The sequence below is a fragment of the Rhododendron vialii genome, chromosome 1a (assembly GCF_030253575.1).
Source record: "Rhododendron vialii isolate Sample 1 chromosome 1a, ASM3025357v1".
NCBI lineage: Eukaryota > Viridiplantae > Streptophyta > Magnoliopsida > Ericales > Ericaceae > Rhododendron > Rhododendron vialii.
This window is the reverse complement of record NC_080557.1, coordinates 38,384,429-38,442,745: the sequence shown is the minus strand read 5'-3', so window position 1 is coordinate 38,442,745 and position 58,317 is coordinate 38,384,429. Positions and strand designations below refer to the sequence as shown.

At 38.0% G+C, this 58,317-nt stretch overlaps 4 protein-coding genes across 5 annotated transcripts; 3 read left to right on the top strand and 1 right to left on the bottom strand.

Moving 5' to 3' along the window:
• The first annotated feature begins 1,055 nt into the window (after window positions 1–1,055).
• LOC131307105 (uncharacterized) lies at window positions 1,056–10,705 on the top strand. 2 transcript variants are annotated; one of them, XR_009194009.1, is made up of 9 exons: window positions 1,056–1,415; window positions 2,555–2,659; window positions 2,754–2,912; window positions 3,748–3,909; window positions 4,180–4,296; window positions 6,977–7,081; window positions 7,193–7,909; window positions 8,546–8,668; window positions 10,403–10,705. XR_009194009.1 is itself a non-coding variant. In XM_058333541.1 (7 exons), the coding sequence occupies exons 1-7, from the start codon at window positions 1,230–1,232 to the stop codon at window positions 7,805–7,807; spliced, it is 1,524 nt and encodes a 507-aa protein (XP_058189524.1). In that variant the 5' UTR covers window positions 1,056–1,229; the 3' UTR covers window positions 7,808–7,959. The 2 variants fall into 2 exon arrangements, 1 of the variants encoding a protein (XP_058189524.1); XM_058333541.1 differs by lacking the exons at window positions 8,546–8,668; window positions 10,403–10,705 and having other exon boundaries at window positions 6,902–7,081; window positions 7,193–7,959.
• A 1,721-nt stretch (window positions 10,706–12,426) lies between these two features.
• LOC131307026 (protein CHLORORESPIRATORY REDUCTION 42, chloroplastic) lies at window positions 12,427–14,841 on the top strand. Its single transcript, XM_058333471.1, has 2 exons — window positions 12,427–12,851; window positions 14,389–14,841. Exons 1-2 carry the CDS (start codon window positions 12,550–12,552, stop codon window positions 14,489–14,491), a joined length of 405 nt encoding a protein of 134 aa, XP_058189454.1. The 5' UTR covers window positions 12,427–12,549; the 3' UTR covers window positions 14,492–14,841.
• Window positions 14,842–20,447: 5,606 nt separating this feature from the next.
• LOC131306955 (structural maintenance of chromosomes protein 3) lies at window positions 20,448–51,418 on the top strand. The gene is made up of 30 exons (XM_058333407.1): window positions 20,448–20,552; window positions 22,280–22,329; window positions 22,427–22,502; window positions 27,177–27,215; window positions 27,358–27,425; window positions 27,528–27,599; window positions 28,673–28,752; window positions 28,853–28,931; window positions 29,031–29,148; window positions 29,220–29,395; window positions 30,246–30,491; window positions 30,600–30,721; window positions 31,757–31,901; window positions 36,599–36,771; window positions 36,883–36,982; window positions 37,582–37,718; window positions 37,860–38,061; window positions 38,744–38,831; window positions 38,920–39,070; window positions 39,989–40,139; window positions 40,228–40,419; window positions 40,507–40,690; window positions 40,779–40,849; window positions 40,922–41,073; window positions 42,707–42,875; window positions 43,098–43,244; window positions 43,802–43,897; window positions 44,158–44,332; window positions 46,210–46,402; window positions 51,038–51,418. Exons 2-29 carry the CDS (start codon window positions 22,315–22,317, stop codon window positions 46,395–46,397), a joined length of 3,612 nt encoding a protein of 1,203 aa, XP_058189390.1. The 5' UTR covers window positions 20,448–20,552; window positions 22,280–22,314; the 3' UTR covers window positions 46,398–46,402; window positions 51,038–51,418.
• A 1,520-nt stretch (window positions 51,419–52,938) lies between these two features.
• Window positions 52,939–57,111, bottom strand: LOC131306884 (uncharacterized). Its single transcript, XM_058333337.1, has 9 exons — window positions 56,982–57,111; window positions 55,932–56,405; window positions 55,751–55,841; window positions 55,389–55,534; window positions 55,026–55,269; window positions 54,804–54,908; window positions 54,526–54,708; window positions 54,176–54,380; window positions 52,939–53,594 (listed from the first exon to the last, which is right to left on the bottom strand). Exons 2-9 carry the CDS (start codon window positions 56,372–56,374, stop codon window positions 53,104–53,106), a joined length of 1,908 nt encoding a protein of 635 aa, XP_058189320.1. The 5' UTR covers window positions 56,375–56,405; window positions 56,982–57,111; the 3' UTR covers window positions 52,939–53,103.
• Window positions 57,112–58,317: the final 1,206 nt, after the last annotated feature.

The window sequence follows — 58,317 nt, the reverse complement described above, 5'->3', positions numbered from 1 at the left end:
GGGCTCCATCAAAATATGTGAAACTCGCACACCAATATATATATGCTAGAAAGGTCTTGGACACCACGCGGTGGTGCTGCGGGAGCACAATTTTCTAAAAAATCATCCGGAGCCCTGGATAATCACTCTTTAGCATGGCTTCTAGAAGTGACAATTGACTAACTGCATTCCTGTAAATTCGTTTTTGGGATTTTGGATTGGTAGGTAATGAGTATAGAGAAAAATAAGAGTAATAATTGGGGAGAAATAGGATAATGATTAGAATCTAAAATCTAATACCCTTAAACGAACGGGGTCTAAAAGTCTTAATATTTCGATGTTTTCCTATAAACTTAAAAGTCTGAAACTTATGTCAATATTTTTTACTCTTTGTAACTACTTGTTTAGTCTTTTGTCGAAATTTTTGGGATTAATCGCTCGTCTTGATTAGATGAATTGGAAAAGTATAGAAATATGGACCATGTTAAAAAAAATTCAAATAAAACGGAATTTTGACAAATAAGATAGCTGTTTGATATTTGTTTCGTATTTCGTGAACTTTATTTTTTGCTTTCCGTCATAATCTTGTACTTTTTAAGCCCCGTTCCAGAACACGTTTTAAGTACTTATTTTTTAAGAAGGTAATTTCAAGCTAAAAAATAATGTGTTTAAACAAATAATTTTTCTAATAATATGAATCTTGTTTGATAGATCTCATTGAGATCTTTTGAACGGTGTAAAACAAATCAAAAAAAATATTTTTCATTTACTTTATTTTTTAGTTTGAAAATGTGAAATAAATACTTATTTTTTAAGAAGGTGTTCTGAAACGGACTAGGTGTTCTGAAACGGACTCTTAGGCTCCGTTCCAAAACCTAAAAAAAGGTCCTTATTTTTTAAGAACTCGATGAGATCTTTTCTACGATGCAAAAAAAATTAAATTTTTTTAATTTATATTATTTTTGAATTTAAAAATATAAAAAAGTTACTTATGTTTTAAGAAAATTTATGAAACGGGAGCTTAGACTCTTCCGATTGAGATAAATGATTATTAATCCAAAAAAATATGACGACAAATCTACCAAAAATTTAGAAAAGAGCAGGGAAAAATATAAATTTACAAGAATAGTGGAATTTGGTGACCATCAGGGGTGTGGCAACTGGTCAGTCGAATCGACACACCCTTCCGTTGTCAGAAACAAATCCGTTTCAAACCCTAGAACGGTTTCCTTCTCAGTTTGAAGTCTCCGATGATGAAAATAGTCAATAAATCAACGCTGAAAGCGTGCACCGCCGGCCAACTAAGAGACGGCGCATCGAACGAAGTGGCGGGCGATGTGAGGAGTGAGAAGAACGTTGGGAAAGAGAAGAGGAAGAAGAAGCAGATGAAGAAGAAGAAGAAGAAGACGAAGGTGGTGGAAAACCCAGTTAAAATTGTGAGTTTTGTTTTTGTTCCGTAATTGGATTGAGTTTCAATGAATAATTAACCAATTGTAACCCAAGGGGTTGGCCTAGTTGGAAGTCCTTGTAGTTAGGGTTTGCTCACTCATAAGGTCTCAGGCTAAAATCTCTTAGGTCCTATCAACTCCTTGGGGCAAGTTCATACGGAACTTTGCGCTTTGCTCTGACTTTAATGGGGCTCCCTGAGAGTGGGCGGTGGGATTGGCCTCCCATGATTAGTTGAGGTGCGTGTAACCTGGCCCGGACACGTGAGTTATCAAAAAATAATTAACCATTTGTGGTATTGTTAGATAAATGTGAAATTTAAAGTGCTCTGGGAAGGAAATTAAAATTAGATGGTTAATTGTAGCGATATCAACAGTTGCTGTCAATATTTCAATCTGTTTATTTTAAATTTAAGCTCTGCTAGTTTGACTTGAAAGTTGAGGAGAGCAGAAGAAAGTGGAATTTGAGTTTTACCTATTTGTAGTTAGGTTCAGCATTATGAAGTCTCAACTCTCAAGCAATTGTGCTAAAACCTCACCCATTTCGCACGCTTGCGTAGACCCACACCACATGAACGTTGTGCTACTCTTATAGAACGCCCAGTATATATGGTTCTAATTTTATTAGGTGGAAATTATCGTTAGGTTGTATTTGTTCAGAAGCTTTTGGCCAGGTTCCCCGAAATAAATGTTTTGATTGGTTCGCGGGAAAGTGAAGAGAGGAGGGGAAGTACGAGGAGAGAAAAGAACTTACTTTCTGCGCCATTATTTGGACAGGAGGCGAAGAAATTTGAGGAAGTAACATACCTAAATCTAGTGGAAGTGCTTGTGTAGGCGCATATCATCCATGATTTGTGCGGAATAATTGCCAATCAGAAATAAAAGCATTCCCCTATCGTTTCCTGATTCTTTCTCCTGACTTATGAACCCAACATGGGAAAAGAGGAGTATAGTATGTTTTCAGTACTGGGAAATACCAATACCTATTACAAATCTCCACATAATAGCATGGGCAATGTCTCACTTTCCTCATTATTATCTCACATACACATCACACTGTTCAATAACCAAAGCTGCATTCACCACCATCAGCTTCTCCTAAACGCCTTAAATTTCTCGAATTGCATTAGTTTGTGGTTGCTAAAGAAGAGAAGGTCGAGACAAGCCAAGTCTTGGAGATTGCAGCGGCAAATCGTGTCGAGATATCTGATAACATTGTGCTGCGGAAGCTACTTGTGAGTTGAAATAATAGTGCAAAGGTCACTTTGGAAAACATTATTTCATTTGAAGGCTCAGAGTGGTATCTCTCTTTTTTTATTGTTCCATCAGCGAGGCCCAAGGTATTTTGATCCCCAGGACAGTGGTTGGCGAACATGCTATAATTGTGGTGAAGGTGGTCATACAACTGTGAACTGTTCCTCTGTTAAGCGGAAGAAGCCGTGCTTTGTTTGTGGGAGTTTGGAACACCATGCCAAGCAGTGCAAAAAGGTTTGTAGTAATGGAAGGTTTATTTATTAGTTACTGTTGATTAACTATGACTATCTAACTGTTTAGTTTCTTTACTTGTTATTTTGCTGTCAATGAAAATCAAGGGTATTGTTCATATGGGAATGAGTTGATTTTGAAAAGGAATTGTTTAATGATGCTCAAACATCACTTTGATTTGAGTTCCTTTTTTTTTTTGGCTATCCGGGCTTAAGTCAGTTTGTCAAAGTTGGCAAGTGAATGAGATGGTAGTTTTCTTGTTGGTGAGTGGGTTACTTAGTTGATCACGCGCTGAGTATAGGGATGGTTTCTCGTCTCATATTTGCTTAGAGATCGGTTTGTTACTAAGGGTAGTCATTTTTCATAAAATTCCTGCTTTGTGTACACCTGTACAGACTTTACATCGAAATAAACACAAGATGGAGTTTTTTTTTTTCAGTTGTACCTTGTGAGAAATTAGATAGTTAAAGTTAGATTGTTACCTTGTAAGAAATTTTGGCAGGGTATGGGGCTTTTTTGTAATCCCCTTTTTTGTACGTGGACGGCATTCCCTTTATGCCTGGTATCTAATATATTTACTTATAAAAAAAGAAGCATTTTTAAAGCTAGATTGTCACCTGGTACTAGTTAGTTACGAGTCAAGCACTCACTTTGATGGTCCAGAAGATTGTCCCAATCTCCCTGAGAAGATATCATCTCTGTTATCCTTCCGCTTGGAAGTTTTGTCTATTGCTGAAGTGACTTTGTAGAGAGCTTGCAATTAGCTTTGATATATGTATTTGGAGCACTAGTATCCTTCCGTAGGGCTTTAACTGCATTTGTTTAATTTGATGTTCAGCGACGAGATTGCTTTATCTGTGAGAAAGGCGGCCACCGTGCAAAAAATTGCCCAGAAAAACACAAATGGGGATCTCAGACTTCTAAGAAATGCTTGAAATGTGGAGACTTTTCTCATGATATGTTCTCATGCAAGAACAATTATTCTCCTGATGATTTAAAGGTATTAAACATTCATTTATGGGCACATAAATTTCGGTGTGCAAATATTTGTATGCGTAATATAAGTCTATTGAAGCTCACACAAGAACCAATCAAGACATTGCACATTTGCACTTGAATGATTGGTGCACATCAGAAATTTCATATCTTACATTTTGATTTTTCTTCCAAGAGGATTTTGGTGTTGTTAGGATACTGACAACACTGATTGGTCTTCCTCTATGACTATGGTTGTAACGTCTTCTTCACTCCCTATTTTGCACTTGATCAGGAAATACAATGCTACATTTGCAATAGATTTGGCCATCTTTGTTGTGCTGCCTTTGGTGATACCGGCCCAAGAAAACCTTCTTGTTACAGATGTGGTCAGTTGGGCCATACCGGTTTGGTAAGATTTTTTTCCTGATAATCGGTTTTGTAAGTTTATCCAGTGGTTTCATATATGCTGAGGTACCAATGCTGCTTTAAGGTGTAAGTATCAGTCACCCAACAGTGACCAACACCAATATCAGCTGTTAAAATATCCTTCTTCATTTGGTTATAGGTTTCAGATGCTATAGATTATTTACAGGGTTGACATGATTATAAGTGGAACATATTGACTTGCTACGATCCATTCGAAGGTAAAATGTTGGAGATTATGTGGCTTGGTTTTGATTTGGGGAGAGGGGGACGAAGGCATGGTATTCTATTTGGGTTAGTTTGAGAACATAATCATTTGTCTCGAGCCGAAAGCTCTTTAAATAATGGTTCAGACTTCAGATCACTTTACCCCCTTATGGTTTCATCCATGTTCTCCTTCCTGTTGTGAGTCTGATTTATATCCCATGTTCTGTATACATTGAATATTTACAGAATTTATTACTGGAACATATATGAATGCTTGTTGAAGATATTTGCACAGGGAGAGGATGGTGGGCCTAGCTGGAGAGGAGGGGATGGGCTGGCAGGGTGTTGGGAAGTGAGAAATAGGAAGAAAGCTGCAAACCACAAAAAGATTGTTCGGTCTGTGAAAGAAAACTTTAAAAAAATCATTTCTGTCAAAAGAAGGTTCAAAACTTTTTCTCATAAATTAAAAGAACGCATTTATAACAACTATCTGGTAACTTGCGGGAAAAAAGTTCAAACTTTTCTTTGACAAATTCCTTATTTTTAAGTTCTTTGTGTTGCGGTTGGACAATCTTTTTGGGACGGAGGTAATAATATATGGGGTTGAAGTCTTCAATATGTCCTATTGACAAAGTCTCCACCTATTTCTCACACATTAGGCCTCCTTATTGGCCAAGAATTTTGGCCAAGCTTGAATTGGGACAGTTCTCCTCCAACTTCGTTCTAGTTTTTTTGAAAGCCTGAAATCTACCTTAGTTGAACTTGTGCATTCTCGTCCAAAATGTCCTCCACCACACTTAGGCATCAATCACCAAGGGCCCTGTTGCATTCCTTCATGTAAGTTTTCCACGTTAACTGCAGTAGGGAAAGTAGGACCCTGTAAATTCTATGGGGGAATTTGCAAGGTGTAAGTCTAGCTCTCTTAGTCCCTGATTGGGTTAGGGAGATGGATTAAAATATATTTGGCATCACCACTCTTTTTATTCGTTTCTCTTCTATTTGTTTCATTTGTTCTGGACATGGAATTAAGGTATGGGCCATAAGGAGGGCTGTGCATCCCTTATAAAAGGAAGGATTAGAAATATCACTTCCCAGAGTATTTCTGACTCTGGGCCGCGCAATATTCCACCCTCCCATCTCCCTACCATGCTGTATCATACCCTTGTCAAACACTCTACAAGCCCATTGTATTTATACTCATCCAATATCTTTCACAGTCTAGTGCTGTCCTTAATCCATAGTCATTGCTTATCCCTCTTCCACCATGACATCATCGACCACAAGAGTAGAATGATTAAAAATGGAAATCATACTTTGAATGAGAAACTTATTCTATCTGTTGAGAGATGGATAGTCGTGTTAAAAAAGTAGCAAAAGTGGTTCTAGGTGAATGTTATGGGAGGGGGCAACCTTTGCGAGAACCTTGGTGGTGGAATGAAGAGGTTCAAAGAAGTCATAAAAACAGAATAGATACTCCATGGCAAAAAAGCCTGTACAGTAGTCAACAATAACCAACTGAATGAACTGTTAGATTTTGATGGGTATTTCATTCCCAGGAAAGATGTTTTGGTTTCCTCAGTTTAAGTAACATAAGATTCTAATGAAGTTTTATATACATGTAGGGATAAAAAGTTACAGTAAGAGATAAAACATCCATAATTGAAGCTAAGAAAACAATATGGGAGGGAGTCTTCATTAAAAGGCTTTTGTTGATCATTATCCATATTACATTCCCAGGATGGAGAAAAAGTTACTTACAAATAGGATAGAGAACTAGATAATAGAGATCGAATTTGAGACTATGTTCAGCTGTATTGAAAGTGCATATGAGAGAGTCCTATGTGTAGACAATGGGATTATAGAACAATGCAGGAATTATTTTGGAAACCTAGAGGGCGTACCCAGTGCATGAAGCTCCCGCTTATGCAAGGTCTGGGAAGGGTTGATGTACGTAGCCTTGCCAAGCAGAGAGGCTGTTTCCGAGAATCGAATCCTTGACTATCATGCCCCAATGGGGCAGCTTTACTGCTGCGCTGGGTCTGCCCTCACATTATTTTGGAAACCTGTTGAACGAAAACCACTAGAAAACATTGAGTTTAAAGGAATACGATTACTTATTAGTCAATTAGTAACATCCATACAAAAATTCTGTTTGTGTATCAACCTTGTTATGGCAAAGTTGAAGTTGGTAATATTGCAGAGATTAATAAAAAAAATTGCTGATCAAAAAAAAAAAAAAAAACTGAAGTTGGTTTCAGATTCGCATAAAAGTTCTCCTTGGCATAAACATTATTGTGTCAATAGGCGTATTGTTAGTAAGGACTCTATGCATGTCTGTCAATTAGTATTCAAGTCTTTTTGTTTTCATTTCTATGTGTTTGGAGGAACTTTGCATGCTACTTGACTACTCCATTACTCATCAGAAGACACCTGTGTTTAAATGCAATGGACGTATGCAGGAATGCCAAAGGTCACATGGTGAGCCAACTAGTGTGGGGCCACTTAGTCCTTGCTTCAAGTGTGGCGAAGGACATTTTGCACTACAATGCACAAGTTCAACTAAGGTACATTTCAGGCTTTCAGCAGGTGGCCTCCCATGTGCCATGATCTCAGAATCCTTTGTTTTTTGGCTAGATTTTACTGGTCCTTTAATGACGTTTTGTTGTTTGTTACAGGTTCATGAGAGGAATCTTGACTTGGCAACCCCAACCCAGAAATTTCGCAAAGATAACATAGAGACTGTGGGAGTCAAGTCCGTGCCTTCTGATTCTGGCAAGTCTCAGAAAAGGAAAAGGGCTCAATATGAAGGAGGAAGATTTTCTACGCCATCTAACTCAAGACGGAGTGGTGGTTGGAATACCGAATATGAAGGAGGAAGATTTTCTACGCCATCTAACTCAAGACGAAGTGGGGGTTGGAATACCGAATATGAAGGAGGAAGATTTTCTACGCCATCTAACTCAAGACGAAGTGGTGGTTGGAATACCGAATACTCTGGAGGCTTACAGCATGGATATGGCCAGGTGCCTGTATGGGGAGTAATACCAACTTATAATGCCCAGGTGCCTGGATGGGGAACTCCAGTAATACCAACTTACAATGGAAATCTGATATATACTCCCATGGCTGATGGTCATGCTTCAAGTTCTCATCTTCTTAGAAGGGCTCAAGAGCTACATTTTGGACCTTTAGCTTCAAATATATCGCCCATATTTCACCAGAACATTTATCCAGGATCAACATACGGCAACTTTAGTGGCTATGGGATGAGGAGTAACTATTATTGGTAGCAGGAACCTTTTTTTCCTTATCACAGCAAGACCCTTATGAGGCAGGAGCCTTGATTAATAGGGGATTTGACTCAGAGGCTCTCCCTGTGGGTTCTAAACCTTGTAAGTATCTCTGCTGTTGTTTAAGTCACCTAAAGGCTTTTGTTTGATCATATCTTCTCAATTGTCTGGTTGCAATGCATTTGTCTTTCTCCTCTTTTAGCGCAAATGGATGTGATTACTATGAGTCAGACTCAATAGATCTTTTTTTTTATCCTGACTAAATAGAAGTGAATCAATCCTTTTTTCTGTCGTAAAGGTGGAGAACTACATCAAGAAGTCTGTCATCAGTTTCAATGGACTGACTGTCCAGGAGCCAGGATTTCATTTTTTATCCAAAAATCTTCGTTGACGTCCACGTCTTTGATTGAATTCTTGGGTGGTTATATGTTTGACTTGCCTGCTTGCTTTAACACACACCCTGCAAGCTTGTGAAGTCATGCATGCTATTACATAATTGTCATAGAACCCCTTTAGTTTGTTACTTTTCTCATCTGGTTGCATCAATATGAGTGAAGTAGCCATTAAACACATAATATATACGTCAAGATAAATTTTGCACGAGGAAAGGAAAATAGGTGTGCAGACATCTAACTCCATTGAGTCTATAACAGTTTCTTTTATCGGCACGCCTAGGTTTATTGATAACTTTGTTGGACTAACAGTTGTACCTTGGCGGATATTTGTTGTATGCTGTAGGTATCACCTTTAGCCAAAACATAAGTTGGTGGTGTACCTTGGTAGATGTTTAAAGCATATTTGATTTTCCTGCCTGTGAAATGGGAGTATAAAACTACATGTGCAAGATGAATTATTCAGTCGGTATGTTGATTCCTTCTGTTTCATTTTGTATCTTTGTTGAATGTCCAACACTTATTACTTTATTGGTTAGGCTTACACTGAGTTTCTTTTGGCCGAGGCCAAGATTGGCTGAAACCCAGCATAGTCAGGACTCGCTACATGTTTGTGTTCACTCCTGTCTAGGCTAAGAATCCGATTTTGTTCACCCTCACTAAATGAGGGTGAACATTACCCTCGCTCTTATTTGTTCTTCCTAACTTGTAGGTCCCATTGAATCTAACCATAGTTAGCATTGAAAGCCAAAAAATATTGGAGAGATTTCGGATGTGCTCATCTGGAAAATTATCCGCTGCATCGGGGAAGTAACAAACGTACTCATCGTTCATCATTGCGTGGTATGAATGCTTCACCGAGTGATTTTTCCTATTTGAAGAAGCTTTAGTTTATCAATGCCATATAAGACAGAAGAACCTAGGTTAAGTGTTCTTTTCCTTTTCTTTTTTTTTCTTTCATGAACATAAAATCTTATAACAACCCACTGTGATTATGGAATCTGGATGCCAGGGTGCTTCGGATTAATTTTATAATAACACTAAACAATAAGCATAAAGCAACAAGGATATTCACACACCCATGGATTGCCCTATTGGTTCGGGCGAGTGCCAGGCTTTGGGAGTACTCCTCAAGGTCTGCGGTTCAATTTCCCACAGGATGAGTACCCTACTGCAAGTGGGGGTCTGTTGGCTAGTGTGGTCGCGCTAGTCCCCCGGAGGTTCGGGTTGTGCAGTTAGGTCCAATCAATGGCTTGGTTACAGGGTTGTTTCTCTGTCAAACTCGGTGGGCTGGTCCAAGGATATTCTCATGCGATTGCTCTGACTCGGCAAACTTGGTGGGTGTATCGTCCAAACTGATCCAAACCCCTAATGTCCTCCATGACGATGATTTCTCGGTCGATCCTCAATTAATTTATACTCTTGATGGAACCCCAAATCTCCATCTAGAACAAGAACCTAATATTACAATTGAACAAAAGCAAGGAAGGCCGAAATCCCTTTAGATTACCGGAGGAGTGATCCTTCGCATATGTGAGTTTGATGCAGCGGATAATTTTCCAGATGAGCACATCCGAAATCTCTCTAGTGTCTTTTGGCTTTCAATGATAACTATGGTTAGACTCGATGGGACCTACAAGTTAGGAAGAACCAATAAGAGCGAGAGTAACCTTCACCCTCATTTCATTTAGTTAGGGTGAACAAAATCGGACTCCTAGGCTAAGGGCTAAAGTATGTGCTTCCTGCATGGTCAACTGCACCCTTTATGATATCTGTACAATAATACGGGCATAACCAGGTTTGCGAGTTTCTCCTTGGCTCCTTGCACCAACCTATGGTGACAATTTGATGAACTCATTATGCTGACAAGATATATTTATGGTGTCAAATCTTTCTTTGACACATTTATGCATTTTTATCCGAAAAAAGGCATCATCAGTCTCCCTGCTTTCTTACTGTGATTCACTTCTACAGTGAATCAGTGATATAAGTAATTGAAGTATGTAAATGGAACTGTTTTCGCTTCGTTCGATTTGTTCAGTTTTTCACTTACCTGATACAATTCTGGCAATCATTCTGTGTTGGGTTCTGATTAAATACCAATTATTGGATTCGTAGGGGAAAAAAGATAGTTGTTTGGAATGCGTTTAAACCATTTCTTATCAAGTTTTGAAAACTGAAATATATTTTTTTGGTTTTGTAGTGAATCGATCCTGATCTACCTTTGGGTTGGCTCGGACTCTCGGTCGTGGTCCTAGTGGCGGGTAATGTTTCCTGTACTCATAGAAATTACTGTTGGTGTACATTTTTTTTCTTTTTTTCCCTAGAACAGAGAAATCAAAGTGTACATTCTTGGTTGGGAAATCCTAAAAGCCTGTACTTGGGAGTATTTTTTTTGGGTACACCTTGTACTTGGAGTATGATCGTCTCCTGCATTCGTCGAATTTAGATTGAAACAAAAATGCTGAATTTAGTTATAGTTATAAGTGTCCACCTTTCAGACCTCTCGTGGAAGTCATTTCATTTTATTCGTCGAGATCATTTAGTTTTGTCTGTGTTAGTAAATTTGCATGAATATTGAGGTATGGTAGTTCCGCATTAGTCTACACTCCACTGTCTTTTTCATTTGTTGTCAGATTTCATGTTCTTCGGTGCTGCAATGAAATGATGAAATTATACTGAAATTAGAAACACCACTTGCTGTTTATCAGCAACCTTAGCTCCTCACCATCAGCCACCCACCCACCCACCGCCACACCGGCAACAGCCGCCTCACGACCAAGACCCAGATCACTGGCGACGCATGCTCTCGGCAATGCTTCGCCTGAAAAAGTACACGACTCGGGAATTCTAAGACGAGGAACTATGAAATCTATATGCTTTATAATTAGGAGTATTACTTCGTTGGAAGCATGTTACAGAATCTAAAAAATCATTGCGGGGACATACGGAATCATGGTTACTTAAGAATAATGTAAGTAATAGTACTACCTCCAATGATTTTAATCTTGATGTTGTTTACTTAAATACTCTTGTAATACTATCTCGGTCCAAAAGATTGTCTAGTTTGCAAAAGGAGAACTTAATAATAGTTTAAGTATGGTCGGAACCATGATTTTTAGCCTTTAGGGCTTAAGGGTGGCCACAATGTTATAATCAAAATTTGAAAACTAAAAGTTGTCACAACAGCTTTTGATTATTCATATAAGAGATTGTTAAGGTTATCAGTGTAGATGTGTCTACAATGACATAATTAAAATTAGATAACCAAAATTTATCACATCATATTTTCTAACTGCAAAAAAATAAAAACTGTGAACAGTAGAAAATAGTTTTTCTAAAAATAGTTTTGAAACTAATAAAACCTATTTACTTTCTAGAAAATAGTTTTTGAAACTCTTTTTTGAAAAAAAAAACGATTTAAAAAAAATTGTTTTCTAAAAAAAACAACTTTTTAGTAAAATATTTTTTTCGGAAATATTGTTCGAAAAGAAAGAGAGGAAAAGGGTAGAGAGATAAGAACATTTTTGTATAATAATTGGTGTATTTGATTGAGAATGTGTAGAGTCTATTAAATTTGGTTATTATCAAAAGTTTGCTAATTTTGGTTATTCAAAACTCAAATTTTGATTATTTCTAAGATGGTTGTTTAGTTTAATTATAAAATTGTGAGCCATATTTTACATCAACATTGTTAACTTTAAAAACTTTTTACTTTTGATTATAGCATTGTGGATACGCTAATAGACTAGAGTAAGTGAGCAATTTTTTTTGGCTCTTTTTTGCCTAATGTTTGAAATTATGGAAGAATTATTCAATTTTTCCGGGGCACCGCCATATGTTACCTCATAGCTTTTTACCATCACACATTTACATGACAGGGCCATGAGGCAACATGTGGCAGTGCCCCAGGACATTGAATACTTGGTTGAAATTATGGGCAAAGAAGAAAGATGTACAACAAAAAAAATTGGGGTATACACAAGACACTGAGAGATCAATATGATGAATTAAATATGATGTATTGTGAAAGAAATGACTTGTCTCATAAAACGAAAAATAAGTATTTAAAAAATAATTTTTTTTAGCGGAATGGAGCCTCAATACTAGTACAAGCCTACAAAGGTGTAGATAAAATAAAATAAAATAAAAGCCTACAAAGGGCATACAGGTATTTTTACACAGTATCTCATTCACCAATAACCCAGATATTACTACTCCGTAATAATCAAGAAATCTCCATACAGAATAGACCATCACATGTGGTGAGAAGTATGAGCCACAAAAACATCACCCCCTTTCATTTCCCAGGGTACGTAACGTACTCTTCTCTAGTCTAAGTACTCAAACATGGCATTCTCTCTCTCATCTTATCCGGCACTTCAGTACTCCAACCCTAGCGTTCAGTTCAAATGCGGCTCGAAACCTCAGATTGCAAGGCACAGTAGAGTTGCCATTATCAACTGTGGACTAAAGGGGTCATCGCCACCAGAAGAAGGAACTGGGTCTTCTTCGTCTTCTGATAGAAATTCAGGACTTAAGATAGGGTCACCCGTTATTGTGATCGAGGCTCCTACGATGATAAAGACTGCTGCTTCGGTTCCGTGTCTCAGGGTTAATTCTGGCTTGGTCAACCCCGGGGATGTCGGCAGGTACTCTCTCTCTCTCTCTCTCCGCGCGCGCTTGTGTGTGGAACTACTACATGTATACCCAGGTGGAAATCTTGAACTGTAGAATACTACACTTAATACTACGAGACAACCTGTTATGGACGAGAAATTTTTCGGTGCCGGGTGGGTACCATGTCATCCGGCTGACATGGTGCCCGAGCAACACATTTGAGCCGTCCAAAAGTGTATTAGACAGTCTGGATTGAACCTCTTTCTCCTCTCACCTCAACACTCTCTCTCCTCTTTCTCTCTCCAAATTTGAGCTGTCCAAAACCGAAATGGACGGCCTGGATTTGCTAAGCGGGCATCACATGGTACCGCTCGGCACTGAAAATCTTCTCGTCATGGATGGGGGGAGGGGGGGAACTTCAATCAATTACGGGTAATGGAGGGATTTTACAATGCTCTTGTGTTGATATTACCCAGGATCGATGTAGTTCTTATTGAATGCAGAGGCGACCCAAGCAATGGGAGGCCATTGCGACCGCAGTAATGCTTTCGAAACCTTGATTACTCTTCCATATTTCACGTTCTAACGTAGTAAAATCTTGGAATTGTGGACATTAGAAACTAGGTATTCTTGAGTAATAGTAATTTTTAAGTTCAATAGGAATAAATATAATTCACAAATTTTTATTTTATTTTTATTAGGTTGAAATTAGCATTATATATAAAAACTCTTATGTTTCACTTTCATTCTATTTTTGTTTTGATTAAATGGTTCACCAAAATCGTGAACCTACCGGTAAAATAAAGAATCATCAATGTCTTTCCCAAAACATAATTTGGCAGGGTAATAGAGTTTTCCGGTAATATAGGTTTGGATTCCTGTTGAAAAAAAGGTTTTAATTCCGAGTTTTGTGCAGGGAAAATAAAATGGATGGAAAAGGCACTAAATGTTTCCTACTTTAACCGTATCTTTTCTCTTTCTCTAATTTTTTTCCCTCCACAGAAAACAAGATCAAAATAAACCATTAATTTATCAAGATAAGATGGATGATGGTTAGCATTTTACCTCACTAATGTTTGTGGGTATGTACTTCTGTTGTAAGAGAGATAAATGTCCAACTCGGATCTGCGATGCTGCAAAGCAGCTCTCTGTAGAGTGCTGTAGTGCATCACCACAGCCGTTCAAAGTGTTTTCAACGATCCGGATAAAAACAAACTTTTCGAGAGAAAAGTTAACTTTTTCGAAAATGTTTGTTTTTAATCTGGACCATTGATTCCCGAGATGGACAGTCCAGATGCAACCGGCAGGGCGCTCTACAAGGATCTGCTTTGCAGCATCCTCATATCCTGTCCAACTCGATGTATTTCTCCTCTCGATTGTACCACCAATTATAAGCGATATATGATCCTCTACGATAAATAACAGTGACACTGCCCTATTTGAATCCAACATGTTTTCCTTTTCGTTTCAAGGTTTCCATATCGGTTTGTTTTTCTTTTTAATTTTCTGTCAATTATTTTGCTTTGTCATGTGTTTATTGATATCTTATAATCCAAATGGAAAATGCAGAATTGTGTCAAGAAAGCCCAAGGATGTATGGGCAGTTCGTCTCACCATTGGTACTTACCTCATAGATGGAAAATATTTCAAGCCCTTGGAGCTCGATGAATGATCTAATCCACTTGGTTTATGAGATTGCTTGCAGAATTTCTTAATTTCTTTGTTCAAAGCTTGTGGACCGAGTTCCCGCCATTCTCTTATAATCGACTTTCACTGTGAAGGGTTTCGCTTATATCTTTCACGACTCAACGTCGCACGAGCAGATCTATATTTGGAACAGCTGCGGAGAGAGACATTGCGTGCGCCAACATATGCGTTTGTGGGTTTCTAATGTTCAAAATTGAGTGAATTTCTTCTTGGTGTTTCCTTGTTTTTTTCATGCGTCAGCAACCAACCAGTTGTGGAGATACATGGGATCCAATTTCCTATATTTCTATTAAAAAACCAAACAAAATTTGCCAATTTTTTTTAGAGTTATTCAAATTTCCCTCTTTGCAATTATATGTACATTATGACATACCCTACCAAGTCGACATCTCAAGAGCATGCCTCAACCAATCTTATGACAGGTGTGCGCAAGTTTGTCCGGAATATCCTGCATTACCCAACAAAAAAAAACTCCATTTGCTTGACCCTCATAAAAAGGACATGTGAAAAAACTCCTCAGTACATTCAATATACGAAGGTGCATTAAAATGAAACACGCCATTGTTTTAGAAGGAAAATAGAAGAAGAAAGGAACTGAGTGGAAATTAACTAACAAAAATAATTCCAAATGAGCAAAGGATTACTAAAGACTGTAGTAAAATTTGTTGACCACTTTTGTTATTGGTTCACCGTATCTTTTTGTCAATAGAGAGAAATTTTATTAATCTGGTAGGCAAAAGCCTAAACATTAGGCAGACGGAAATTCCATAGAGGCAAAATGGATATTCACAGACCGGACAAACCATTATAAAAAGCTTTTTAAGCACATGAGGGTGTAGCCCTCTAACGACCCGGATTTTTGCCCTATTTTTTTTTAATACAAATTTAAAATGTTAAAACTAATTCAATAATTAGTTAGATTTATTAATTAAATTACATTATTATGTGTATATTTGATATTACTAAAAAAAAATCGTATTCGAAACATCTATACTTTAGAGATATACATTCATGCCTTATCTTTCGTATCTAAACGCTAATTAAAATTCTATTGAAACTATATATCTCTCTCCTCCCGAATTCCACCACCTCTATACTTCTCTATAAATACCTCTCTCCTCTCTCACAATACAACACTCCTAGTCCTCTACAAAAACAAAAAAAAAACAAGGAAAGAGGGATCACACCCTTTCGATTTTCGTCCATATCACGTCCCTCTATTCACGGCCTGTTTCCTCCTAGTTGCTGTCGTTTTTAGGCCTAAGTTTCTTCACGAAAGTTGTAGAGGGCGTCGAGAGCTTTGATTTCGACCCAAGAATCGCCCAAAACGGTCAAGAATTGATAGAGTTATCGCCATTCAAAGTTAGGTAAAATTCTCGGATTCTGATTTCCAGGCAGATTTAGCGATCCTTCTAAACTTCCATTTTTCTACTACTTAGAGTGGTTTTCGGGCTTAGACTTCTTCATGAAAGTCGTAGAGCGTTTCAAGATCTTCGCGAGAGACACAAGAATCATCCAAAACGGTAGATGTTTGGTCAAGTTATTCCAGCCCTAAGTTGCAGCTAGAATATCAATCTTTCGCCACCAAACGAAAACCCACCGGACTCCACCAAATCGTTTTGTCCGGATTAAAGGTATTATAATCCTTCTCCTACTCTCTCCTAAGTATATTTAGTGTTTACATATTGGTGTTTAACATATTAGTGTAGGAAGAATTAATCCCAACGTCGCACGAACAGAATTCGGGATCCTCTTTTTTCTTTCTTTTTTTACCGTGAACAGTAATAATACGTAGTGGGTTTTGATTCCTTTTGGAAAAAATCACACTTAAACCTTTCTAATTACATTAATGTGTTATTGCGGCCCAACTAATAGATTAACTTTACTAAAATTCCATTCAACGTCCCCCTAGCATAAGAGTTATATTTCGGCCCATGATTCACTTTCTTAAGCTATAACCGGTGTAACAGAAAAAAGAAGAAGTCATGATTAGTGTTGTTAAAATTACAAAATTGATAATTTGCGTGTTTAAATAATTACTCTCACATTTTGATAACGTAAGGGCATCGGCCCAATCATAAAACGCCATGTGTTTTACTTATTTGCACAATATCAATTGTTATGTTGGCTTTCACGTAGAAACGTATCATGTTTATTGATTACGTTATTATGGATTCATGATTGTTGTATTTGTTGGATCGGACTTGGGTTCGCATGGTGGATTTCAATGAGAAATTATGTAGACGTTGTTATGGTTAATGAAAAAGGAAAAAGAGATGAAAGTTGTGGGCTTAGCAGGACTTCAGGGGTAGCCTAGCAGGACCTCAGGTATTGAGGGTAGCTTGGCAGGACCTTGAGGGTAGCCTGAAAGATCCGATGTAGCTAGGGTGGCCAAGCAGGACCTCAGGTATTGAGGGTAGCCTAGCAGGACCTTGAGGGCAGCCTGATGGACCTAGAATTGTGAGGGTGGCCAAGCAGGACCTTAGGGGTTGCTTGACAGGACCTCAGGTATTGAGGGTAGCCTAGCAGGACCTTGAGGGCAGCCTGATGGACCTAGAATTGTGAGGGTGGCCAAGCAGGACCTCAGGGGTAGCCTGGCAGGACCTCAGGGATTGAGGGTAGCCTAGCAGGACCTTGAGGGCAGCCTGATGGACCTGAATTGAGTGGATAGTCTACTAATACCTCGTGATATTGAAGGTAGCAGGACATTTAAAATATGAGTTCGTAAGACGATGGATACTATGGTGCAGGTATAATTATGAAATGTGAGATTCAAAAGAAGGTAATTTAAAGGCTTGCTAATAGATTTACTTATTTAATGCTGATTGTTCTATTATTTCCATATGAATTGTGATAAAATTGCTTAGCTGTAAAGTAAAGGGTTGGTAGGGTTAGGATTATTCTACTGAGTGAATTATCACTCACGGATACTGGTAAATCGGTTGCTTCGGCGATCAATTTGCCAGAGTATGCAGGATTCAATGGTGGAGCAGTTTGACACAGGAAGAATACTAGGGGCAGAGACCGAGTATGCTTGGGATCTGTATCAAGACTAGAGTCGCTCTGAAGTTATTTCAATAAATTGTCAGATTTTATTAAGGTTAAATAAATTTTTTTTTTTGAGTCAGTATCTTCCATGAGAAGTCGGCTCAATGCTTGTCAGACCAATGTTTACCTTTAAATAAAAGTTTTGTATTTTCAATTTGAGTTGAAATAAAGAAATCCCTGTGTTGATACTTCCGTGTTTATTTGGTGGACTAAAGAAATATTTTTCGAAAAATAATAATTTATGCTGTCGATATTCGTTTAAAATATCGGGGCGTTACAAGCCCGATTACACTCACGCTTAACGAAAGTAAAATCACAGGAAATAATCAAATTCTTCAACGCAGAGCAATCATGAGTAAGCACCGCAATATCAGAAGGTGGGTCATTGGAGTCCATACAGCTTTTTACAATTGCTTCCAAATCTGATTCAATAGACACCCGTGAAAGATTAAGAGCCATACCCAGTTTCAACCCATCCCAGATTGCTAGAGCTTTTGCAAATTGCAACACATGCCGAGGTGATTCTGGGATGAATGTTCAGTGATAAACTCATAACCTTACCGTCTTCTCCGCGAGCAAGAGCACCGGTTCCAACTATTTTTGTGTCCCTTGACACAGCCACATCCACGTCGATCTTGATTAGATTACTTGAAGGGGGTTGCCAATCCAAGGTTTCACATTGATCTCGTCTCGTTGGCGGAGAAGAGATCTTGGTATTTGCATTCAGGAACTCATAAAAATCACATTGCACTTTTCCACAAACAGCCTCTATTGCCCAAGATTTGCCATTGAAAGTAAAATCATTCCTAGCACGCCAAATCCACCAACAATAAAGGAACCTCAAACTCATAGAAGAAGAAGGTAGATGGTTCTGAGCTATACGCTCTTGCAAACACTCCCATGTCGAACGAGACGGAGTACTCATAGGCTGAAATACATGGAATCACACAATTTAAAGAACGATGATGTTCTGATTAACTTAGTATCGTTTTATAGGTAAATGACAATTTATTACCAGATGTCACTCAAATGATAGCTTTGAAGATGAGCAGTTCAAAGCTCAAAGGCGCGAATTGTATTATTCAAATAAGAGGCAGTTACACCAAGTTGACATAGTCAAAGGAGTTGAGATCCAAGCATGTAACTGCACATTTTTAACACGATGCAGTTAAGGGCAAGTGGAGTGATAATTTAACTGAATCACCACGGTTAGAAATCATGGAGGGAAAGTTTGAATTCAAAGTTGAGATGACTTCGAAGGCAGCTAAGCGGGAAAATAAAAGCTGTGGAAAAGACTTAAGAGTTTGCCCATAAATAGAAGAAATGAAAGAAGGAAACCCCTCCCACCCCCAGACGAATCATCAAACAAACAGTTATGCTATGCCTGGTTTGTCTATTAGGCAGTAATTTAGAAACTTAGACTTAGTTCGAAATAGTTAGTAGTAGCAATAATCACACTATAATCTATTCTATTCGTTTGTGGAAGTTGGAGAATCAATTGGACGGCAAGTTGTTTTGAATTGATCAAGGTATCTTATTTATTCTTTGGTTTGTCGAATTTCCGGTGGATCGTTGTGTCGTTTTAATACTTCTAAATAGAAAAATCCTCTTCGTTGAGGTAATTGAACCGACACCACGATTGCCTGATTAAGTTTGGCTTTTATAAGTTAAATCTGGAAAGGACAATTACAAGCATTTTCTGACACGCTCGCACCCAATTATATTTTTGAAGTAAGCCAAAAATCCCAGCCCAAACAATATGAAGCGCACAGTCAAAATGTTTGGATGCAACGCAATAATACAACTCAATATGTATGCCGCGGGCGTTGAAGTATTTTTCCTTTTTTAGAAAAGTCATGGTCCTTTTAGAATATATGAAAAGGAAAGTAAAATAAAATGGTTAAGAAGGAAAGTGTGAGAAAAATGTAGGGAAAAATAAACTGTATTTGGTTTGTTATTTTCCTTTCACTTTAGGGAATGCGATTTTTTTTTATAAATAATTTTACCTTTAGGCTCCATTTATTTCGACATGTAATAATTTTCATGTAGGCTCCGTTTATTTGAGGTGAAAATGTTTTCCCCAAAAATATTTTCCTAATTTTTGATGTTTGGAAGCTCACTAGTTGGAGAAAACTTTTTATCCACTTGGAAAGATTTTGCACCAAATCAACATAAAATGATTTACGGCTATAATTCCCCGTAAGTCATTTTACCGCTGAAGTTCATGATCCTCTTCCATCATTGCCTGACAAGAACTGAACACTTACTATACGCTTACCCTCTCTCTTTTTCTCACACACACACGTGTGTCTGTATATCGATACAGGCATGCACCAATTTCTTGTAAAGACATTTCCACACTTAAACAAAACCCAATTTGTGTAACATTTCCCACCTTAATCTTGCAAAACCATCACTACCTCACTTCCAAAACACACCTCCCTTTTTTAAGTTGCATATGGGAACTTTTATCAGAGTTCAGAGCACTATTTTAAGAATGTACCAAACACCAAAAAATAAAAAAATAAATTATTTTTTTATACGTAAAATGTTTTCCATGAAAATAATTTTTGATGTAAAATATTTTACATCGAAACAAATGGAGTCTTAGAGGGAAACAATTTCACCGCATTGGTGCACATTGTTTTACCTTTAAAAAATATCTTCTTCCTATTTTTTCTAGCCAAATAACGAAAAATGGATAAAATATTTTACCATTTATTAAAAATTATTTTACGTCCAAACAAATGAAACCTTATTTTCATTTTTCTTTTTTCTATGTTCCAAACACACCCTACATAGGTTGACATTGTTTTAAAGTACCGGGGAGTAATTTGTGACACTGATCATGTTTTAGGGTTTTCTATGTAATTGTCTCGATATATTTACTTCAGTTGTGCATCAGAAGCTTTCTCTCATCTTCTCTCTCTCTCTCTCTCTCTCCGCCCGGAACCCGCCCAAAATCTTTAGTCGAACAGGTACAGCTCTCTCTCTCTCTCTCAGCATGTTGGAGAATTTTACTTTTGATTGCGTAATTTGGATGCTTCAACAGTATATGTACGGGGTCTAGTAAGTAAAGGGACAAGCAGGGACGCAGCTGTAGGATTATTACACATCTAGGGTTTCCTAGTTTATTTTAGCTTTTTATTGGGGGCCTGAAGCACCGGCTTTCTAGGCTTAGGCTTTTGCCCCGGCCCGGCCCTGGAAGCGGTATTGGTTTGTTCGGAAGGAGGGGGCGAGTGTAGGTGACATGGGAGGCCGAGGTAGATGTGGAGTTCCAAAGTGTGCCCTCAAAACCTTTAGTTGGTAGTGATTCGGAAACGTGCACCAAAAAGGCAGCACAGGTGAGAGAGTAGGCGCATTGGATGTAGGCGGTGGTGCAGATATAGTTGTTGTTGGCGGTAGGAGTTGTCGTTACTAAGTTCCATAATCCGCGTGAGCGACGAGCATGAGTGTGAAAGTGTCTTTAAAAACATCCAAAAAAACTAAAATTTCACTGAGAGTGGGAATTGCGAGTGCGAGCGCAGAGCGAGGATTGAGAGCGGGGGCAGATGCACTACCGGAGGATTATGAGACTAAGGTTGTGGAGTTTAGTTTGGTAAGGGTCAATGGATATTAGGCTTGGGGAAGATGGGTTTGATGTCCTCTGTCTCACGTGGCGATTGCTAATGTGTGGGAGGTGGAAAGGGAGGAGAATTTTGCCGAACAACAACGGATGTCTGCTTCATAAGGAGGTTTTGAGAGTGGGCGTTCAAGTTTATTGGGGCTTTCAGGCTTATCAATTGTTTGGGTGTGTCATTAGGGTTTCAGTAGTCGCAATGAGGTCTTTTGCAGGTATTGAGGTGAATTGGAGGAGGAAGACGCTTCAGTGGACTGCCCAAGAAGGGTGGTGACAACGTAGAAAGGGTGAGGGAGCATTGGAATTGTTGAGTTTATTTTTTCTAAATTTAGGTTAAAAAGTAATGATGGAATGTCAAGGAATTGAATGAGGAGGGCGGAAGCCGCGGAACGTTGGGACTTAAGGAGGAAAGAGAAAGGAAGAAACCATAATGTTGTGTTCTGTTTTACTACTGTTTTATTCAACTTGATTACTTTTGTTGTGTACACATCTATATACGATTATGACGTTAAGGTTAAATTTGTTACTCCTTCTGTCCCATAATGTTTGTCCGGTCCGCAAAATGAGGACGTAAAAATAATTCAATTTTTGCAAGAAAAATTTAAAAAAATTTCAACAATTCACTAGATATTGATATCGATGAGTTCTTAATTTTTTCTCGAAAGAAATGCTTTATTTTTTAGTCCTCGTTTTGAGGACGGGACAAACATTTTGGGACGGAGGTAGTACTATTTATCGAAAGAAAATTGCGTGTAATTTTTTTCCCTCTCTGTTCTGATACTAAAATATTAGATGATGTACGCCATATATTTTACAAAACTAGCACCAATTAACTGTAAGAATTGACAGTTGCTTGTTGCTACCATTTGATAAATAAAAGGAATATGAAATCATGCTAGTACAAATAGAAGGCTTTTGAAGACAATGATATGAGATGGAAGGAAATCATAACCCTTACGGTGGCATCATAAGTTTTCTGAGAATTGAATTTCTCCCGTTGTTAGGAATATATAATTTCTGTAGCTACTTTCGAATTGGGTTTCCATATTATAGTCAATGATGCTCTGTTGACTTAACTTCTTACAGATTTCTTACGAGAGTAGGATACTGGCATCTTCAACATGTACATAAAGCAGGTAATTGGTGATCCATGACTGGAGTTTTGAGCTCTATAGCCCGATGGCGGCTTCTTATTATTAACTTCAATTTGTCATTTTGGGAATTTGAGCTCAGGTTATTATTGAAGGCTTTAAGAGCTATAAAGAGCAAGTTGCTACTGAGCCTTTTAGTTCGAAAGTAAATTGTGTTGGTAAGAATTTTCTTTCATATAATCCTTTAAACTTTTATCTTCACCTTCTTTGGGATTATGACAGTTGAAGCACTTAGGTCTTAAAATATATTTGTCTCTTTTTGCCTTGTTTCAAACTTATTCATGCCATGAGAAATACACAAAGAGGGTTTTGTTTGACATTCTTTTTTGTTAATTAGTGAATGAGCGAAGTGTATGAAGAGAACAACAACATAAAATGCAACTAGCAACCATGCTCCCTACCTGGCAATTCATCAAAACTCTTGACCAAAATGATGCCGATGGGAAGAATAAAATCGTATAAGCATATTCTATGGTAGATGTATGGATTTCTATTTCCTTCTATTCATGCTTTCCGGAAATATGTTTTGAAGGAGTGGTATAAGGTTGTGGGGGTCCTGGGGATGTGCAAAGGGTAAAGTTTTACTTTCATGTTAGCGGGGTGGGCAAGGTAAAAAAATGCTTTCCCTGTTCTGTTTATTATAGCAGCAAGCCCACCATCCCCAAGGTGGCTTTATTTGTCGGTTAAACACAATCAACTGCCTAGCAGCTCAAGGAGAGATCACCACTATCGACAACTTGATTCAAAGAAGACAAATTCTTGTGAAATGGTGTTTCACGTGTAAGCAGGATGACAACGGCGTTCAATCCATTGTTTAGCCTCTAGAGTTTTGGGCTTTGGACTTAGGTTCTTTCTTGGTTTCATGCGCGGTTGGTATTCCCTTAGAGTTTGGTCATATGTGTTATTTGGAGTATCTTTGGAGAGTTGAATCATTAGATCTTTCGATATTAGAGAGTTTCCTATGATTATGCTCAAAGTATACACGTGAGTTTTATCGAGTTGGAATTTAGAATGAGTCTTGCTAACCACCGTTCACTAGGCGGTGGATAATACGCACATAATGCCAAATAAGTTAGATTTTTGATACACAACTCACTGATATCAAAGCACTTTCACGTATATTAGAATACTTCGCTTGGATATCAGTACACCTTTTGTACATTCTCCACCGCCCTATTGGCAATCAGCAATTTGTTTCTTCACCAGCATTTTTTATTGTATGCTGTTGAGTTTTTGTCTCTGGAGGAGGTCTTCCTTGGATCATTATATTTCCGACCTTTTCTAGTTCTTCAATGGCAATCCTTATACCTGAGACATAAGAGCATCCACAATATAATAATCAAAATAAAAAGGTTGCTAATGTGTGCTAAAAAAAATGCTCACATTGTAATAATCAAACATAGCAACCTCTTAGCAACTCATCAAATTTGGGCATTTGGATAATCAAAACTAGCAACCTTTTGCCAATAACCAAATTTATTGGACCTCACATCTTATCAATCAAGTACAACCATCATGGAAAAGTAAAACTCACTCTCCATGAAGCAAATGCTTTATTAGTAGGTGAAACTCACTCTCCACTTTGGCAAGTGGTGGTTTGTTTTTTGATAAGTAAGAAATTATATTAGAAATAAGGCATTAAGGGAATGCCGCCTGTGTACAAAAAAAGGCCATCAACACAAAAAGGCCCTATTTCATGTTCATTTAACAATATTGATCACTTCATGGATTTTAACGAAGGGGGCGGTTCCGCTCACACCCATTTTGACACCCGATTTCATGATCCTAGCCGGGTGAGATCACATGATATGAATGGACTAGAGTGGTACAGAGAGTACCTCAACCCTGTTCAAAAAATATGTGTTGCAAATCTATGCTATGTATATTTTGGTGGCTTTTTGACCGGTGTTTGACAATAATTGGTCTTTTCCAAGATTTGGAATGTGTGGAGACTGGGGAGTGAAAAATTTATTGTACTTGATTCTTATTAAATATGTGAAGCAATGAACTGGCACGTGGTCTTACGTAAAGTATTGGGCTACATATTGCATGAGTTGCAATCAGGTTTCCCCTGGTTTTGCAATTTACATAACCGAAACTGAAAATTTGTTAATGTGCCCTAGTCCTTCAATGGATTACAGGCATACAAACATCAACTATTAGTAAGAAACTTAAAGAAACATAAACACAAGAAAGGGGGATTTATAATAGAAGCAACTTCTCTAATGGAGGGACTATGCAGGAGCAGGGGAGAAGTAGGAAAGTTATTTCTCCCCTTTGTCTTGAATGGGGGATTGGGGTGTTATTGATGAGCAGAATGATTGTGAAAAGTAGAAGGCTAAGAGCATGTACACAAGTCTAGGTAAATGGGGTATATTAGGTAAAATAAAGAAGGAAACCCACAAAACCCCTCTACACCAGCATAGGCAAACACAAAGGCAAAATAGATTTGCTTCAATTGCTCGGTAATTCTACTGAGGTACTGTTCACCGCCATTCTTTATTTTATTATTTCCCTCTCTCTCTCTCTCTTGGCGTTTTCCAAGCCCAGAAAATGTTCATCCCTCCACTGCCATATCCAGTTCCCGATCTTGGCCCAAACCAAGCAAACCGCCTCCGACGTCGATTACGTCGCCAACCACCTCCTCAAGAACACCGGCAAGGCTGCATGGATCCCCGGCACCACCTTCCTCATCCTCGTCGTCCCCCTTATCATCGAGATGGACCGCGAGCAGCAGCCCTGAGAAATCAATTAACTCATCGAGATGGATCGGAGAGAGAGACAGTGGTCCCGTACTTCTCCCTCTTTCTTCCCCCTTTTCTTCTATGCCTCTCTCCTTTTTCTATATACAGTGTGAGCTCGTCAATGGTGGAAGCGTGAGATTACAACCAATGGTAGTGGCGGCGGTTGAGGGGGGAGAGAGAGAGAGGTTTTGGATCCGGCGACCTCGCTCTGGACAGAGGTCTGCAATATAGGAGGATGTACATATAGTATTATATACTGCAATTGTATTACAGTATTTTCTAATATTTAATGGATAGAGAGGAAATTATAAAGAGGTTGCTGTGGTGTGAAAGTAAAAAATGGGTAGGTAAAATAGAAAAGTGCCTTTTTGATTAGGTAATATTGCTATCCTTGATGTACATGCTCTAACTATGGATTTTGTTTCCACAAAGATATTTTGCACTTCCTTTGCCATGGAAACAACTTAGAAATCATGGTGCATATGCCGAAGAATGGCTTTGAATTCTACATGCACGCACCCACGTGCATCATTTGAATGGGATGTAGAAGTCTTTGCATAGAGACGAGAACTGGGATGTGGTGTTGTCGGATTTCTGGGTTCGGATGAAGTCTTAAAACCTCCAGAAAAACCCTTACAAATAGGGAAAACCTTGGCAAAGCGAGAGAACTCATGGAGATTGGAAGTGGTTATATAAGGTTGCACAGTTGCAGCTGTTAACCCTTCTTTTGAATGGATAACGAACCTTCTGATTTGTACATGAGAATCTAAACTTATTTGTTGTAATGACTAACGAGACTTTATATTTTCTGGATTAGTCTTGGAATCCAATAAATATGCACGAAAACTCCAAAATCCAAATCTTACGTGGAAACCCACCCCTTTAATATCACCCTCTGTTAAAATAGTACAGGTCCGGTCATTTTTCTGCAAGCTCAAATTTGAAGGAGCGAGGAACATGGCTTTGACATGCACAACAAACCTCATTATATGAGAACACAACACCAAGGTCGGAGTTGTTGAATAGCTTGATTTAACCTCATTGGGCCCAAGAGCTTAAGCTGTTAAGACAATTTGTAACTTAACAGTTGTTGCCTTCATGATTGCTATAATACCACACACAGTTATCTAATGAGACTTGATTTTTGAAAACACATCCCTCCTAACAAGCCATATAATTCCCCTTGTTTTACCACGGAATCTCCAAATGCACATTTTTGACGTAGCGCTTTCTTTATTTCATGTCAATGTGCGACAACTTCTATTTCTGCATAAAATCTTCTAGTGATTGTTTTGCCAAGGGAGTTGTTCCTATGGATCCAAGTACCCAACCAAATGATAATTATGTATGTAATTAGTATTTGTAGTAGTGAATTAGTAGTAGCTGGTCCAAGGAATGATATGATCTGCAACTACACTAGTTGGGCCGAGGGGGTTCTTTCAGCATTTTTGCTTGAGAAACTTCATCGGTTTTTATTATTGTCTGATGTCGACGACATCAATTTCTTGTTATGCCTTCCAAATGAACACATCTGGCATATAGAGAAAACCATCAGTTTTAAAAAAGTAAACGTAAATTAAAGCCAATAAAGCATCATTTTATTGGGAAACAAGTTTGTTGATGGGGTAGATATTCTTGTTGAACGAGAAGCTTCGGACAACAGCAACTGTCATTCTCCATTGCCATAGTTTAATTTGGTTTTCTGTCTGAAGGTTTTGATTAATTTGTTTTTGACCGGTGCAATAATGTATGTTCTGTGTGGTTGCTGCAATCAGTTTTGCAGAACATTTTTGAAACACTCTTTTTGAAAACATAAGCACTCAATTGTTTCTGTATTCTATTCTTTTTCGAGTGGAAATGGTTTCTAGAAATTGAAAACACCTTTTGAATTTTTTTTTTGGAAAAGGGGCTATTCTCCAAAAAATCTCCGGAAAGAAGTTCTGAAAACTATCAATCAAAGAAGTTTTCTGTGTTTTTCATCATATATAAACATGGAAAACGGAAAACAAAAACTAAACGAGACAGGGCCCTGATACTACTATGCCTCGTTTGACTTAAGTTATGCTTGTGTTGTGATCTGCTCTGCAGTTGGCGCAAATGGATCTGGCAAATCGAATTTTTTTCATGGTAAGCTAGTCTCGTCTTAATTGATGTTCAATTGCTATTTCTTGTTCACTCCTAGCTCTTCTAGGGCTAATTGGTTTTAGCTAAATCTTTGTAGTTCTTTCTGTATTCTAATTTATTTGTTTTTGCATACCGAATTTTGTAGCTATTCGATTTGTGATAAGTGACCTCTTCCAAAACTTGCGGAGTGAAGATAGGCATGCATTACTCCATGTATGTTTTGTGATCTATTGGTTTCTAGATTTTGTCATGTGCAATTTGGTAAGGTCATTTATGGTGTTCTGTTTTTTGAGTTTATACTGAAACATTGTGCAGGAAGGTGCTGGACACCAAGTGTTGTCTGCTTTCGTGGAGATCGTATTTGATAATACTGACAATCGCATCCCTGTAAGTATTTGGTTCTGACTTATTTGTCTATAACTTTCTAAAATTTTCAGTGTCGTACATCAGGTGCTCATTCCTTTTTGAGTGCTTTGAGAAATGTGTAGTCAACACTAGCAATATTGATGTTATTGTGTGCATAATTGTTCTTTTTTGATCTAGTAGTATTGCCATTATTTAAATTAATCTAATTGACTGTTATGTGGAAGCTACGAGTCTATGACCAATGTTTAGCAAGTGATTATTCGAGTTTTTTGGAAAATTGTTGCTACCATTAAGTTGGGATGATCAGTTTCTGTGATGCAACCAAGTATTAGCAGAAAACCTGACCCAGTATTACCGCAAAATGCCAGCACGCTTGCGATATGAGAATACTGAACTCACATTTGCGAACATCGTACATTCAAAATGATGAATTTACCAAGTAAACATACCCATCATTTTTTCTTTTTTGTTCTCTTAAAGGTTTTCTTTGAAGGGGAAAAATACAAATTGAAGAACCCAATTCTTGGGAGAGTGACATCTTGAAAGGAGCTGTAAATGTATGGGGCATATGATCATATTGCTCATAGAAATGGTACTCCCTATGTAACAGCCATGCTGCTTATGCTGATTTCTAAACGAAGAGGCTAAATTTTGAATCCCTTTTAATTTGCCTATCAGAAATTGTCTAAGAAATCTATTTCACATTATTTATATGAAGAAGTAGGCTATTTTATGGGATGTATAATTGCTAAACAAATTTCTAAGAAGTACCTTCAATGCTAGTATTATTGAACTATTAATCCATTCAAGTTTGCCCTTGTTGTACTATGGTTTAGAACATTTGATTCATCAAGTTGCCTTTCTCATTCTATGAGAACAATCCATGTTCTAAGTAGCTACCCAATTTGTAATTTTTGCTTCATTGCTTGTTTGAGAGGGTTTGGATTCATCAGGAAGGCCTTATTCCTTTTGTGTTGTGTGACATCTGCTGGTAGTTGGGGTTTTCTAGACGGAAAGAAATGCTTGAATTTTTGGTGATAAGTTCGAAGAATTGAGATTTCTTTTCTCACCTCCCTGTCTTCTATTTATCTTAGGTTGATAAGGAGGAGGTTCGCTTGCGGAGAACCATCGGCCTTAAAAAGGATGAATATTTTTTAGATGGAAAACATATCACGTGGGTATCAATAAGAGTTCGTTAGTTATTTCTTCTTTGCCTCATTCCATGCTTTACTCTTAAGTCTCCTGGTCAATTACCTGTAATGCATGTTTTGCAGGAAAACAGAAGTTACAAACTTACTTGAAAGTGCTGGGTTCTCTCGCTCCAACCCTTACTATGTTGTGCAGCAAGGGAAAGTATGTCCTTATTGTGTTTGATCATAAGGTGTTTGGTGCTGCATCATATCTGATATCGTAAGGTCTCCAACTTGACGCATGGTTGTCAATATTTTACAGATAGCATCTTTGACATTGATGAAAGACTCTGAGCGACTGGATCTGCTGAAAGAAATTGGAGGAACACGAGTTTATGAGGAAAGACGCAGGGAGAGTTTGAAAATTATGCAAGAAACTGGCAAGTTATCTTTCATGATGTCTTCTTTCATATTGCATTACTTCGTTAGTAATATCACTTCTTTTTATCAGGTAATAAGAGAAAGCAAATAATTCAAGTTGTTCAGTATTTGGATGAGAGATTAAAGGAGCTTGATGAAGAGAAAGAGGAATTGAGAAAATATCAGCAGCTTGACAAGCAACGGAAATCTCTAGAATTTACCATTTATGACAAAGAAATTCGTGATGCGAAACAGAAATTGGAAGAGGTTAGTTGTGTTCGTGTTTGCTCTAGTAGATATGTAAATTCTTTATTTTCCTAGTCAACATACTGTATTCGTTACTCACCTATCAAGTGTCCTTGTTGATTTGGAAATCGCCCTTGGCATTAGACAGTTGGACCCTTAATGCGCCTGTGGACGTAGATGACACATTAATTAATATTCCCTGTTCCATTCACAACTTTTTCTACTTTTTTTGGTTTTGTCATCCTTATTTGAATTTTTTTTTTGCGTTTGTTAGTTTTGCGCCTCATTTTTTTGGTTTTCTGTTTTGTCTCGTCAAGATGCATCAGAAAAGTAAAAAATTTATACTTTTACCCAAATGTTTTAGTAAATAATCACTTTTTAGTCAAAAAAGTCGAAAAAAGTGGTATTTACCAAAATATCTGGTTAAAAGTAAAAAAATTTACTTTTCCGATTCATCTTGTCGAGATGAATCAACAAGTCACAAAAGTTTGGCGCAAAGCTAACAAACACGAAAAAAAATTCAAATAAGGACGAAACCATAAATCTTAGAAAAAGTTAAGTGGAACATAGTACAGTATGCAATATAAGTAGTGTGCTTGCCAATGATTTGCCCTGTTTTCTTAGATATACAAATGGCAAGTCATCGAAACAAGAAATGGGGCCTGACCTATGTGGCTATCTCGATTCTCAACCACCTAAGTAAATTGGGCATATATGTGTACTTATGCTAATTGCACATAGCTAATCTTAGTGTTCCATGTTTCCGAGTTGTCTGATGAAGCTCTTAAAGTTTAGTCAAAGGTGAAATCGGTTATGGTTTATTTATGTTTACGGCATACTGCCTAAATTAAAAAGCTTTCTCTTGATACAGGTAGAAGAGGCTCGACGCAAGGTTTCTGAACAGTCGACCGAGAGGTATAACTCTGTGTTAGATGCCCATGAAAAGTCCAAGGAGTTAGACAAGACATTCAAAGATTTGACAAAAGAAGTTCAAATTTTGGGCAAAGAGAAAGAAGCAATACATAACCAGCGAGAAGAAGCTATTAAAAAGTACACAAAGCTTGAGCTTGATTACGAAGATCTAAAGGAGAGTATTTCTGGAGATAAGAGAGCTAAGGTATTTTTCTGACAGTTCCGTGTAATAAGTGTCTGTTTTGGGAGCCATAGATGTATGAGGGTAGCAAAAAGACAGCATATATGTTGATATCACGCTTTCCTTCTTCAGGATGATGCAGTGAAACAGCTTGAGATTCTGCAGAAAGAAATACAGGATTCACAAGAGGAGCTTAATAAAATTAGACCTTTGTACAACAATCAAGTCAGAGAGGAGGAGGACATAACAAGAGGGTATGTCTATTGTGATTGTTATGTTGTAAAAATTTTTGCTTGTTCATTGTGGAGTGTGGATACGATGTCCTCTTCCTTTTATATTTCTTTCAAATCCCATTATACTTATGTTTGAACTACAAGAATGAGAGACTGTTTTGGCAATGCCAAATAATTCCGTCATCATTCCTTTGAGTGTGCTGCCTTAAGCCATGGCGATTTTGTCATTGTCATCTTCATTGCATTTTATGATTATTACCGACACTGTGTCACCTTCGTAGCTCTTGTTTTACTATGGCTTGAACTCCACAGTCGATGCCGTTTTATTGTCATGCCAACCCTGTTTGTGCCACAATCACCATTGTGTCAAATCTCAGAACTAGTTCCAGCAGAATATACTGGTACCTTTGGCTCATCCTCCTCTTCCTCACCATAACATTGTGGACCTCCATTGACATCATGGGTGTCGTAGTTTATGCCATTATCATTGCGATAAAAAAATTCATTAACTAATTGAAGTGTGATATAGTAATTGAAACTACAAATTCCGAAATGATGGTACTACGTCATGTTCTCAAATTTATGCTCATGATATTTGTTATCATCATCTAAAACACGTCGTTAAGAACACCACACAAGGTCACATGCTGTGCCGCCTTTACTGGTGCCTTTTTTACCACCAATGGCATAGTATTATCAGCTTTTCATTACTGGTTATGCCATAATCACTGTATAGCCAATGTCACTTCTAGTTGAGTTTTACTGCACTGTTCCAGACTGCAATCAACAAGTTTAAAAAAAATGGGTTTTACCTCTTGTTCATTTTATTTTCTTTCACCTTAAACCTCCTCAGTTGGAAGGTTCTTTTTCCTAAATCCTACTGGCCTAAGAATTACGCTCTTGAGTGCTCTAGCTTTTACTTGCTAAGAAGGCTGCGTAAGAATGTTCCTCTGCCATGAACTCATGTACATGTTCTGTCTACTTGCCTATGTGAAAACTTCTTTCTGGGATGCATGCTAAGATGACATTTTCTGATGACTGCGCTGTTTGGTATAGTATAATGGAACGTGAGAAGAAGCTTAGCATTCTTTACCAAAAACGTGGTCGGGCCACCCAGTTTGCAAATAAAGCTGATCGTGACAAATGGCTACAAAGGGAAATTGACGAATATGAACGAGTCCTGTCTTCAAATCTAACACAGGTTGCTATTTATATTTCTTACTTCATAAACTGTGATCTCTTAAACTCTTTGAATGTATTCTCACCATGTCTTGATGCAGATAGGCTTCTTGATGCAGTACACTTATATTTGCCATTCTTTTTGGTGAGGATTTGTGCAAAAAACAGTCTTTAAACAGTAGCTTTTGGTGAGGCGTCTGCCACGTCTCTAAAAGTTTAGCCCTTCGAGAGGCAGTTGGTTTTGTTGTGTTTACCTTTTTTATTTTCTCATGATTAAAAAAATTTGAGACAGCAAGAGTTTACCAGATGATGAAAGAGAGTAGTAGAGTCCCTCTCCAGGGACAAATGGCGAACATAGAAAACAATCAAATTATGGTACTAGTCCTTTTCTGGAACTTTTCGGACAAGATGTACTGCTTGTAATCACTTTCGTAGTTTTTGCTCACGACTCACAACTATCAACTTCCTTGAAAATAGTTACTAGGGTTTCTAATTTTTACTGCACTTGAGCCGTGAAAAGCATCTTAAACATTTGCCATTGTTGCATCTATTTACACTAAAGTACATTGAATAGTGCCAGGTGTATCTGCCCCATTTTTAATTCCAAAAGGTACATTGTGTATTCCCTCTTCTTCTTCTTCTTGACCAAAGGCTCTTCCTGATCCAGATCCATTTGGTTTCTTGGCAACCATGTAGAATTGGTGTGGAGTCTGTGGACATCAGTAGTCACATGAAAAATGTTAGAATGCGGTCAACCATATCCAAGTCTATGTGTCCTTGATGTCCTTTTCCGATTTGGGAAGTTAATTCACTACATATTTCTTGCTTCATAGTGGTTTTTTCCGGTGGCGGCTCTAGGAATTTGTAGCAGGGTGTTTTTAGCTTGACTCTGGTAGCTTTATTAGCAAATGACACCTATACAAAATCTCATATATTAGTATGCATAGTGCGATAGAAAATCATAGAGAATCCTTGCACTTTTACAATTGTCCTTGACAACTTTTTGAATTTTGAGCCAAATAGATTAAAATCAGCCCTTTAATCCACTAATATCATTTTGAGAGAAATTATGGTGATTAAATTGACAAAGACCTATTTGGTTATATGCTCTCTTATTTTGTCTCCTATCATTACGGAGGTATGACAAAAAATTTCGTCGTAGTCTTGCATCCAAACGAAGATTGTCACACCAATAGGTTTTTGCTTAGAAGAATTTTGAGTGTTGCTATTAACAAAAGTAATTGCATTAACTAAACAAACAAAAAATCTATAGTTGATGTTATATCAGTACATTTAGATTGGAGGCAATGAACATGGAGTCGACTGTCTTTGAGGGAAAATACATGGCACTATAGTGATATCAATAGATATGAGTATGGACTTTGTTTGGGATAAGGTGTTCAATTACAAGTCACCTGGCTTATGGGTGTTCAAAATATGAGTTGAATGTTCAAATAGGCATAGAATAAATTACTACAAGTAAAATTTTGAAACAAAAAACATTAGGGTGTTCGGCTGCACACACTTCCATGGCTGTGCAGCCGCAACTGTTTTATTTGGCAACTGTTTTGTTCTTAATAGCATGTTCCCCCCAGGTGGAATTGGCTGGTCAATCCCTTACCTTATAACCGTACTTGAGAGTTTCGTACCTCATATGGCTCGGCCATAAATTCTTTTGGGATTATATTTTAATCTACCATGTCTAACTGAATGAGATTCCTCCTAGATCTAGGCCATTTTCGGGCTAACTAAAAGAGGTTAATTACATGAGTTCTGATAGAAAATTTTCAAGCCAAGTTTCTGTTTGTGGGTGTGAGTTTCGTTATGATTAATCCAGATATTGTTTCTTTAAGATTCACCACATAGGGCGTCTGAAGTGCCTGAGATTGTGATATTCCAGTTCAAAATGTATGAGTAAGTGTGGGGCAGTATTGGCAATGCCAAGTGGCGGAGCTGGGCAGCTTTACCCCTATTCCTGTTGGAGCCATGTAGCCTAATGTGCTGATGTACATATGTAGGGTTCAAATCAAAAACTTGATCAGCAGCGTTCCAAGTGAGCATCACTTGGAAGTCGAAAGTTGCCATTTTTCCTTTAAAGCATGTCTTTTAATCCTGTAGTATGATAAGTCCAAGAGTAGTTAGGTAGAAGAGCTTTGAATCTAACAAAAGAAAACTGCCACTACTGGCACTTTACCAAAAGGGGTATCCTGAAAAGGGATTCTAGATGACTATTCCTTTCAATCTCTCTTGGTCCATTTTGTTTGCAAAACTTGGATTGAAGATGATATCCTACTTTGATAAGCTGTTTGAATACTGCTTTTATTCTCCTCCTCTTACTCAGCTGTTCAGATACATCTCAACAAGGTTTTGTTTGTAATTCATTCCCTAGTTCTTTTGTTGGCATTGGTGCTGAGTACTTATTGGCTTTGTGTTTGGGATTGAGTTTTTATTGTTAAAATTTGAGTTAGCTTTGATAGAGGTCAGAGGTGATTATAGTGATGTATCGGAACGTGTCTGTGAATATATATATATATATATATTGATAAGTAATAACGTGTCTGTGAATATGGTCTTATACATGGTATAGCCCAAAGTAGAAGGTGTACTTTAGTTTAAATTGTCGATGAAAAAAGTATCTACTCCCTTCGTCCCATAATTTTAGACACTTTCAGAATTGCGTGCCATTTTTAAATTGCCTATATCTTTCAATTCATAATATTTTATGTGATTTTCAAAACTTTGTTTAAGAGAACTAATTTGAAATCTATCAAAAAAGATCCATATTGCTTATAGAAAACATTACAGATTAAAAGATATGGACAATTTTTTCGCAGGCACGGAGGGAGTTTGTTAGAAAATTTTACTTCCCTTTCCATCTGTTCCGAGAGCTTTATATTAGCAGATTATTTGGTTATCGGCTAAATTTTTTGCATTGAGCTTTCCTTTTGTAGAAACTTCAGATCCAACCCAAAGCTTGAGGTATTAGGTGGAGAGGTCCGTAGTATTAATTGATCGCCCATTCCATATCTAAGCAACGTGGGATTGTATTCCTTAACATTCCCTCACATGCAACTGTGCTTGTGCTTGAGGCCTGTCACATGTAGCTTCTTTTTGGGTCTATCATTGTGCAACCTTTTTATTTGGGTTTCTCATCGTGGAGTGTGGATTATGTATTTTAAAATGTGGGATGGAATGCACCCTGCTCTAATATTGTAGAAACTTTATATCCAATCCAAAAGTTTTAAGCTAATAAGTGGAGGAGATATCCCAACATTGTGTTAAGTGATCCCCCATTCCATACGTAAGCAATGTGGGATTGTATTCCTTAACAAAACTAACATGCTTTCAACACTCCCTCGGCCCAAATAACATTACTTGTGTTGTACTACCCTCATAGTTATAAGGGGCGAGATGTGCACTGAGGCACAAAGGTCTATTGAAGTCAAGGGCCATATTGAAGCGAGGTTCAATTAGGCGAGGAAAATAGCAAAAGTAGTATACGCCAAATTTTCAAATAATAAACATTAAACACTAAGTCCATGAAGTTTACCTTGTAAAAAATTCATAAAGTCGTCTGCCAAATGCCAAATAGTCAGCAAGTCTTGTATACAGAAGAACTAAAATGTCAAATTCAATAAAGATAATCATCCATTATTTGAAACAGAGGCTGAGAGAGATCTTTTGGTTTGTGTCCTTCTACTGAGAGATGAGAGATCGACGTGGTGCGCTGATGTGTGGGGATTGTTTAGCCCTTAGGTTAAGACCTTAGTTACATTTTTTCCCTTTAGAATTAAATTTGGTGCAAATTGAAAGAAGCTCACCAGGCGCATGGCTTGCGCCTCTCCAAAAGGTGCGCGCCTTGGTCGTCTAGGTGCCGCCTTTGTCACGTTGCCTCGCTTGGACCCCCTCTAGGTGCTAGGTGCACCTTTTACAACTATGACTACCCTCCGAAGAATGTAATTGCATTTTGGACCAGTTGTCGGTTTCTTATTATTGCTTATTTCATTTACTATACTACTATGCATGATGTGAGCTTTGCTTTGTATCCTTTATGCCTGTTAACAGTTTCACGATGCATCTTTTCCCCTTAGTTGCTTTTGGATAAGCATCAACAGTTCCAATATGCTAACATGCTTGAACATTTCTGAGAACATGCCATGACTGTTGGAATGTGTTGTACACCAACACTCATCGGACACTTCCCTGTGCATGTTGGGAAATCTAAATCGTCAAACCTCCAATTTGCTATGTGGAAAACAATTTACTGAAATAATAAAATTAATGGATTTGAAAGGTACTGTAGAAGAAATAGTTGTTAGTTCCTTGAACCCATTGTAAATATATCAATTTGTTGCATGTGCCAGCTGTTTTGATTTTGATTTTTATCTTTTTACTGTTGCTACATCAACAAATCGATATTGGGTAGTGTCTGTGTCTGTCTCATATCTGTCTGTATGTGTGCTTCTTGGTCATTATGTATATCACAATCCCTGGCCAACAGCTTCATTCTCCATCCTGTTTTCTCTCCTTGCATCTCTCTTTCTCTAACTCCGGTTAACGGTGTAATTTCTTGCTGTTTTCTCCAAGAACCCAGTCCAAAAGGATGTGATCTGATAATTTTGTTGCCTAGATCTTTTCTCGCAATATCATTCAGGTGGTTGTGTTTCTCATCTCCCCGGCCTTTTATATACTACTAATTGTTTTGTTTGTATGTTTCAGGAGGAGAAAATTAAGGATGAAATTCAACAGCTTAATGCTGATATTCAAGTACAGGATGCCTACATTTTGCATCGCCAAACTGAAATAGCAGATTTAGAATCTGTCTTATCTCATTATTGTGAAACTTTCAATCAGCTCAAATCCCAGAGGGACAAGCTGCAGGATGAGCGGAAGTATGGATTTTTTGAAGTGTTTGGTTTTTTCATTGACCTTCAACAATGATGATGTGCAAATATAATTGGGTTTTGGTTGTATTCAATGCAATTGTGCATTTATTTTTGTAGGTCCTTGTGGGGGAAAGAAAGTGAACTTTCTGGCGAGATTGATAGACTAAAGACAGAAGTTGTGAAGGCGGAAAAAAACTTAGATCATGCTACACCCGGTGTGAGTAATTGCTTCTTGTTTAACTATCAAAGCAGTAATTGTTTCTTGTTTAGCTTTGAGTATCCAAGACCTCATCTTCAAAGCCTCCGTGAAACCATAGTGATATATTGATATCCTTGCTGAGATTTGAGGTCTTTCAAATTTCAATACGCTCCTTGATTACAGTGTCGCATCTAGTTGATAGGCTTGTTACCTTCATAATTCTTCATCAGTTGAGTGTGTAAACAATGGGAAATAAACCAAAAAACTAGAAGTGGTTCTTTGAACAACTTCCGAAACATGACATCGCTTGTAACATAGGCCTCACTAGGAAACCCTTTTTGCAGAGAAACTATGCTAAAATCATTCCCTCTGTATCCTTGGACTTCTACCTATTATAACTTTTGCCGGGTGGAAAACCAAATACAGAAGTCGCTGGGGATTCTAACTGTTTAATGCGAGTTCAACTTTTCTTTCTTAGTCCAGTTTCAAACTTAGTATCAGTCGGTTCACCTGGTCATATACGCAACAGAGATTCTGGGTTGGTTATTTTTTAAGGACTGCAAGTATGTGTTAATAATGCAATGGTTACCTTCTTCTTGTTGATGTAAAATTTGCAGGATATTAGGAGAGGTCTGAATTCAGTGAGGAGGATATGTAGAGAGAGTGGGATTCTTGGAGTATTTGGTCCAATTATTGAGTTGGTCGATTGTGACGAAAAGTTTTTCACTGCCGTTGAAGTTACTGCTGGAAACAGGTTAAGACAAAATCTAATCTGGCAATGTCTATATCCTGGATGTTGGTGGATATAAGCACCTGAGCTGCTTTCTCACCTATTGAAGTATGTTGACCTTTCTGTTCTTAAAATAGTACTCTAATTGTTTTTCTGCTTTTACAGTTTGTTTCATGTGGTGGTTGAAACGGATGAAATATCGACGCAGATAATTAGACACCTTAATGCATTGAAAGGCGGGAGAGTCACATTTATACCACTTAACAGGGTGAAGGCGCCACAGATTACCTATCCACAGAGTTCTGATGTGATACCTCTCCTAAAGAAACTGAAATTCAAACGTGATTATACTCCAGCTTTTGCTCAGGTTATTTTTTGTTGATATAAGAAGAATTTTTTCCGGTTAAATATTGGAGTTCTCTTTCCTGTTGTCAAAATCATACAGAATTTTATTTATGATGCTGTTCAGTGCTTCTCTTTCAGTTTTTCAATTGCAAGTAATTTGACTTGAAACTTTTTTAATCTACTCGGTTGCTGCATTTGGTTGGGAAGTACATATATCTCTGAGCATTTGTCCAACCCATATCTTGTAATGTCGGGCTATGCTGGGAAACTTGATAAAGTTCTGGTCACAGCTGATTTTAGGACAATGTTTATGAGGAAGCGGGAGGTTTAGAGTTTTGGAGCGTTGAAGAAAGGTATTCTAAGAGTTCGAACCAAATAAGTTTTCAAAGTATAGGGACAGAAATATAGGACTAATGGTAGTGGGGTACTCTAGATGGCAGTTATTTCTTGATTATTCACTGTTGGAAAAGGGTTGCTCAAGTCGCTTTATATTATGGGGCCATGAATAATGGTAAATTTAAGCTCTCTACGTCTCTCCATAATGTCATCCCCATTACTTCTGTCTTTCCTTCTTGTCTCTGTGTGTGTGTGTGTGTGTGTCATTAGTTATTTTCCTTTCCTTTTATCACTGATGAACTTTGGATTGTTATTATTGGTTATGTTTTTTTTCCCATTCCCTCCATGACTTTATTGTTTTTCTGCAGGTATTTGGTAGAACTGTAATCTGCCGAGATTTGGATGTGGCCACAAGAGTCGCCCGCACTGATGGTTTGGACTGCATAACTTTGGAAGGTAGTATGGCACTTTGTGTTCTTTGGCATTTAAGTAATTTGGAGTGCTTGTTTCGTTCTTTTGAGCTTTAATCTTTTTTCTCATACAGGTGATCAAGTCAGCAAGAAAGGTGGTATGACAGGGGGATTTTATGACTATAGGCGCTCGAAACTGAAGCTTATGAACGTCATAAAAGAGAATACAAATTCAGTTAACAAGAAGGAAGCTGAACTCGAGGAAGTTCGTTTCAAGCTTCAAGATATCCTTGAAATTGTTATTAGTTTTTAGTTACTTTGAAGGTTTTAGTTTGCATAAAGGTGATTATATAGTTCAATTGTTATAGTTTTCACATACTGTGGTGATTTCTTAATGGAACATGAACTAGTATTGTTGTTGTAACTCTTGCTTGATTCCATTCCCCAAAGGCTAAAATATAGGCACATTTCTTTTGTTGAATAATTTTCACGTACAGACCCCGTTCATTTAAGAAAGGGAGTAAAATACAGGGGTATAGTCAATTGAGGCTTCAATCACCCCCTAATTGATAGCAAATACGGTGCACATATGGGTGATCAAGGCGGAGCATTCCTGCTGAAACTCAAGGTGGTGGAGCATAAACCTGATGGAGTTTGGAATTAAGGGGGGAAGCAACAGGTCTATTGCATAAGTTGATAAATTACATATGTTAGTGCTCTGGCTGCAGAGTGCCTTATTTTTAGTAAACTTTCCTGATCATCCTTCCTGGTGTAGAATAAGGGGGATCGAACAAGTTGATCAAATTAGTAGAACTGTTGAAGCAGTTAATTGTTGGTTTCAAGATGGTGACTTGACTTGACTTGGCTATATGTTTTATCTTTTTTGTTTTGTTTTCTGCTATGAGGGTAATCACTTCCTCTTCCCTTTCATTTTTCTTACAACACGAATACTTCTAGGAAATTGAATTTGGATGGATTTCGCTTATTATTCTTGAGAAGATCCAGTATTCTGAATAGTAAATGAAGACAGTCAGCGAACATGCTTAACATGAGGGTTTTCCTCGTGGAGTTGAGCTTTGATGTGACATACTACTATCAAAGCATAATCGTTTATGTTTTTACTCTAGCTACCAAACACCGAACCTTTTCTCAGACCATCAACCCATACTTTTTACCTTCTGTATGAACTTAATATTTCCCACAGATAGATCAGAAAATCACAGAACTTGTTGCTGAGCAGCAGAAAAATGATGCCAAGCATGCTCACGACAGATCTGAACGGGAACAGCTTAAGGAGGACATTGCTAATGCTAGGAAGCAGAAAGAATCCATTTCCAAAGCTCTAGAGAAAAAGGTATCTCAAAATATATGCATTGTTCTCTGTGCATTGCGAATGTAATTTCGTCTCTTCTAATTCTTTGGTAATTCTTTTGCATTTTAAGGAAAAGTTGCTTGCAAATGTGCGGACCCAAATTGGGCAGCTTAAAGCCAATATATCTATGAAACAAGATGAAATGGGCACGGAGCTTGTTGATCACTTAACATTGGAGGAAAAGGATTTGCTACAACGACTGAATCCTGAAATAACTGAGCTGAAAGAGACGCTTATTGCCTGCAGGGCAAATCGCATAGAGGTTTGCTAATGATGTTGAATTTATGTAAAACTCAAATGCAGGATGTGTGGTTGTATTCATTATCATTTCTGTATACTGCGTTGGCAGACCGAAACAAGAAAAGCGGAGCTTGAGACTAATCTGTCAACAAACCTTGTAAGGAGAAGACAAGAGCTGGAGGCAGTTAAAGTGTCTGGAGAAACTGATAAGTTAGATGCTGAAGCTGAAGCAAAGAAGCAGGAGCTAGCAGATGCTACGTTACTAGTTGAAGATGTGACCCAGCAGCTCAAAAGTGATAACTTTGGACTTCTTGCTCACAATTTCCTATATCGATGTTCTAATCCGCCTTATCTTCTTTTGGCTAAACGTTTTGTTTGCAGGAGTCACTGGAAGTATTGATGAGCGCACAAGACAACTTGGGAAGATCAAAGATGAGAAGAATAAGTTAAAGGTGTTTTTTTGGACTTCTACAGTAATTCTTAGTTATGGTTGCTGGTGCTAAGATGATGTGTTGTGAATGCAGTCATTGGAGGAATCCTATCAAAATACACTTCAGGATGAAGCTAAAGAGCTGGAACAACTGTTGAGTAACAGAAATATTCTTGTTGCGAAGAAAGAAGAGTACTCAAAGAAAAGCAGGGAATTGGGTCCATTATCATCAGATGCTTTTGACGTGTATTATTCTTCTCTAAATTATGTTTCCCTTTTATACTCAAAAGTGGATTTTGTATGGTTTTCTACCATTTTGTTGGGTGATATGCAAACAAAGTATGTAATGCAGCCTTGCTGCCTTGGAAGTTAGTGCTATTGCATAGTTTCATGTATTGTGTATATGATTTGGCATGCAGTGACCTGTAGATTGTATTGTGGCCATTTTTGGAATCATATCATTAAGTGGCACTCTATATGTCTTATTGCATGTGACTGGTTGCATGGGCAATACTATCGGGGGAAATACTAGAGAAGATAAGTTGAGAAATGGCTAAATAACTAGACCTTTCTTTGGCAGGTATTGTTTCAAAGAAAGGATTGCATTGAATGGATGGTACTGCAATTTTGTCTCCCATGCTGGAGATGGAAATATAAGCTTGCTTGACTTGTTATTATCTGTGACATGAAAATGCATAATTTTTTGAATTTCTTTGCATCAAATTAAAGTTCTTCATGAGTTCTTTAATTTGTTTAAAAAATCATTATGAAAGGAAGTATTTTATTATTTGATCTCAAAATTGTGCGGCTTTAAGTAGGGGTCCAGAATTTGGGACGGAGGGAGTAATGCTTGAGAAATTATAGGTAAAAATTGCAATTAGAATAATTTAACCCAATGAAATCCTCTCTTAAATAATAATATTCTAGTAGTAAATGTAGTATTAGTGTTGATTGTTTTTGGACATGATGGTCATATTAACTACGGCGTACTAATATAGTTTCATATGCATTTAATGTTTTTTGTCATGTCGCATGCCTTGTCTGTGTCCTTATTTTATTTTCTTATAGCAGTGTTGTGTCCCATGTTTTTTATCCACTTCTGTGTCCCATGTTTTTTTTTATCCACGTCTGTGTCCATGCTTGTTAAGCTTAGCCTACATTTTAGATACTAGAACGAGGGGGATTTTTTCCCGCTTGGATCCGGTCTCATGAATGGCTTTGATGATGCTGTGTGGACAGGCTAAGATAACAATAATGTAAGTTGATGTTGTGAGGGAAAAGTGATTTGTTTCATGGAACACTATAGTGCTACTAGTATAGAGATATAAGTGGTGTCATATGCATCAGAAGTTCTTATAAAGATGGATAAAGACTTGCATTGCTTAAAGAGGGACATTTCTCTCCTTGGAACTATGCTTTTGCCGGCTCTTATCTGTTAAACTCATCATCTGTTGCCCAATACAGGATGTTAACTATTTATTAAAACCCAGAAAATTCTCATATAGTTCTATCCATCCATGAGCTGGCCCTGAAGAAGAGGTTATCCGAAATGTCTTCCTTAACTTTCTCTACTATCGTAAAAGATTGCCTTTGAGCGAGATTTAATTGACACAATCAGAAAATTCTGTGACTTTGAAGAAACATGGACTAGGTTTGGGTTCATATGTATGTGATTGTCTGCAGAAACTCCACTTAGAAGTTAGTTTGCTTGACCTGTTGATAGAGCCTATATTTAGGTTCCTTCCTTTGACAGTATGCGAATATGGTGTTTCTGTTGTTGTACTCGGTTTCCTATTTTACTTGGAGGCATGTCCTTTTGTTATTGCTACCACTTAAATTTATTTGAATTGACTGGTTTCTTCCATTCTGCAAATTACAGGCATAGGAGGAGGAACATAAAAGAATTGCATAAAATGCTTCACAGGTGCAATGAGCAGCTACAACAGTTCAGCCATGTAAACAAGAAAGCACTTGATCAATATGTGAACTTCACAGAACAGCGAGAAGAACTCCAGAAAAGGCAAGCTGAATTGGATGCAGGTGATGAGGTACTGGAAAGGAATTCTAATTATACAGATATATTTTTTGTATAGTTATTGGTGTAAGCTTATGACAGTTCTGATTTGTTAAGCTTGATTCTTAATCGATTTTGGCAGAAAATTAAAGAACTTATATGTGTTTTGAATTGTAATTATGTTTTCTTATAGTTATTAGTGTATGCTTACGACAGTTCTGATCTGTTAAGGTTGATTGTTTATTGATTTTGACAGAAAATTAGAGAACTTATATCCGTTTTGGATCAACGGAAGGATGAGTCCATTGAACGTACTTTCAAAGGTGTGGCTAAGCATTTTCGGGAAGTATTCTCTGAACTGGTGCAAGGTGGCCATGGGTTTTTAGTTATGATGAAGAAAAAGGTCTGTTATTTAATTGCGAAATGTAATTATGTGTTTATATATAATGTCTCTCTCTCTCTCTCTCTCTCTCTCTCTCTCTCTCTCTCTCTGTCTCTCGTTCAATATGCTGGTCTATCTTCTTTTTAACACTATAATTATGAGTTATAGTGTTAAAAAGATGAAAGAATTACAGGAAAAGGAGGACACGGTGTCTGCCAAGAGAAAATGCATGAGAGCAACACTGATCAAAGACTTCAACTACCTTTTATTAGCTGCCGGCTGCCCTCCAATATCTAGAAATAGCAAAAAAAGTGGAATTCCCCAAAACAGAGGGGAAACGAACTCACTATCCCATCACCAACGGATTCAGTTTTTGCTTTTCTGTTTCAGTGATACTGTTGGTTTTTTTTTGATCATATGTATTTTCATAATTAGACATGTTTTTTAGAGAATCACAGCAGAATTTGGAAATCTAGCATTTTTTTTGAACATTTTTTTTGAATGGGAGATCTAGCATATTAGTTGTCATTGATGGCTTACTAGCAATTTTCTGAATGAGTTTTGGTATCTTTTTACAGGATGGTGATCAAGGTGATGACGATCAGGATGAAGATGCCCCTCGTGTAGCTGACATGGAAGGAAGGGTTGAGAAATACATTGGCGTGAAAGTGAAGGCATGTAGCCCATTTAGAAAGATTTGTGGTGTTAATGTGCAAAATAATGTGGCTGGTTCTATATGGCATGGAAATTTCCTTTAAATGGATTGGCTATGGCCAACTTCATGGTCCACTTTTTTGTTACACAGTGATTGGCAAGTAGACAAATGAATTTTTCTTAAATCTGGTAGTCTGTTATGCTTTACAGAGCTCACTATTAACCTAGTTCCTGGGATCGTTGTTATTGAGTGTTTCCTTTCTTGGCCTTAATATGACAGGTTTCTTTTACTGGGCAAGGGGAGACACAGTCAATGAAGCAGTTGTCTGGGGGTCAGAAAACTGTGGTGGCATTGACACTAATCTTTGCCATACAGCGTTGTGATCCTGCTCCATTTTATCTTTTTGACGAGATTGATGCTGCACTTGATCCTCAATATAGAACTGCTGTTGGGAGTATCCTTTTCCTCCATTTCTGTCATTCTTCTCCCTCTTGCACTCTCTCGAGACACACACACTCACTTATCTGCTGACTTGTAGTCCACCTTTTAAATAACTTTACATGGTTCCACTGGCTACATCGCTGTCCTTGTGAACCACCTAATTCCATTTTCTCCTTGCCCCTCTTACCCATGGGCTGAAGGGGCCTACACCACCATCTTTGGACATGCCAAGTGTGTAACACGGCATGGATTGTCCATCTCAAGTGCTGGAATAAGTACCATAAATGTGGAATAATTTTTTTTGATCCTATTTGCAATATTATGATGCTATAAGAAATGACAACTTTGCTTGTGACCACCTTTCTATAAGATACTCTGGGAAACCCATTTGATTATGATTCAGGTCGGGACTATTTATGTATTTATGTGGAATCTGCATGCTTGATAACTTTTTCTGGCAAGGGAAATCCATTTTATTTGTTTTTGAGTCTCCCACAATGGCAAAAATTGGACCCAGCCAGCTGCCAGTATTATCATCAACTGGGGAGGATCCAATCCCTTAACATGCATCCAATTGTGCAGAGTATATTGTCTACAGGCTTAACAGTCTACGCAACCGTAACAAAGATTTTACGCCCAGTGGGGTCATTGTTTGCTGTAATACTTGCCATGTATCTATTTCACCTCCATTTGAAGTAAAAACAATGTTTATGGTGAATGAGGTCAAAGAGTTTTCTTGATTTACTAAGAAGCCAAATTAGATGAGGCTGCTTCTGAACTTGGTGTTCCCCCTTGGGAGTTTAAATGGACACATGCTAGTATGGGTAGCTAAATATTTAACAATTCAGTTAGAAGAAATATACTGAGAATAACTTAGTACAATTATATTGTTAAGGTAAACTGAGCCGACTGTAGAACTGTAGTGTCAACATAAACTAACAGTAAAGCCAAGATGGCATTACACCAGCGGAGCATGAAAATCCTATTGTCACATTGGCATAGTATGTATTGTCCATGTGTATATAAGCTACTGGGGAACTTGTGTACAGTTTTCTCCGAATGATGTTTTGTTTTTTGTTGCATGTATGTAATTCTCAATAAAAGTAGGCCCCGTTCCACTTTCTCAAATTAGTACTTAAAAAATAAGGACCTATTTTCAAGCTTAAAAATAATGGGCTTACAAAAATAATTTTTCAAATTTTTTTGCAGGGTTTGATAGATCTCGAAGATCCATATTGCATATTTTTTGATTTCAGTAAGCCTATTATTTTTAAGCTTGAAAATTGCGAATAAGTACTTATTTTTTAAGGGGGTAAACTGGAACACAAACTTTTGTGCTCACATGCATGAGTACAGTGTACACTTCTATGTATCTGAATGGCTTAGTGGGATTAATGTGAATTGAGTACTTGAGTGATGCGGGGTGACAAAGGGTGATTCCTTTGTGGTACGAGGAGGATGCTAAGAGGTGTGTGGGTGATTTCGGGTGATACTGGGGCAACATGGAGAAACTCTTAGACCCTGCTTGTTTGGCTTGAAGAATGGTTTTCCAGCTTCATTAAGTGAAAGATGAACCAATGGCAGGCTTGCAAACGTTGTATAGGACTCTTCTCTTAGAGATTGCCTCATCACCTGCACAAACTATGACATTGCTATGAAGGTGGGAATCATTGATAAGGTGCCATCTGGATTGTTATATATGCCAGTGGCCCAACTGAAAACTAGAACTAAGCAACACCTTGCTTGTGAATTTTTGTTGCTGGTTGTTTTTTAGCCACTGTGAAGCAAAAATCAGGTGTTCATAGTTACCTTGCATCATGTGCATCGCTTTGGGTTATCTGTTCTTTCAGAATTTCAGCTTGTAGGAAATCCTTAACCTTTTAATTGTAGATATGATCCGTCGGTTAGCAGACATGGCAAATACACAGTTCATCACCACAACGTTCCGGCCAGAGCTTGTGAAAGTTGCTGACAAGATATATGGCGTGAAACACAAAAACAGGGTTAGCAATGTTGAAGTCATCTCTAAGGAAGAAGCTTTGAACTTTATTGAGCACGATCAGTCTCATAATGTTTGACTGAGGTTAGAACACTTTCAATTCTTATTATTGACATGCTTGCAAATGACTTAGCTTGCAGAGGTTCCATACATTATGGTGTGGTGTATCAGTGCTAACTGTTAAGTAGAGGTAGGTGAGTGATGGATCCAGGAAATTAATTAGGAGGGGTACCTATAAATCACAAATAAAACTTTTACTCTATCACCAATACAATGATGGAAACTTTTCAAGTTAAACTTTATGTACTGATCGATAAAGTTCTAATGAATACCTCACAACATCATTGTATGGTTGCGTTGTTTGAATGTTTCCACGTTTTCATGTGATTTATGTGAGACTCACTCCACATATGACATTTCGTAAATACTTTCCTAAATACTAGATACTGATGCAGGACAACTAACGGAAATAAATAGAGAAAGATGAAAACCTAGGCATCCCTGTGCCTAAGGACCCCTAGACATCCCTGTGCCTAAGGAAGTAAGGATATTCCTGTATCAAAACCATAATTAAACTTATATATTTCGTTAACTACTTGAATTTAAAGAGTAGGGTCCTTTAAATAGGCTCTTGAAAAGATAACAAAAGGATAAACGTGACCTGGATTCCTATAAATAGGATAACTCCTAAAACAATTAAAACAACTAAGTCAACTCCTCACATCTAAATAGAAAATGATTCCTCCCGGATCATATACAAATATCTCGTGGGGCCCACAGAGTACTCTTTCCAGTTCCCTATCAGGGCTAAATGACTATTGATCTCATGAGACAAGCAGTTGCATCCGGCCGAACACTTGCTGGTAACAAAAAGAGTGCAAAGATGTCCCGGCTAGGAAATACATTCTCCACATAAAAAGTCAGATCCATATTTGTATTCAATGAGAAACACAGCAAAAAAGCATTCAGGTCCAACTTAGGGAAAACACAAACATGATCAAGAGTTTGAATAGATGGGAGAACATGGTTCTTTTAGGAACATATGGGCCAAGGCTATCAGGAGCAACACATAGGAGCAACACATAGACTGGAACTCTTAGAAAGGTAGTCTTGCATTAGAGGTTCATCATTTACACAATTAAACTCATCATGGTTATCAGAAAATGACTAATTTTTGGACAAAAATGGAGAGTGTTTGCTTAATAGGCACTTGAGAGGAGGAATTGGATTGTTCTTTCTATCACTTGGTTGAGGTTTTTGACACTTAGTAAGCTGGATTTACCATTATACCAAATACGATTTCTTTTTCAGGCACTTTACTTGTGCATGAACACCACTTATCCAAGGACGACCAATAAGAACATGACTAACATCTATGGGTAGGATATTAAAAGAAACAACTTTTGAATAAAAATTAACCAATTTAATTGGCACTAAACACCTATGTGATACGAGAAAAGTGGAATTAGATTCCCAAGTTATCTCTTGTGGTTTTGGGTGTGGTTCAATGTCAAGATCTCCTCTTTTAATTGAAGACCTAGAAACCGCATTCATTGGAAACTCTTTTTTTTCCTCCTTTTTTTTTGATCCGATTGGGAAACTCTCATTGATGACAATTTTGCATCACAGTAGGCAAACGTGTGAAAATTACTGGTAACATGTTTAGGATTAGGAACAAGAATTGGAGGAGATTGTCGAAGGAGTCACATGATTCTATTGAGGTGAGTGTTGAATTGAGTACTGAATTGATCAACCTTAAATTCATTTTTTTGGGAGAAGTGGAAGGAGAACAAGAATCACTAATTTGGACCTTGTGTTGTGGCATTAAATACTGTTTTTTTCTCCATGAATACGAATAGAAATTTGAACTTTTAATGGAAAGATAGGTGCCTTTCAGAGATCAAATTTGAGCCCCAATTTTGTGGTGTTGCTCTTGTTCAATAGATCTAAATCTTGGCCTCTTTATTCGTTCCCTTTCTGAGAGGTGGCGGGAGGCTTGACAATGAACTGCTGCTGTTGGTGGCGTTTGGTGCCCCACGTTGGGGATGCTGTTTGTTGTTCGGATCTGCTGTTGGTGGCGTGATTGAGTTTGTTCGGAAAGGGGTGGTCGGAGCTGGTTGGAACTGGGTTGTGGAGGGACGCTGGTGGTGTGGTTGATGCTGGTGGTTGTTAATGGAAGGGGGTGGGTGTCGCTGTAGTTTGATGAAGGAGATGAACAGTTGCTGGTCTGGTATAAGGCTTCGAGATATGGTCCTGGTGCTTCAGGTATATGGGCGGGTAGATATGGGCCTAGTGAGTTGGATATATGGCTAGTTGGTTCTGGTGATGACTGATGATTGGGAATTTTGGTTGCAGGTGAAGTGGGTAGTAGGCACAGGGAATTTGGGCTGGAGGTATATAATTCTAGTATAGACTTAAGTGGGCTTGTATGGAGTGGGCTGGGGTAGTGTGGTAAGGGTATATCCACAATGCTATAATCAAAAATTGATAACTAAAAGTTGCTATATCAGCTTTTGATTATTCATTTAAGAGATTGCTGAGGTTAGCAATGTTGATGTCTACAATGGCATAATCAAAATTGGATAGCCAAAACTTGTCATATCATCTTTTCAAACTACAAAAAAACTAAAAATTGTGAACATTAGAAAATAGTTTTTCTAAAAATAATTTTGAAACTAATAAAAACTATTAACTAGAAATAGAAAATAGTTTTTGAAACTTTTTTTTGGAAAAAAAACTATTTTCTAAAAAAACAAATTTTTACTGAAACATATTTTTTTTTCAAAACTATTGTTTGAAAATAAAGTGAGAGAGAAAAAGGTAAGTGAGATAGAACATTTTTGGATAATGATTGGTTATTTGATTGAGAATATGTAGGGTCTATTAAATTTGGTTATTGTCAAAGGGAATTGATATTCGCGCTCCAAGATTTACTGCAGGCGCTCCATTTTTGGTTTTTACACTGTGATGTTGCCAGCAACATCATAGTGTAAAAACAAAATATACACTGATGTTGCCAGCAACATCACAGTATAAAAACAAAAAGGAGGAGCGCCTGCAGTAAATCTTGGAGCGCGAAAATCAGTTCCCATTGTCAAAAGGTTGTTAGTTTTGGTTATCCAAAGTCCAAAATTTGATTATTTCTAAGGAGGTTGTTAAGTTTGATTATAACATTGTGAGTTATATTTTGCACCAACATTATTAACTTCAAAAACTTTTTACTTTTGATTACAACATTGTGGATACTCTAATGGGCCTGTAGAAATATTGAGTTTGTAGTATCCGGTTAATATAGGATCTGGTGCTAGTGAATTGGTATTAGGGGTAAGTGGGCTAAGTAATGACATATAGTGGGCTGGTTTGGACGGCTAGTTTAAAAAGTTGAATGGGCTGGAATTAAATATCAAAGCTGCTGGAGATGAACAGATGTTGAACAGGCGTTTAGGTCACGACGAGCTGAACAGAAGTTTGGGATATCAGCGATGGGTCTCGATGAGTTGCTGCGATCTGGTCGGTGGTCTTCAATGAAGGTTGTACGGAGGTTGCTTGCTATTGTTGACCATGATGGTTGAGAGATGAATTGATCTCTCTCTCTCTCGATCAGTGCAGAATTCTCACCTTGCTTTCTTCTCTTTTATTGATTTGGAAGAACAAAAACACAAACAACAATTGAGATCAAATTTTGTTTTTTGTTTTTTATCAAGCTGAATTTCATTAAATTCTAACAGAGCAAAGTCAAGATAACAAAGTGATAACATAACAGAAGCGACAAAAGAAAGGCAAAACATTGCCTAAGCCTATGTTCTGATATGCCCCACACCCAAGGGGTACGCTATAACGAACTCCCTGGTAGCGTGTGGCACGTTAATGGTGACAATTGAGTCCTCTTGTTGAGATCCAAGACGGGCTAGACAATCAGCGGTCTGATTGGCTTGTCGGTATATGTGGGTGATAGAGGTATTAGTCCTGGTAGCAATACTCCTGGCTGCCTCCATTAGAAGACGCTGATCTGGAGGCGGTCCTTCATTTAGAAACTTCACTGCCACACTATTTTCACATTTGTCAGATTCTATTTTCACATTTGTCATACCCTTCTCAAGGATATCGTCGGAGATAGCCCAGCGCTAATACCAAAGTTGATCAGGATGGCAAACGAAAATAAATAAAGGAAGGTAAAAGCCAAGGCATTCCTGTGCCGAAGGACCCCTAGATATCCTTGTGCCTAAGAAAATTAATGATATCCTTGTATAAAATTTATTATTAAACTCATATTTTATCAACTACTTGATTAGAAAGGGTAGAGTCCTTTAAAAATAGGCCCTTGAAAAGATAACAAAAAGGATAAACATGAGTTACATGACCTAGATTCCTAAATTGGACAACTCCTAAAACAATATAAACAACTAAGTCAAATCCGCTCGTCTAAAGTATAATGGTAACACAAATTCCTATCGTCCTGGATCATATGTGAATATCTTCTGGGGCCCATGGAGTACTCTTTCCCATTCCCTATCCTGTACTCTTACCCCTCCTGTGCTTTTTGACATGACTGGATTATGCCAATGTGAGCTGGGCATCTGGGAAGGATAGAAATCGGGAAAAAGCTGATGGGTTGCGGCCTTTACCGTGATTAGACCTTTTAAGTTCGAGTAATATTTAATTCCTGTTTCCTCACAGCTTTTCACTTTCCTCACCATCTTTTTTGGTGTTCTGATGCAGTGAATGCTCCAGAGTAGCTGAAGCTCTTTGGTTCCGATACTGTGAACATCCCTTACTTGCTTGGTAATCTACAGGTGCCTGATGGGTGGAATTCTTATTTGAGGTACTTATAAATTCTGTAAAAATCTAAACATTGCCTTGGTAGTCTCATGTCTGTGTAGTGCTTGATCAATGTGATGCAGTCCAGTTTAGCGTTTACGTTCTGCAGTACATATGTAGCTTGTTGAAGTGTATGGCAGAGTTCTGTTGAGTAGGATCAAGAAGAACGTGGGACCCAGACTAGAACAGAAATCATTTCAGTTGACTTGTAAACGTGTTTGTGAATTGTGCCGTCTATAATTATGCGTTATTAGAAAGACCATTAGTTCTCTCACTTACCAACATGCTGGATCCCTAATGTTCAGTTTGATTTGGAAATAGATGAACAGCTTTTGTGCATGACTGTTACTTATATTCAAAATAGATGGAAACTTTGAACCAGTTCTATGTTACAGTCCTTACTGGGAAAAGGGGAGAAGCTGTAGCCTTTCAATTGGCTTGGTAGTGAGTCCAAAACCCAAGGGGAAGAGTGGATCATAGTGTTTATCACCAAAATTCATCGGGAGCTGACTTTCGTTCTTGAACCAAGTTAGAGAAAGTTTTGCCGTAAATCCATAATCACTGAAAAGAATGTCAGCTATGCCTTGGCCTTCTGTTCCCGGTAGCCATGCCGCAACAAAATCGTCTAGATATGTCGGAGAGATGGGGCTCAATCACCAGAGGTCGGCTGGAGATGACGACTACAACACACTTGATATGCTTGGATACGTTCTGGATTTTCAAATTCAAATTGTCTCCCTTGGTTTCAGCGTAAGGTGGATCTCCGACAACAAGAGCATTAGAGAAGTCCTTGGACGTAGAGTTTTCACAACATACAAGTACAGACAACTTGCGGATCAAAAAAAAAAAAGTACAGACAACTTCTGTACTTGGGTCAGCGGCAGATTTGATGGCATCCAAAATGGTGGTTCCTGCCAATTTCAAACTGTGTACTAAAAATCAGAATTAATTGACGATTAGTCGCTGGCGGGGCTTATCCGACTAGATTAGATCCGATTAATTGTTATGTGCCTATTAATTGCCAATTACTAATTGCTGTGTGCCGATTAATCGTCGATTACTAAGCCTCGAAGCTCGAATGTGGCGTCTAGCGACTTTTTAGAACATTGATTTCAAAGGGAACAATACGTGAAGAAATATAGTGTATGTACCAAGTACTGGGATCCTCTCAACGGTTCCGAGTATTAAAGTGGAGCCATAAAAGGTCCACAAAATGCTAGGACTATCTAGTTCCCTCGGTTCCAAAAGGGACCGGAGAGGATCCTTTCCCTGTATCAACTACTAGTAACTAGATGGAAAACTCTCTGTCGAATTACCCAAAAGCCTTCCAGAGTTCAGAATCATTGTGGTAAAAAGTTAAAAAAAAAGGAAAAAAAAGAAAAGAAAAAAGGCAACTTCTGAAGTGCAATTATTTGAAATCGGAGTGCACAAAAATCATTTCCCTGAAGAATATAAATGTCTTCCTGTCCTTGATTGTGTGGTAATAAATCAGAGCTTCTGTAACAATTCAATGTGTTTGAGTTACGACCCTATAATTTGGAAAAATTTTCAGTGCCGAATGGGTACCACGTGGCGCCCGCTTGCGCATTCGAGCCGTCCATTGCGTGTTTGAATGACTCAGATTTGGAGAGAGAAAAAGGAGAGAGAAAGTGTTGGGGTGAGAGGAGAGAGAGGGTTTTAATCCGAGCTGTCCAAAAGTGTATTGGACTGTTCGGATGCACCAAGCGGACACCACGTGGTACCCGCTTGGCACTGAAAAATTTCTCCTATAATCTAATGGTCATTCCTATCATTAACCAACATTTAAGCTACCGAACATCCAATCCAATCTATAAATAGATTTGCTTCCTTAATATACACAATTGACCCCAATCGATTAGGACGTAAGGCTCAGTTTAGTTTGGTGATATACACAATTGAGTACATTTGAACAATTTTGATTCTACAGTCATAAGAAGGAGAAAGCTCTAGCTTTTCACATTTGGCTTGGTTGTGAGCCCAAAACCTAAGGGGAAGAGTGGATCATAGTGTGGATCACCAAAATTCATCGGGAGCTGATCCACGTTCTTGAACCAAGTGCGAGAAAGTTTTCCCGTAAATCCATAATCCCCGAAGAGAACGTCGGCCACGCCTTGCCCTTCTGTTCCCGGTAGCCAAGCCGCAACGAAAGCGTCTGTGACGGAGAGATAGGGCTCGATTACAAGAGGACGGCCCGAGACGAGGACGACAACGCACTTGATATGCTTGCACACATTCTTGATTGTGCTCGGACCGGGTTTAGGGATTGTTAAGTTCAAATTGTCTCCATGGGTTTCGGCAAAAGGCGGCTCTCCCACGACAACAATGGCATAGGAAAAGTCTTTCTTGGACTTGACAACCTCGGACGTGACATTTTCTTTGAAGACAACTTCAGTGCTTGGGTCAATTGTAGATTTGATGGCATCCAAGATGGTTGTTCCTGCCATTTCAAAGGGAACAATCATGTCAAGAATTGTGTTATGAACTACTAGTAACGCGGATTAAAAAAAAAAAAAAAACTACTAGTAACTATATGGTAAAAAGATGAAGTCGAATATCCAGAAAGCCCTATAGTATAGAGTTATAGGGCACGGTTACAGTATACACCTGTGCAACATAGATAGTACTCCGTAATATTATAAATTGGGCCATATGATCCATAGCATAGCCACAAAATTTCATATCTAAATATGGGGTTACGAGTAACTGCAACCATGGTGGGTGAGTCGTAACCTTGAAGCGGACATCGCCTCCACCTTGTTTGGGATGCAGATCATAGACCGGCTCATGCACATTACTCTACATGTTCTATTTTCCTGGTCCTTTATTGCCATACGTGCCGTTTAATCGGATAACTAGCAACATAATTTTATGAGATTTTCTTATTTTGATTTTCTCCGGAATCAATAGTTCTAAATTACTTCTTTTTTGATACAACTGTCGAAAATTATTTCGAAATAAAATGCAGTATCCATGATGTTTTAAGATGTCCGGAATAATGAAAAATGAAATGGAACATACCAACAGTGATGTTGTTGCCGCCTTGTCCTTGCCAGCTGATAGTCCAGCCACCACATTGATATCCCAAATTGTTGGCATGACTTCCAACAACTAGGATTTTTGATGTCTTTTTGGGGAGAGGAAGCAAAGGAGCGTTTGGGTTCTTCCCATTCTTCAAGAGCACCATTGATTTCCTTACTGCTTCCCTTGCCAAATCCCTATGAGCCTGGTTCCATAAATTAATACTATATGAGAAATGAAATCAAATTTAATACAGAATAATTGGTTGTGAAAGTATATTGAAATGTGCATCTCTTTAGTAGGAGTATTTTGTTTCAGCAGATTGTTAATAAATTAAAAAAAAAACTAACCTGGCTTCCAAGATGTTTTGCTAGGCTTAGATCAGCCATGGGATTCTCAAAAAGACCCATAGTGAACTTAACCCTCAAAATCCTACTTACGGCGTCATCAATACGGCTTACTGGAATGACATTCTTCTTGACCAGCAAGGCCAAGTCGCCAATAAATTCAGTGTAGTTGTAAGGAACCATGACCTACCAAAAAATAAAGGTTAGAAACCCGTTCAAATTCAAGTTTTCCATTAACAAAGACATGGCATGGTTCTTCTTTCGAGCGAAAATCAGCCAACCATGTCAATGCCAGCCAGAATCGAAGCTTGGACCGAGTACGTGTAGTTTGCATGCACCGGTGAGGTGATTTTGTCGATTCCTTGATAATCAGAAATGATGAAACCCTGGCAATTAATAAATAACGAGGAATTTAACTTGTTAACAATAATTGATAGTCGTTTAAGCTCTAACGAAAAATTCTCATTACACAAAAAATGCTCATTTAGGTTTTAGCTACGTACCTTAAACTTTAGGGTATCTTTGAGGTATTTGGTGAGGAGATTGTAGTTAGCGTGCATTTTAACACCGTTCCAACTCGAATAAGACGCCATGATTGTACCGATACCCTTTTGGATGGAGTCTAAATAGGCAGGCATGTGAATCTCCAACAATCCCTCCCAACTAATCACAGTGTTGTTTTCATTGATTCCCTTGACAGTGCCACCATCACCCACATAGTGCTTTGCACATCCCAGAACCTTTTCCCTTCAAAAATTGACAAATTAAGGTAAAATGTGATGAGTAATATTGCCTTGCAATAGAGGTAAACAAAATGAATTTTGTTAGAACTAAATGTGATCAAAATATGGAGGAATAGGGCTTACTTTCCACCAACATAAGGGACACCCTTTGGTGAATTCTCCGGGATTTCGCCTTGTAAACCATCGATGATACTTGTCATTTGTTGAACGATTTTATGATCTTCGCTATAGCTCTCGTAGCAACGACCCCATCTTGGATCTCTGCATACCTATTGTTACAAGATACAGTATTAATTGACTGACTGTTATAGTTACTTGAGATATATCTGGACATAGATGTTCCAGGAGTCGTTTGATTCATAAAAATTCCCTAGTTAATTCGTAAGATCCATGTGCATCGGTCTGTTTGAAGGTCAGTGTAGGCTCTTTAATAACATCAACTGCAGAAATATTTGAATAAAGTTTGGGACTGTATTGTTATCTACCGCAATGCATGGTGCAAAAGCATAAGGCACGCCGGTGGCTCTCACTTCAAGCGCGGTTGCAGCACCAATCCTTTTCACTAGTTCTGGGTCCCTGCAGAAACGAAAACTCCATGGTACTGTTAGTACAAAGCTTACGAGATTTCTGCGTAAAATCACATCAAAATTGAATTTTGTAACTCGCCTGGTCGCTCCAAGGCCAACGTTATGTGGGAAAATCGTAGCTTTATACACATTGTTGTGCCCATGGACAGCGTCAACTCCATAGATCATCGGAATGCCAAGACGGTTAGAGAGAGCCCATTTTTGAAACTTGTTCACCATCTTAACCCAATCTTCCGCGGTACCATTAATCCTGGGCACGCTCCCTCCCCCGCTCAGTAGACTCCCGATCGAATATTTTTTCATGACGTTGGCAGTGAGGTTTACTCTTTCCAGTTGTGTCATTTGGCCAAATTTCTCTTCCAGTGTCATTCTTTTTAGGAGGTCCTGGACTCGATCCTCAACGGGCTGTTTGGGGTCTAGGTATATCGCGTATCCTTTGGTACGTTTTGCGTCTATCGTGTGTATGGTTACACTTAGGAAAAGAAGCCCGACTAAGGGAATTACCCAAATCCTCGAAGCCATTGTCGAAAAACTTTATTTTTATTTTCCTCTCCTGCAAAGAAAAATACACAGCTTTGAGTCAATTGCATGTTGTGAGAGGGGAGAGGGGAGAGATGACCTAAATTCTTTGTTATTTTATCACTTCGAAAAAGAAAAACATTTCTTGAAAAAAACACCGATATCTAACGACTTAATAAAATAGGTCTCATTTTTATGTTTATCTCGGCAATGAACAGATGGACGGTTGAGATGGAATCTAAGTTATCAATTGCTGAAATGGACGGCAAGAATGGGTACAACATCCATTTATTGCTGAAATGAACGGGCCAGATGGGGACAACATGTCCCTGAGTTCTCGTTGAATATCCCAAGGAAGGAATAGAAGGTTTCCTCACTAATGATTGAAACCTTTGAAAAATATTTAAGAGGTTAAAATGGTCAATAAAACTTTAGGGCGATCACGATCTTACCAATAGTTAGAGTCATGACATATTTAAAAGGAGGAAAATAGGAAATTAAAATCATTCGTGCAGAAAATTATAGTACTATATGTTTTTGTTTCTTTTAATCACCACGAAAAATTGAATACCAAGGACACCAATCAAGAGGGAAGGAGGGAAACCCTAACCTGATGACCGTTCGATAGGACAATAATGCCCCTAAAACAAAACACAAGGTATAAACAAGATAAAATTATGCCCCCTGTGTTTTGTTTTTTCCTAATCGGAAATTATTCTAATAATGAAAAAAGAAATGCTGAAGGTAGGGATATTTATAGGGCCAAGAAGTTCTATGTTTGCCATGCCTAAATTGAGCAAAAGCATAAAAAGACGGAGAGACATTAATTGTGGATAGCATTGAAATATACTCCGAAAATAATTCGAGGTCTAATCAAGAACCGGGAATGGTGTTGTGCGGGTGGTGCATAACATAGGCCGTTCGTTTGGCAATCCAATGGTCCAAATCTCATTTTCGTTGTATAGCATCTGAGTCGTTCATTGTCGAGATGACATCTGGACCGTTGGATTGCCAAATGGACGGCTTAGATGGTGCACAACACAGTGTACTAGATTTTCTAATAATGAAAAATGCACAAACAATTATATACGAGTGTTTATTTGAAATCCGAATTGTTAAAAATTATTTTTTAGCTTTTTGAATTTGTTTACGCTCAATTAGCATAAGCAAAAATGCAATCAAAGACCAAAAAGGGAAGAAGTCATAAGTTTTAGACTCGTGACGGTATTTCAGGGACACCGATTAATATTTTAAAAAGAAAAAGGTATTTATTCTATCTTCCTTTTGACAGTCCATGCCATGTCATTATCTTTATCTTTCCATGTGGATAATTGGATTAAGAAACGGATTTCGGATTGAGATTGAATTTGGATCACAAAAGGCTCCTGTAACTGGGCATATATTTAGGTTATAGATGAATAGGGACTTTTTTTTTTTTTTTCTTGGGAGATAATTAATGACTTCAAAATAAATAATGGGCGTTTTCCAAGCCAGGTACTTATGTAAACCACCATATCCTAAGGAGAAGTTTTTGGCTGCAAATGGGGTATGGGACACGTGCGTGGTGCCCGGCGCACATCTAAGAAGAGAGAGTATTCGGATCTGAGCTGTCCAAAACACATTTGGACGGCTCGGGTGCACGTTGGGCACCACGTGTCCCATGCCCTTTGTCGTCTTCAAACTTTGATGGGGTTTTAATTCACTTATAATTACTAACCTATTGGGACTAGCCAAAAGCAAATATTGATTCTTTCTTTCGGGCTTTCAGTTAAGCTAAGTACGATTATGGACTTACATTTTGTTTTATGTATGTAATTCAAATTCTTGTATTCTTCGATCTATCACTTGTAATGAAACAAAAATTCACTTCTTACATGGCAGTGTAGAGAAAATAATCGTAAATGACCATTCGCCACACGATGACCATCAAACGATGATAAACAAAA

Coding starts and splice junctions, on each gene's coding strand:
- LOC131307105 (XM_058333541.1), top strand. CDS start 1,230: ATGATGAAAATAGTCAATAAATCAACGCTGAAAGCGTGCACCGCCGGC. Junction 1,416..2,554: donor TGGAAAACCCAGTTAAAATT/GTGAGTTTTGTT, acceptor GAATTGCATTAG/TTTGTGGTTGCTAAAGAAGA. Junction 3,910..4,179: donor ATTCTCCTGATGATTTAAAG/GTATTAAACATT, acceptor GCACTTGATCAG/GAAATACAATGCTACATTTG.
- LOC131307026 (XM_058333471.1), top strand. CDS start 12,550: ATGGCATTCTCTCTCTCATCTTATCCGGCACTTCAGTACTCCAACCCT. Junction 12,852..14,388: donor AACCCCGGGGATGTCGGCAG/GTACTCTCTCTC, acceptor TGGAAAATGCAG/AATTGTGTCAAGAAAGCCCA.
- LOC131306955 (XM_058333407.1), top strand. Junction 40,140..40,227: donor CCAAAGCTCTAGAGAAAAAG/GTATCTCAAAAT, acceptor TTGCATTTTAAG/GAAAAGTTGCTTGCAAATGT. Junction 43,898..44,157: donor ACATTGGCGTGAAAGTGAAG/GCATGTAGCCCA, acceptor TTAATATGACAG/GTTTCTTTTACTGGGCAAGG.
- LOC131306884 (XM_058333337.1), bottom strand. CDS start 56,374: ATGGCTTCGAGGATTTGGGTAATTCCCTTAGTCGGGCTTCTTTTCCTA. Junction 55,270..55,388: donor GTCCCTTATGTTGGTGGAAA/GTAAGCCCTATT, acceptor CAATTTTTGAAG/GGAAAAGGTTCTGGGATGTG. Junction 53,595..54,175: donor CGGCAACAACATCACTGTTG/GTATGTTCCATT, acceptor TTGAAATGGCAG/GAACAACCATCTTGGATGCC.